At 43.7% G+C, this 60,948-nt stretch overlaps 2 protein-coding genes across 2 annotated transcripts in view; one reads left to right on the top strand and one right to left on the bottom strand.

Annotated features, from left to right (window-relative positions):
- Positions 1 to 1,540: 1,540 nt before the first annotated feature.
- On the top strand, positions 1,541 to 46,253 carry ZMPSTE24 (zinc metallopeptidase STE24). The gene is made up of 10 exons (XM_019016244.3): positions 1,541 to 1,986; positions 4,424 to 4,570; positions 11,373 to 11,459; positions 12,006 to 12,122; positions 13,555 to 13,707; positions 15,512 to 15,653; positions 24,696 to 24,880; positions 38,000 to 38,104; positions 42,935 to 43,078; positions 44,526 to 46,253. Exons 1-10 carry the CDS (start codon positions 1,864 to 1,866, stop codon positions 44,748 to 44,750), a joined length of 1,428 nt encoding a protein of 475 aa, XP_018871789.1. The 5' UTR covers positions 1,541 to 1,863; the 3' UTR covers positions 44,751 to 46,253.
- A 6,348-nt stretch (positions 46,254 to 52,601) lies between these two features.
- COL9A2 (collagen type IX alpha 2 chain) overlaps positions 52,602 to 60,948 on the bottom strand; it is a 17,346-nt gene continuing 8,999 nt past the window's right edge. The window contains exons 18-33 of the mRNA XM_031003595.3: positions 60,269 to 60,322; positions 59,780 to 59,833; positions 59,519 to 59,572; positions 58,219 to 58,263; positions 57,791 to 57,844; positions 56,888 to 56,941; positions 56,564 to 56,617; positions 56,408 to 56,479; positions 56,152 to 56,187; positions 56,016 to 56,060; positions 55,895 to 55,927; positions 55,600 to 55,746; positions 55,201 to 55,255; positions 54,694 to 54,882; positions 53,890 to 53,967; positions 52,602 to 53,459 (exon numbers count right to left, since the gene is read on the bottom strand). Of these exons, the coding sequence (XP_030859455.2) occupies positions 53,260 to 53,459; positions 53,890 to 53,967; positions 54,694 to 54,882; positions 55,201 to 55,255; positions 55,600 to 55,746; positions 55,895 to 55,927; positions 56,016 to 56,060; positions 56,152 to 56,187; positions 56,408 to 56,479; positions 56,564 to 56,617; positions 56,888 to 56,941; positions 57,791 to 57,844; positions 58,219 to 58,263; positions 59,519 to 59,572; positions 59,780 to 59,833; positions 60,269 to 60,322 (1,224 nt within the window). The 3' untranslated portion in view covers positions 52,602 to 53,259. The remainder of the gene's footprint in view (positions 53,460 to 53,889; positions 53,968 to 54,693; positions 54,883 to 55,200; positions 55,256 to 55,599; positions 55,747 to 55,894; positions 55,928 to 56,015; positions 56,061 to 56,151; positions 56,188 to 56,407; positions 56,480 to 56,563; positions 56,618 to 56,887; positions 56,942 to 57,790; positions 57,845 to 58,218; positions 58,264 to 59,518; positions 59,573 to 59,779; positions 59,834 to 60,268; positions 60,323 to 60,948) is intronic.

Below are 60,948 nucleotides of genomic sequence, written 5' to 3'. Positions count from 1 at the left end.
TGAATAACCACCATTATGCATTAAAACATACACTAATAAGCTCTTCAACATTGTTCTTTTATTATCTCTAACATATTTAGATTGTACTCTAACAAAAAATGTTATTCAAATGTAATACTTTGATGTTTGAACAAACTTTTCTTGATCACTTCTTTGCAATAAAAATATGACATATGTAGTAAACCTTAAAAGTTTTTGTGTAACTTTATGGCTCTACGCTGGAATTCTTCTGAAGTGAGTAATCATCACAATCATCTTTAGTATATAATGGATCAAAATGACACGATTGCAAATATTGATAATACACAGTTATAAAAGGTGAAATTCTATTGGGAACACATCTCTTAGTGAGATAGATGGGGCTGACCCACCAATTAATTCATTTATCTGGATGAATAGTTCCTACTGGAAGATTAACAGGGTTCATTTTCAATTCTGTTGTTTTCACAGATACAAGTGCTGAGAAATGGTTTTACATAAATAGGTGAGAATGCTAGTAGTTTTGTTGTAAGCATGTCAATCAATCGTTTGGTTTCTTTCCGAGTTGCATGCCAAAAACCAAATAGTGTTCCTTCATCAGCTGACAATTCATGGGCCACCATTAATTTTGTTGAAAGCAAAGAACTGGAAACCATCTGACTTGAAAATAATTTGTTATCCTGTTATTAGAGTCATTCACTTTCTCTAGTGACTTTTAATTATACTAATTACTCTCAGAGGCATTTAGGCAGGGTTGAGAAATTCAAGATATTAATTTCAACACATCTTTAGCATCACAATATCACAGTAATTTAAATATATTTTAGTTGTAGCTATTTAGCTCACTTTATTGTAAATAATAATTATGCTAATTAGCAACGATTGTATGTTTAACCAATTAATCATCAGATTAACTTTCAGTCAGAATAATTGACTTCAATTTTTAAGTCAAAGCAATGTACAGGCGTCCCAGTCACCATATTTCACTTCTGAATTCCAAGAGAGAAATGGCGTTGCGCCTTACTGACGCAAATATGTACCTAGATAAAGTAAGACGCTTTCATTTCAGGTATGTCTAACCCACGCTATCCTTGCTTTGTTCCAGGGCTCTCTCGCAGGGAAAACGCCGCCTCTGACTACACTTGGGGTGGTTAAGACGAGATTTTCAAATGAAAATTCTCAACGCTACCGTCCACTGTCTCATACGCTTGAATTCCGAACACCCCAATACTGGCCAAAAGACCCCATTTCTAATGCTTGGTCTTGCTTTTGAGGTAGCTCTAACTCAGAGGCACGATTTTTAGAGCCTGGGAAGTCGGCTGCTGTCCAGTCCTTCCTAGCCTCCTCAGACGGGAGCCGCGGCCCACTCAGTCAGTTCCGGCCCCAGCCCCGACTACCTGTCGCCTTGTTGGGGGAAGGAAGGCAGATACCGCAGCCCAGTCAGGGTAAGCCGCTGACCCAGAGGATGGAACTGCGGCTCTGGAGATTAGAAAGAGGAGGACTAGCGTTCACTAGCCCAGGAGGAAAGCCAGAACCCTAGGCCGGAACCCAGCGTCAAGACGTGGGGTAAGAATGTTGATGCAACACAGCTCAGCCGGGCCCCGAACTCGGCGTTTGGGTCCCCGCCCTCTTTGGGCCGGAAGTGAGGAAGGTGGGGCTGGGGCTTTTCCTGTAGAAACTAGGAGGGACTAGGGAGAGTCTGCAAGGGGAAGAGTGTGTCTGTGACACTGCCAGCAGCGCGCAGAGGGAGGGATGGGGGCGGGTATCGGCGTAGGGGCTCTCGGAAAGAACGGATATTGCTGTGACACCGCGGGGACGCTCTGAGGGGACGAGTGTCGGTGTGGCACCGGTGCACGCTGAAGGAGCCGGCGGAACCGGGTGGCCATGGGGATGTGGGCATCGCTGGACGCTTTGTGGGAGATGCCGGCCGAGAAGCGTATCTTCGGGGCCGTGCTGCTCTTTTCCTGGACAGTGTATCTTTGGGAGACCTTCCTAGCACAGCGGCAGGTGAGCCTAGACAGGGTCCAACCTGACCCCCATACCCGGCCAGCCCTGGAGTAGCCTTGGCTTCGACCCTGAGACTCTTGATTGCTTCGGTCCCCGCGCCAGTCTCGTCTCTGTGGTCCCTGCTGAGTCTCGTAACTTGGCCCGATGGCGGACTGTGGCTTTGAGGAGGGTCTTGGTGCGTCAAGGAAGTTTTCTGTAACGTTATCATGGGACCCAATCCCTTTAGGGCCTGGAGGAAGGCTTGGGCTCTTGTGCCCTCCCTGCAGCTTCCTTGGGATCCCTGGGCCCAGACTTGGCCTCCTTTATCTTTGGAATAAGCCTTTAAAAGGATTTAGACACCCAACTTCCTCATGACATTTATGTAATCATGCCTAACCGTAGGATTTTGCAGTCCTTCCAAGAACTTGCACTCTTGTTTCTCCTTAAAGTGCATATATTGTTTCTGTTTGAAAAAACAAACAAACAAACAAACAAAAAACTTATCGGGCCGGGCATGGTGTCTCATGCCTGTAATCCCAGCACTTTGGGAGGCCTAGGCGGGCGGATCACCTGGGGTCAGGAGTTCGAGACCAGCCTGACCAACGTGGCAAAAACCCGTCTCTACTAAAAATAGAAAAATTAGCTGGGTGTGGTGGCGTGCACCTGTAGTCCCAGCAACTTGGGAGCTGAGGCAGGAGAATCACTTGAACCCAGGAGGCGGAGGTTGCAGTGAGCTGAGATTGTGCCACTGCACTCCAGCCTGGGCGACAAGAGTGAAAGTCAATCTCAAAATAAATAAATAAATAAAATTAAATGAAATATATTTCTCGTTTTTCGTAAAATCAACATTATTTTAGTTTAAATATTAAAATGGTAAAATAGAAAGTGAAAGTTCACAATTTACCTGAGATAACCATGGTTTAGAGATCTGAACTTTTATTTATTTATTTTTAATCTTTATTTATTTATTTAATTTTAGAGTCTAGCTCTGTCACCAGGCTGGAGTACAGTGGCGTTATCTCGGCTCACTGCAAGAAACTAGGAGGGACGAGGGAGAGTCTGCAAGGGGAAGAGTGTGTCTTTGACACTGCCAGCAGCGCGCAGAGGGAGGGATGTTCAAATGATTCTCCTGCCTCAGCATCCCGAGTAGCTAGGATTACAGGCACGTGCCACCATGCCCAGCTAATTTTCGTATTTTTAGTAGAGACGGGGTTTCACCATCTTGGCCAGGATAGAATATTTATTGTATTTAGAGAAAGGGGCTCACTCTGCCACCCAGACTGGAGCACAGTAGCATCATCATAGCTCAAGGCAGCCTTGAACTCGTGGGCTCAAACGACCCCTCCGCCTCCACCTCAGCCTTCTGAGTTGCTAGGACCACAGGTGCGGATCACTGTGCCTGGCTAATTTTTTGATTTTTTTTGTAGAGATGTTGCCCGGGGTGGTCTGGAGTTCCTGGACTCAAGTCATCCTGCCGCCTCCATCTCCCAAAGGGCTGGGATCACAGGCATGAGCCACCGTGCTCGATCTCCCCTCAGCTTTTATTGGCACACAACAATATATAGGGAAAGCATGTTGTAGTGGCCCATTATTTTGTTTGGTATCCATTCTCTGTATTACATTTCCTGGACTGAAATTACCCTTACCTTTTATAATTTAGTATAATGAGATAGTTGATCTTTCTCCTTTTTTTTTTTTTTAAGGAGATAGAGTCTCTGTCACCCAGGGTGTAGTGCTGTGGCACAATATGGGCTTACTGCAACCTCTGCCTCCCAGGCTCAAGTGATCCTCCCGCCTCAGCCTCCTAAATAGCTGGGACCACAGGTGCATACCACCACACTCTGCTGATTTTTGTATTTTTTGTAGAGATGGGATTTCACCACATTGCTCAGGCCAGTCTTGAACTCCTGGGCTCAAGGAATCCTTCTGCCCCTGTCTTCCAAACTGCTGGGATTACAGGCGTGACCCACCGTGCCCGGCTGAAAGTTGGTCTTTTCTCACAGACCTGATATGTTTCCATCTGGTGCTCCTCAAGTTTCTGGCATTTAGGACCAAATTTAATGAGCAGCCTCAGTATCTGTTCATACTCACAGTTAGCATGTGTGCTTCTCCTTTCCATGAATTTGTTTTCCGTATTATAGGAGGTATGTAATACCCAGAATGAGTAGTACATGTAACAAAGTTGTGATGTTACAGCTTTGGTTTACATATACAAACTGAAGTGTGATGACAACCCTGATTATAGTTTTACCAGTCAGGTCACCTCAGGTTCTCTTGTTCTGCTTTTATTTTCCTGCATCAGTCGTTTCATGTACTTGATCAAGTGCAATATTTGTGTAGGTATAAAGCAAATTCAACAGATATAAGTGGCAAGCTATAAACCATTCAATGTTTGATCATAAATGACTACTGTAATAAACAACTATTTCACTAAAGTGTTTTCTTTAAAATATTTCAGAGAAGGATATATAAAACAACAACTCATGTACCACCGGAGTTAGGACAGATCATGGATTCTGAAACATTTGAGAAATCTCGACTCTATCAACTGGATAAAAGCACTTTCAGCTTCTGGTCAGGACTCTATTCAGAGATTGAAGGCACTGTGAGTAATTTACTTCTTGGAGAGACAGTCTGTCTGGTTGTTTTCATTTTCATATTTTTGTAACACAAAAGAGGGTACCACACTTACAAGTCCCAGAATGCTTTCTTAACCTTTGTTACTGATAGTAACGGCTGTGGAGCAAAAAAGACAGAAACATAACTGCTTAGTCAGTTGAAAACTATAGAATATGGGAACTATTACCCTGAAGCCAGGTAGGAAAAAGATCCTCTTCCATTAGGATCCAACTGAGATGTCATGTCTTCTAAGCAACCATTTGAAACTCCCTGCCTGACGAATGTGGATAGGGTAGCATCCTATCATTATTCCTGTCAGAGTACTTATCTCATTATGTTGAATTTGCCTGGATTTTTTTTTTTCTTCTGGCAGTCTTGCTCTGTCACCCAGGCTGAAGTACAGTGGCGTGATCTTGGCTCACTGCAACCTCTGCTTCCTAGGCGCAAATGATCCTCCCACCTCAGCCTCCCGAGTAGTTGGGACTACAGTTGCATGCCACCATACCCTCTCAGAGTGCTGGAATTACAGGCATGAGCCACACTGTACCTGGCCTGATTTGACTGTTTAATTGGCAGACTGGTAGTTCCTTAAAGAAATAGTTAAGTCTTGTTCATCATTTTATACCTAGTGCCTGGCATGTAATCAGCATATAGTTCCTATTTATTGAATAAAATAATGTGGGTTTTTTTTGTTGCTTTTTTTGTTTTGTTTTGTTTTTGTTTTTGAGCAGTGTCTTTCTCTGTCGCCCAGGCTGGAGTGCAGTGGCACGATCTTGGCTTACTGCAACCTCCACCTCCCGGGTTCAAGCGATTTTCCTGCCTTAGGCTCCTGAGTAGCTGGGACTACAGGCGCATGCCACCACACCTGGCTAATTTTTTGTATTTTTAGTAGAGACGGGGTTTCACCATGTTGGCCAGGATGGTCTCGATCTCTTGACCTCGTGATCTGCCTGCCTCGGCCTCCCAAAGTACTGGGATTACAGTCATGAGCCACTGTGCCCTGCCACTTTTATTTTTATCATCCCGATCATCATCATCATCATTTCTCTAGAACTTTTAGATCCACTAGTACCACTAAGAGAAAGATTCCTAAATTTAAAAGAATTATGATCAGCTACCATCATTGTTTCATGAGTTAAAGAAACTGGCTTTATGTAGCTGTGGTAAATGACAGAATTGTCTAGCTCATCACAAAATTTTTCTTAACAAGTATGGAATAATAAGACTAGTGTGGTTAGATCCGAATTATTAGAAACTGCACTTATTTCTTCAAGGTGATGGAAAATGGCAATGCTTCTAGAAGAGTTAAATTTTGGTATTTAGAAAAATTAATAAATGATTTGGAAAACAAAGTCTCATTGGCTTTGGGGATACACAGCTATTGCTATTAAGTAATCTTTTCAATAAAGACCTGGCTTTAGTTAATTTATCTGAGCATTTCTTCTGTTAGGGACATGTCACAAGTAGGAAATCATCCTTCAGAGACAGATGGAAGTAGAAGTGGTTAATTTAGACACTATTCTTTTTTTTTTTTTTAAAATAGATGAAAGAGAGTTTACTTATGTATTTATATAATGGCCTTGGTCCAAAAAAGACTAAAGGGAGTTCAAAAAAGAATTATAGTAACTTTAAAAAATACATTAAACATATCCAAGATCTTAAATGTATCATTCTCCCCAAAAGCTAGCTGCTTCCAAACTTGACTTAATATTTTGCATGTTTTCCCTCCATTGCTTGGTAAGTGTATTTGCCTCTTCTTTCTGCAGTCGATGTCTGACAGCTGAGTTTTGCTGTTTTGTCAACTGACATTTCCCCTTCTGTTTCACCAGTTCCAGAGAATTGTTGAACAACTTACAACACTACCTGAAGAAGTAATACTCAAGAGTTCTTGTTCTATACTGATTAATAGCTCCCATATTTTCTTCATCTCTGAAAAGTCTGAATTCTCTGTTTAATAATGACAAGGCAATTAGATGAGGTAGACACTATTCTCTTTCTGATGTTTGCTTCTTGGAAGTCCTTTGACTTTACCCGCTACAGGGCCATAGTAAAATAATAGGAAAAGCATTTTCAATCTGCTTGGTTGTCCCTGGTAAATAGTGCCAGGAAAGATAGACAGTAGCTTGGTAATTATGGTTGGTGACCATAGGAATGGCTGTTTGTTCTAGGAGATGACAGAAATAGGGAGAATACGTATATAAAGTGAGAGCTTTGTAATGTACTGTGGCTCAAACTAGAAGCAGTACTGATGGGCTAAGGTTGGGAACAGTAATAGTTAATAGTCGTCATGATTTTCACTTCATACATAGTTTTTATATTTATTGTTTGATGTTTACAACAGTGAAGTAGAAAGGATAGGCATTATTATTCCCTTTTTATGAATGAGGAAGCAAAGGCTTGGATAAATTAAAGGGTTTGCATGTTTAATTGCCAAGGGACATGCTAATAAGTAGGATAACTGGGTTTCAAACTCTGTTCTGCTGAGTCTTTAAAATGACATTGAAAAAACCATTCTTGAAACTCTAAAGACTGCAACATGAATGTGCTAAATTTATCTCTGGGGATTTTCTGGCTGCATTTATGCTTGGCAGGAAGAATATTTTGGGTAACTTTGAAACCTTGTTTTGTTTGGAAACAAGTTCATTAATTTCTATTTTGTGTTGATTAGAATTAATAGGTTTGTATGTTTTGGTCACAGAGATCAAGTGAGAAGATTAGCTTCGACTTTTTTTTTTTTTTTGCCGTAGTACTTTCTACCTGAGGGAACCTAAATAGAGTCATTGTGTGGCCATTTATGGTTGCCACTGTTCACATAAATATGACACTGCACCCAGACAGAAAATGTCCAGCCTCTCTGAGACACTTTCTCTAATATCTCACAGATATCAACAAAGGGCCCACTGAAGAAATGGAATGGCTGGGGAGCAGAGTAGGTCAGGGTCGAAAAGTTTAAATTATTGCTTCTCTAATTTTTGCATGTGTCTATGTGAGCAGTTTCACCTTCTTGAGCCTAAGTTTTCTCATCTTTAAAATGAGAAGTGGGCTGGGTACGGTGGCTCACGCCTGTATTCCCAGCACTTTGAGAGGCCGAGGTGGGGGCGGATTACCTGAGGTCAGGAGTTTGAGACCAGCCTGACCAACATGGCGAAACCCTGTCTCTACTAAAAATACAAAAATTAGCCTGGCGTGTTGGCACATGCCTGTAATCCCAGCTACTCAGGAGGCTGAGACACGAGAATTGCTTGAACCCGGGAGGTGGAGGCTGCAGTGAGCTGAGATTGCAACACTGCACTCCAGCCTGGGCGACAGAGTGAGACTCCATCTCAAAAATAAATAAAAATAAAATGAGAAGTGTGTGGATGTTAAGCCATACCTTGTGTGGTTTGTGGCAAGGACTAAGTGAATGAGATAGTGTAAATGAAGCTCAATGCATAGGAATTACTTAGTCATTGGGTTTCTTTGGACAAGTTACTTCAACCTCTCAGTTAAAGTAACCTTTCAGTTAAAGAGTTTCAGTTGCCTCATCTATTAAATAGAGATGATTATACCCTTTTCCCTGCCTGTTTTTCAAGGCTGTAGTAGTGAAGCCAGGCATGATGACTCAATCCTGTAATCATAGCACTTCGAGAGGCTCAGGTGGGAGGATCACTTGAGCCCAGGAGTTTGAGACCAGCCTGGGAAACATAGTGATACCCCATCTTTGCAAAAAAATTTTTTAAAAATCAACTGAGTGTGGTGATGTGCACCTGCAGTTCCAGCTACTTGGAGGCTGAGGTGGGAGGGTTGCTGGAGCCCAGGAGATCGAGGCTGCAGTGAGCTGTGATCACACTGCTGTACCCCCGCCTGGTGACAGAGTGAGATCCTGTCTCAAAAAAAAAAAAAAAAAAAAAAAAGAATGTAGTGAAATAATATATGTCAAAGTGCTGGAATTATTTTTTCTGGGATCATTAATTTTGCCATAGAACAACCCTGGGAGCATGCTTAGTGAAATTGTCAACATAGAGACATTGTACAGTTCACCATGCTTTGTTTTGCAGTCCCCAAAAGAAACTAAACATGCTTTGTTTTTCAGTCCCCAAAAGGTTTGCAGTATCAGTTTTCAAATGCATTTATAGATCATTCAGAATTCATATTAAAACTACCCTTGATGCTTATTTAAATACTGGACTTTTAATAATAGTTGCTGTGGCCTTTACTAAAAGCATTATAAGTCCTTAATTATACATTATTTATTAGTATTGGGAATTGGCTGAAAGAAATACCATCCCAGGTCAATTAGATCAACAACTACAGCATATGTCAGACAGTGGTACCAAAGCATGTCTTTTGGGAAAACAAGGTTTATGTCTAAGATTGAATTAGTTGTAGTAAAGTGGAAATACCTGGAGGTAGTGTTAGGGGAGCCTTTTGAAAAGCAATTTATTGGGGCTGAGTGCAGTAGTTCACGCCTGTAATCCCAGCACTTTGGGAGGCCACAGTGAGAGGATTGCTTGAGGCCAGCCTGGGCAATATAGTGAGACCCCATCTGTACAAAAAATTAAAATTAGCCAAGTATGGTGGCGCATACAGTCCTGGCTACTTGGGGGGCTGACATGGAAAGATCCTTTGAACCCAGGAGTTCAAAAATTCAGTAAGCTATGATCATAACACTGCTCCCCAGCCTGAGTGACAGAGTGAGACTCTGTCTCTTAAAAAAAGAAAACAGTTTATTAAAGCAATGATTTTCAAACTTTAGTGTACATCAGGTTTACCTAGAAACTGCTGGGCCCCACTTCCAGCTTCTGATTTGGTACATCTGGGGTAGGGCCTGAGACTTTGCATTTCTAAGAAATTCCCAGGTGCTGTTGCTGCTGTCCAGAGACCATATTTGAGACCCATGATATTAAACCAATCCAATGTACTGGTAGCAGTCTAAAAGATGGATAGTTTAAAGTGTGGGTGAGATTGTGGGAAAACAGAAACACTGGAGTACTGCTGATGGGAGTGTAATTTGTTATAAACACTTTAGGAAATATCCTGATAATACCAAATAAAGTTGAAGTCCACCATGGATGGATCTAAGAAAATTTAGAGTATAAAAAGCAAATCGTAGACTGATAAGTATAATATGATGTCATTTATATACATTCTTTAAAAGCATACATAAATCACTATATTATTTGTAGATACATGTATGAAAATGGGAATTAGATTGGAAGGGTACCCATGAAATATGATAGTACCAAAATCCCTCAAACCATGAGGAACTATGTCTGAACCAGTGGGAATATTGTGCTTCTAGTCAAGGAATGTGATTGATCATTGTGTTCCTAAGCTGCTGTCCTATAGAGAGAAAAAATAAATTGATTCCTCTTGACAAATGAGTTCCACAAAGTTGTATGTGTTTTGGGCGGTAGAATTCTTAAACATGCATTCTTTTCAAATTTTGAGCTGCTTCCTAGCTCCTAATGTCCTGGTTATTTAGTGAATGTCTGTGTTCACTTTATCTGCCCAAGACCAAGACAAAGGGTGGTGCTGAGGAAGAGCCTTCTCCTGTGAAAGCCTGGCCCCTACCTCACCTCTTCCTGACCCAGCAAAGACACAGATAATCCCATTCTGTTCCCCAGTTTAGTAAGTGGACATGACTCTCCACTTCTGTGCTTTGTTCTGATGGAAAAGGACTATTTTCTTTCACAGAAAAGACAATTATGGAGCCATATTAATGTGGTTCAAATTCCATTTCTATCACTCATTAGCTGTTGGATTTCGAACAAGTTTTTTTTTTTTGTTTTTGTTTTTGTTTTTTGTTTTTTTTTTGAGACAGGGTCTCATTCTGTCACCCAGGCTGGAGTGCAGGCACGATCATGGCCCACTGCAGCCTCGACCTCCCAGGCTCAAGCAATCCTCCTACCTCAGCTCCCCCGAGTAGCTGGGACCACAGAATCATGCCACCATAATTGGCTCATTTTTGTATTTCTTGTAGGGACAGGTTTCACCATGTTGTCCAGGCTGGTCTCGAATTCCTGAGCACATGCAATCTGCCTGCCTTGGCCTCCCAAAGTGCTGGGATTACAGGCATATGCTACCACACCCGGCTGTTTAACCTTTCTAAGTTTAGTTTGTGATTTTGTTGTGGTCTTTTGACAAAAGTTTTTTTTTTTTGTTTTGTTTTAGAACAGCTTTATTGAGATAATTCATGTACCATACAATTCATATACCATACAATTCATCCATATATAGTGTACAGACAAAAATGTTATATTAACCACCTAAATTTAATATCTCAATGGTTAGTACTCATCTAAATGCATAATTTATGCTAAATGTGAAATAGGTCTATTTTTTAAAAAATTATTTTATTTTGTTATTTTATTTTATTTTATTTTATTTGAGACAGGGTCTCAGTTTATTGCCTTGCTGGAATGCAGTGTCACAATCACAGCTCACTGGAGCCTTGACTTCCCAGGCGCCTTGACTTCCCAGGCTCAGGCAATCCTCTCACCTCAGTCCCCCAAGTAGCTGGGTCTACAGGTACGCACTATCAGGCCCAGCTAATTTTTAAATTTTTTGTAGAGATGGGGTCTCAACTCACCTTGTTGCCCAGGCTGGTCTTGAATTCCTGGCCTCAAGCGATGCTTCTGTCTCAGTCTCCCAAAGTGCTGGGATTACAGGCATGAGCCACCGTACTGGCCTCTTTTGTTTTTTTAATAGAGATGATTATTTTGTCCTTTCTTTCTTTATGCCATGCTTTCTCATATGATAGTTTCTAGTACTGTTCAACTGTGATCAAAGTATGCTTTGTTTTATAGCTTATTCTTCTCTTTGGAGGAATACCTTATCTCTGGAGACTTTCTGGACGGTTCTGTGGTTATGCTGGCTTTGGACCAGAATATGAGGTATGTGATTCATTAGCATATATTTGTCATGGTATTTCTTTTAGCTTGGCAGGCTTTCTACTAAAGTTAATTTTTTGGCTTCTGCCAATGTTAAGATTTGCCTCTCTGTCTGCATAGTCCTTGGTTACCCATGCTGTATTGGCATAACATTAGTTACAATAACAAATCCCAGAATATCACAGGCTTATTTGCAATGGTTTATTTCTCAATCACGTAATAGTCCAGTGTGAGTATTTTTAGTTATCAGGTGACTTTCTTCCATGTGGTAAGCCAAGAATCCAGGCTCTTTATCTTAGGGATTTGTCTGTATGATTTAAGGTACCTTTCATATAGTGCCTGTGTAATAAAAAAGGAATTGTTTTGTTTCTCATTTACTTCTCTCAAAAGTAAACTTTTTTGAAGGCAGGGATGATATTTCAGACCTTGTGTTATCCATAGAATCAAGCATATTGCTTGGGATGTAGTAAGTAAGTGCTCAGCAAATACTTGTTGATTTGTTTGCCAGTAGTTCATAAAAACTGGATTTTTGTTTTTTCTTTTGCTTAGATTACTCAGTCCCTGGTGTTTCTGCTGTTGGCTACGCTTTTCAGTGCATTGACTGGTTTGCCATGGAGTCTTTATAATACTTTTGTGATAGAAGAAAAACATGGCTTCAATCAACAGGTATAATAAAGAATACAAATGTTCTCTTTTAAATGTGAAAAACTTCTGTGCTTTTGTCCTGTACTGTTTATAATTTAAACATAATTTACTATTTCAGAGTATGAATTGAGAAAAAAGGGAACTACAGATATGGTAAAGATCATAGCTGAAAGTCTTGGGGGCTGTGGTGGCTCCGGCCAGTTGCCCTGGCACTCGAGGAGGCAAGGCTACACGTTCGAGGCCAACCTGGTCAACACTGATTAAAAAAAAAAAATACTTAAGGCCAGGCCCAGTGGCTCATGCCTGTAATCGCAGCACTTTGGGAGGCCGAGGCGGGTGGATCCCGAGGTCAGGAGATCGAGGCCATCCTGGCTAACACCGTGAAACCCTGTCTCTACTGAAAATACAAAAAATTAGCCAGGCTTGGTGGTGGGCACCTGTAGTCCCAGCTACTCGAGAGGCTGAGGCAGGAGAATGGCGTGAACCTGGGAGGCAGAGCTTGCAGTGAGCTGAGATCTCGCCACTGCACTCCAGCCTGGGTGACAGCGAGACTCCGTCTCAAGGAAAAAAAAAAAAAAAAGAAAGAAAGTCTTGACTGGGTACAGTGGCTCACGCCTGTAATCCCAACACTGTGGGAGGCTAAGGCGGGAGGATCACTTGAGTTCAGGAGTTCAAGACCAGCTTGGATAGTATAGTGAGACTTCATCTCTACAAAAAAATTCTAAAAGCCAGTTGTGGTGGCATGCACCTGAAGTCCCAGCTACTTGGGAGGCTAAAGCAGGAGGATTGCTTGAGCCCAGGAGGTTGAGGCTACGGTGAGCCATCATTGTGCCACTGTACTCCAACCTGGGCAACAGAGCCAGACCCTGTCTCTTAAAAAAAAAAAGAAATTTATGTTATAAACTCCTTTAGCACTAATATCTATTGTTTTTCAGCTACTAATCATTTGTTTGTTTGCGACAGGGTCTCGTTCTGTCACCTAGGCTGGAGTGCAGTGGCAGGATCATGGCTCACTGTAGCCACGACCTTCCAGATTCAAGCAATCCTCCCACCTCAGCCTGCCTAGTGTCTGGGACTATAGATGAATTATACTACACTGGGTTAATTTTTTTATTGTTATTTTTAGTAGTAACAGGGTCTCACTATGTTGCCCAGGCTGGTCTGGAACTACTGGGCTCAAGCAATCCTCCCATCTAGGCCTTCCAAAGTGCTGGAATTACAGTCGTGAGCCACTGCACTCGTCCTCAGTTAATAATGTTTAAATGAATTTTCAGCTGTAAAATGCAAGACATTTACCCATTGTCTTAAGCTGCCTAATGTCGTATAATATAGTTTCACTGCATGTTAATTTTAAAAATTGCTTTAATAATGTATCCTTTGTATTTATTTATCAGTTATTTTAAAAAGCAGAACCAGTTTCTCAGTTTCTTGTGGTAATGTTTTCTTTTTGCAGACTTTGGGGTTCTTCATGAAAGATGCAATCAAGAAATTTGTTGTGACTCAGTGTATTTTGTTGCCTGTGTCTTCACTTCTACTTTACATTATTAAAATTGGGGGTGACTATTTTTTTATTTATGCCTGGCTGTTCACATTAGTTGTGTCTCTGGTGAGTAAAATCTTTATTTCGTTTTCTTTTACAAAAGTTCCTTGGTGAGATTACTGTAATCTTCATTGGCATGTAAACAGTTCTTAAGAAGCAGCTGAAATATAAATAGGTGCTTATATACATTTCCCCCTTGGTTTCTGCTTTTGATTGTAGAAACAGGAGTATTGACTGACCATAAATTTCCTTCTCCTTATGCTAACTCTTCAGGTCATAGAAACTAGTTGTTAGTCACTTTTAATGATTCAGTTGTCAGGCAGTTTTGGGTTGTGCATTTGTGAGTTGCCACCAGAATGACTAAGTGTGATAATTTAATGACTCCTGACTGACCTCCACTGCCTAAAATCATGGTTATTTTGAAGAGAAATGAGATTTAAGAGGGACAAGAGAAAGAAAGCATATACTTAACTGGCTTTCTTCTGCTTCCCTTCCCTTGCCTTTCCCTTCCCCGTTAGACACTCTCTCCCTTCTTTGCCCCATCTACTTCCCCTTCCCCTTCTATCTTTTACCCATTCTTCTTCCTTTCCTTCTCCTGTCTTCCCTTTTCTCCCCAACTGCCACCTATTCCTGCCTCTCTTCTTCTCCTTTCCTTTTCCCTCTCACTCTTTTCCCCCTGATTTTTCCCTCCCTCACGTCTCCTATTCCTCTTCTCTTTCTGTACTCTCAAGTGCTTCACAACACAAACACTACAACACAGTCAAAATGGTCTGTTCAGGGCCAGGCACAGTGGCTTATGCCTGTAATCCTGGCACTTTGGGAAGCCAAGGTGAGAGGATTGCTTAAGCCCAAGAGTTTAAGACCAGCCTGGGTAACACAGTGAGACTCTGTCTCTACAAATAATAATTTTTAAAAAACCCAAATGAAAAAACCCAAAGTGGTCTGTTCAGTGCACCCAGAAATTATCATCTATCAGCTCTTCAGCTCCACTGATGAGGTTTATTTTATTTTATTTTATTTTATTTTATTTTATTTTATTTTATTTTAGAGATAGGGCCTCCCTGTGTTGCCCAGGCTGGAGTACAGTGGCTATTTCACAGGCATGATCATAGTGCACTACAGCTTTGAGCTCCTGGGCTCAAGCAGTCCTCCTGCCTTGGCCTCCTGAGTAGCTGGGACTACAGGTATGTGACACCACGCCCCAGCTGAGGTTTATTTTAGTCTGAATTACATAATGCTCATTGTTTCATTTTCCATTGATGGGATCAAGATCAGAAAATGGGCGCTAGTTGGATTTACAGGTATCTATTGTATGGCAAATTAAAGTAAGACGAAAAAGAGCAGAGAAAATGCTCTAAAAATGCTTAAGGAAGTGCTATTTCAACCACAATGTACAATTATGAACTACAGGTAATTAATTTTAGCTGATAAGCCAACCAAGTAACAGCACACAATCAAGTTCTACTAATTCTTTTTTAGGAAAGACTTCAGGTCTATTGTGATTATGCTAAAAGGCAGAACTGCGTGTTATGATTGACTCATGAAGCATCGGAAATCCCCAAGATAGTTTTGAAAGGACTATACTTATTACCACCTAGAGATTTTAATCACTGTTAGTAGCATTATCCTTTAAAATAAAATTCATAAGTTTACTCTGTTATCAGACTACTCATTTCAATTTAATTCATCAGACAGATATTATGCTCTTACTATCTGGTACTATTTGGGCCTGGGAATACCAGAGCAAGTAAGTTCCTTGTTCTCAAGTTTGAGGTCAACATAATTGTTTTAATATAATTTAATCTGTATAATAAAGAATGGTTTTTCTTTAAGAACATGTTCATATGTTATTCTGACATTTACTTTTCAGGTTCTTGTCACAATCTATGCTGATTATATTGCCCCTTTATTTGACAAATTCACACCTCTGCCTGAGGGAAAGCTTAAAGAAGAAATTGAAGTAATGGCAAAGAGTATTGACTTTCCTTTGACGAAGGTGTATGTTGTGGAAGGTAAGGCTACCTGGGGATGAGAAAGTTTTATCCAAGTGGTTTGTTTTATTTGATACTTTATTCTTAAAATTTTAATAAAAGAATTAATCAGTTTTTGTTTTTTTCTTTTTAAAATTTGTTATTTAAAGGCTAGGAGTTTACCTTTTGGCTTTTTAAGATTTACAGAAATTGATAACATAGGCCAGGGATAGAAACTGGTGGCTTGATGCCAAATCCTGCTCTTGTCTGCAGCTATGTTTGTTTGGTTTTACAGTATTGTTTTAAATTTTTGGCCAAGGCTTTTTCACTCTTTGTTATATTATCTTATATATTAGACTGATTTATTCACTTCTGTTATCTGCCTAGTTCTTTTAGGTAGTTAAGTTGGACTCTTGAATAGTCAAATTCTGTTTAGTATTAGTTTGGAGGCTCTTAAACAAAGCCAGTGTTATTGGCCTTGTCTCCTCCAACAAAATATCCAGTGTTCTGGAGGATTCACCTGAAGATTGATTACCAAAGACTGCAGTACCACTGAGTACTGCAGATTTGTTACACTCTGCTTTTTTGATGATTACTTTTGAGATTTAAGTGGTCTCTTGACCGTTACTCAAATCTTGACTTCCCATTAACACCCAGTCTGTTACTTTCTTTGAGACTTTGGTAGTTGACTATTAAAGTCTCAAAGAAGGCTACGGAGATATAGAGAGAAACTGTTGTGAGGTTCTATGACTTTCAGAATTTATAAAGTCCATATAAATGAATGTAATAGTTCTGTTCCTGCCACTTACCAGTTATAGGATCTTGAACAAGTGACTTCACCCTTCTGGGTTTCAGTTGTGTTTCCTCTAAGCTATGGTTTCACAAATGTTTTTTTGTAAAGGGCTAGATAGTAAATATTTTAGCTTTGCGGGCCACTTGTTCTCTGTTGCAACTATTCAGTGCTACTATTATAGCGCAAAAGCAGCCATAGACAATACTAAACAAATGAGTGTGGCTGTGTTCCAATAAAACTTTATGAAAATAAATGGCAGATTGGATTTGGCCTGTGAGCTACAGTTTGCTGATCCCTGCTCTAAAATAAAATATTACCAGCGAGAAGCAGCAGTGTTAGATGAAGGAATAGAAGCAGAAACAATCACAGGGTTAGAGGAGAACAGAGATGGTCACAACTGAAAAGAATGAATCAACAGCAACTGGAAGAACATAGAAATTTCAGACATCTGGCTGGGCGCTGTGGCTCACGCCTATAATCCCAGCACTTTGGGAGGCCAAGGCAGGTGGATTACCTGAGGTCGGGCATTCGAGACCAGCCTGGCCAACATGGTGAAACCCTGTCTTTACTAAAATACAAAAAATTAGCTGGGCGTGGTGGTGCATGCCTGTAATCCCAGCTACTTGGGAGGCTGAGGCAGGAGAATCGCTTGAACCCGGAGGTGGAGGTTGTGGTGAGCCAAGATCAAGCCATTGCACTCTAGCCTGGGCAACAAGAGCCAAATTCTGTCTCAAAAAAAAAAAATATATATATATATATGTGTGTGTGTGTGTGTGTGTGTGTGTGTCAGACATTTAGTGGCTCCTGAGGATATACAGCCCAACTAAAGGCACGATTTGGAGTAGCTTAAAAGTCTGTGGAGAAATGGTAGAATAAGCCAGTTCATACTTACTTCTTTAGCCTCTGAAATAACTACTCTTTTTTTTTTTTAGGTAATATTAAACTAGAAATTTAATCATTAATCAGTACAACAGAATAGTCTCTAAGCTGCTTTTACTGAAGGAGCAACCTAAGTTGCTGATCCCTTAAGTTACAATCAGATAACGTGAAATAATAGTTAATGCTATGACAGTGGAGGTAGTCAATAGAATATGTGAAATATATTGGTGCTATTTTCTTTTTATCTTTTTTTTCCCCCTACAACATCCAGAGTATGAGAGCTATTTTCATTTTAGATAAAATAGTCAGGGAAGGCTTTATGGAAGGTTATGACCTGAGCTGGGTGTTAATGGGAAGTCAAGATTTGAGTAGGTTGGGGGCAGCATTTCAGACGTCAGGCTTCAGGGTCAAAAGGCTTGGGTTTGAATCATAGCTTTATCACAGATTACCAGTGCTGGGCTTGGTGGCTCCAGCCTGTTATCCCATCTACTGGGGAGGCTGAGGTGGAAGGTCAGGAGTTCAAGACAAACTACTTGTGTGACTTGGCGCAACTTAGCTTTGCCAAACAGCAGTTTACTCATCTATAATGTATGTTTTAATTGTTATTAACAACAGTAACAATTCTCAAAAATATTTTGAATGAATGAATGTTGTTGCTGACAATAACAACACACATTACATATTTGTAAATTGGTAGGGAGATTGTAGTGAAAAGCCAAGAATCTTGCTCTCAAAATATTATCAGATAGCAAGTGCTATGCAGCAAATTAAACTAGTTTGGTCTGATAAGTTGATACTGTAGATTGGTCATCAGATTGAGCTGAGACCTAAAGGGAGGAGCCGCCCATTTGACATCAATGGGAAGATGTTCAAGGACCATGAAGAAGTCCAGTGTGGCTGCACCATAGCAGGAGAGTGTTAGGAGATGAAATCTGAGACATAGGCAAGAATCAGACCACATAGGCCTTTGTAAGTCAGGGTAAGGAGTTTGGATTTTGAGTTCAGTGGGAAGAGCCATTGAAGGCTTAGACAGGAAAGTGACATGATCTGCTTTGTATTTTTAAAATATCCTGGGCTACTGTATGGAGAATATGTTGTAGAGACAGGCAAGAGTCTAGGTAGGACATAATGGTAGCTTAGACTAGGATAATAGTAATTAATGGAGAGAAGTGGATACATTTGGGACAAGTTTTAGGGGTAGAGTTGATTGAATTTTCTAATTGATTGCATTGGGAGAATAAGGGAAAGAGTGATATCAAAGATAATGGCCTAGGACTTTTGACCTGAGCAGTTAGATATATGGTAGTTTCCTGAGATGGAAAAAAATGGGAGAAGAGTAGGTTTGTGGGGAATTAAGACTTCTAATGGCTATATTACATATTGAGGAACCTACTAAACATTGTATTAGAATTCTGCAAGCAATAGAAACCAACTGTGGCTGATTTAAGCAGAAAAACTGCTTATTGAAGCACTATTTGGACCAGGCGCAGTGGCTTATGCTTGTAATCCCAGCACTTGCGGAGGCCGAGGTGGGCGGATCACTTGAGGTCAGAAATTCGAGACAAGCCTGGCCAATATGGTGAAACCCTGTCTCTACTAAAAATACAAAAAAATAAATAAAAAAAGCCGGGCGTGGTGGCGGGTGCCTGTAGTCCCAGCTACTTGGGAGACTAAGGCAGGAGAATTGCTTGAACCAAGGAGGCGGAGGTTGCAGTGAGTCAAGATCGTGCCACTGCACTCCAGCCTGGGTGACAAAGCAAGACTCTGTCTCAAAAAACAAACAAACAAAACCAGTATTTGGCCAGGCATGGTGGCTCACGCCTGTAATCCCAGCACTTTGAGAGGCTGAGGCAGGTGGATTACTTGAGGTCAAGAGTTTGAGACCAGCCTGGCCAACATGGTGAAACCCCATCTCTACTAAAAATACAAAAATTAGCTGGGCATGGTGGTGTGCACCTGTAGTTCCAGCTACTGGGGAGGCTGAGGCAGGAGGATCGCTTGAATCTGGGAGGTGGAGGTTGCAGTGAGTCGAGATCGCGCCACTACACTCCAGCCTGGGCAACAAGAGTGAGACCCTGTCTCAAAAACAAACAAACAAACAAACAAACAAAAAAACAACGTTTGATATCTCACAAAATCCACAGGAAAATTAAGTTTACGAAGCTCAGAAAATGGGCTGTTACATAGGAAGGCTAGGAACTTATAATCATATTGCAGAACCTGTCTGGTGAGGACACTGCTGTGGCTACTTCAGAACACCGGATTCAGCCACTAGCACCTGCAGAATTAATTCCTCACTGCTTTGCTTTTTTATGTAATTAGCTAACTATTCAGAGTCCCTAAGGGGCACATCTGATTGACTAAGCCAGGGCATGGGGCTAGCTGCTCGGAGTGCTGGGGAAACAAATATCTGGCCTTTTAGATTTCTCAAATGAGAAGCAGCCTCTTACATATTGTGACACTTCCTAAACTCTGAAAGGAGATTCTAATATTGGACAAGAAAAAAGACTACACACAAGAATACAAACAACAAATATGTCTATAGACATCCCTGTGGAGATGTCAGATAGGTAACTGTATGTATGAGTCTGGAGTTTTAGGGAGAGGTCAGCGCTAAAAATACAGATTTGGAAGTATCTGGCACATAGATGGTGTTCAGTGCTATCCATGAGGGCACTTAAGAGAAGGGGACCAGGGTCAGAGTCAGCAGAGAAACAGCCAGGAAGGAGGCTAAGGAGGAGAGGCCCTTGAGGTAGGAAGAAAACCAGGAGAAACTGGTGTCTCAAAAACCAGGAGAAGATCGTGTTTTAAGGAGAAAGTGGTCAACTATGTTAAATGCTGCTAAGAGATTAAGAGGAAGCATTCTAAACAAAAAATGGCAATGCCTTACATTTTTGTAGAATGTTTTTGTTTTTGGAGTTCTCAAATACGTTACTTCATACTTCAAGCGATATCATTAATCCATTCAGTAAATAAACATCATTGAATATATTGTCATGCATTGCTTAATAATGGCAATATGTTCTGAGAAATGCGCCATTAGGCTTTTCGTTGTCATGCAAACACCATTATACTCATACAAACCTAGATGGTGTTACCTACTGCACACCTAGGTTGTATGGTATAGCCTCTTGATTCTAGACTACAAACCTATCTAGCATGTTACTATACTGAATACTGTAGGCAATTGTAGCATGATGATTAGCATTTGTGTATCTAAACATAGAAAAGATAGTGTGTTCTGCTACAACATTACGGTGGCTATGAGGTCACTAGGTGATAGGAATTTTTCAGCTTTATTATAATTTTGTGGGACCACTGTCCTATATGTAGTCTGTTGACCGAAATGTCATTATGCAGTACATGACTGTATGCGACATGCCAGGCACAGCGATATAAAAAGCTTACAGTACAGTACAGGGATTCTTTTTTTTTTTTTTTTTGAGACGGAATCTTGCTCTGTCACCCAGGCTGGAGTGCAGTGGTGCAATCTTGGCTCACTTCAAGCTCCGCCTCCCGGGTTCACACCATTCTCCTGCCTCAGCCTCCTGAGTAGCTGGGACTACAGGCACCCGCCAGCACACCCGGCTAATTTTTTTGTATTTTTAGTAGAGACAAGGTTTCACCATGTTAGCCAGGATGGTCTCGATCTCCTGACCTCATGATCCACCTGCCTCGACCTCCCAAAGTGCTGGGATTACAGGCATGAGCCACCGCACCCTGCCAGGGATTCTTAAACTTTAGTAAGTATAAAAGTCCCTCGAGAGTTTGTTAAAAGACAGATTCCTGGGCTTCATTCCCAGAGATTCTGACTTAGTAGGTGTTTCCAGTATCTACTTCTAACAAGTACCCCTAGGTGATTTTGGCGTATTCCTTGGACCACACTTTGAGATACCTGGACCGGTGGGAGATAGTAAGACATTAATTTACTTTTATTTGTGTGCATACAATCTGCTTACTTTTATAAATAACTTCAGATAGTGTTTAATAAATATTTTTAAATTAATTTAAAAATTTAGGATTAGCGGCCAGGCGTGGTAGCTCACACCTGTAATCCTAGCACTTTGGGAGGCCCAGGTGGGCAGGTCACCTGAGGTCAGGAGTTCGAGACCAGCCTGGCCAACATGATGAAACCCCATCTCTACTAAAAATACAAATATTAGCTGGGTGTGGTGGCGTGTGCATGTAATCCCAGCTACCCAGGAGGTTGAGGCAGGAGAATCGCTGGAACCCAGGAGGCGGAGGCTGCAGTGAGCAGAGATCGCACTACTGCCAGCCTAGGCAACAGAGCAAGACTCCATCTCAAAAAAAAAAAAAAAAAAAAAATTTAGGATCAGGAAAGATAGAGATAGAAGGATGGGACTTCAGAGGATAACACAGACAAAATAAACAAACATGTTTGGCTCTTCCTGGCAACCAAACCAAAAAGAAATATAATAATGCAATAAATAATAGCTTCTATTTGTCAAAGTTTTACTACTAAACATACTGCCAAGTACTTTTCATTAGAAATATGAGTAGATAGAAAATTCATGTTTTTTGTGAGAGACTTCAGATTCTCAAGAGAAATAAATGTTTATCATTTCTTTTTTGAAAAAAGTATATAAATAACAGTAGTAGTATAAAGATCAGACAGCATATTAATTGCTTCACTTAGAATATCTCATGTAATCCATAATCTAACCCAATGAGGTAGATATTAGCCTCGCTTCATAAATAGGAAACTAAAGCTTAAAGAAATTAAGAAAGTTTTCTAAATTGGCACAACTAATACATGGCAGAGCCAAGATTTGAACCCAAAGTCTATGCTCTTAATCACGATACTCAACTCACTGCACATTGTAGGACATTTAGAAATCAAAGAAGTGCATAAAGAAGAAAATAAAAATCAACCGTAGTTCAGGTACTGTTAGCTGTTATTAAAAATTTAGGTATGGGCCAGCTGTGGTGATTCACACCTGTAATCCCAGCACTTTGGGATGCCAAGGCAGGAGAATTGCTTGAGCCCAGGAGTTAGAGACCAGCCTGGGCAACATAGCAAGACCCTGTCTCTACAAAAAATTAGCCGGGCATGGTGGTATGTGTCTGTAGTCCTAGCTACTCAGGAGGATGAGTCAGGAGGATTGATTGAGCTCAGGAGGTCAAGGCTGCAGTGAGCCATGATTATGCCATTGCATTGCAGCCTAGACGACAGAGAGACCCTGTCTCAAAAGAAAAAAAGGTATGTCTTCTTCCAGTCTTTATAAAAATTGCTTTAATTATAGAAGTAGGTATGCTGATTTTAAAAGTCTTTGGGAAAAGAAAGGAAACAAAAATCTATAATTTTAGAATTTAGTGATAAACATTTCAATATTTTGGTATGTTTCCTAATAGGCATGGGCTTATGCTTTTCTGTTGATATTTATTAGGTTGGTGCAAAAGTAATTGCAGTTTCAGACCATGAATTTTGAATCCTTATAACTAGGCTCAAACACATCTTTATTAATCAAAGAAGAACCATTACAATCAACACATTTTTGCCAACAAGAAATACATTTGCTTATTTCTGTAGGGTAAAACTCTGTGCTTCGGGATTTGGCAAACTCTTGGAAAGCATTTTCTGCATCCAGCTAGTTGTGAAAACGTTTTCTCTTTAAAAAGTTGTTGAGATGCTTGAATAAGTGGTAGTCAGTTGGCAAGAGGTCAGGTGAATGTGGCAGATCAGGCAAAACTTTATAGCCCAATTTGTTCAACTTTTGAAGCATTGATTTTGCAATGTTCGGTTGGGTGTTGTCTTGGAGAAGAATTGGGCCCTTTCTGTTGCCCAGTGCTGGTTGCAGGCGTTGCAGTTTTCTGTGCATCTCATCAATTTGCTGTGCATACTTCTCAGGTGTAATGGTTTTGCCAGGATTCAGAAAGCTATAGTGGATCAGACTGGCAGCAGACCACCAAACAGTGACCATGACCTTTTTTTGGTGCAAGTTTGGCTTTGGGAAGTGCTTTGGAGCTTCTTCTGTGTCCACCCACTGAGCTGGTCATCGCCCATTGTTCTATAAAATCCATGTTTCGTCTCACGTCACAGTCTGATAGAGAAATGGTTTGTTGTGTAAAATAAGAGAAGACGACACTTCAAAACAACGATTTTTTTAAATTTTCATTTTCGCTTAGCTCATGAGGCACCCACTTATCAGGCTTTTTCACCTTTCCAGTTTGCTTCAAATGCCAAACGACCGTAGAATGGTCGACATTGAGTTCTTCGGCAACTTCTTGTGTAGTTGTAAGGGGATCAGCTCCGATGATTGCTCTCCATTGGTCATTGTCAACTTCCGATGGCCTGCCACTACGCTCCTCATCTTCAAGGCTCTCGTCTCCTTTGCAAACTTCTTGAACCACCACTGCGCTGTACGTTCGTTAGCAGTTCCTGGGCCAAATGCGTTGTTGATGTTGCGAGTTGTCTCTGCTGCTTTACGACCCATTTTGAACTCAAAGAAGAAAATTGCTTGAATTTGCTTTTTTTTTTCTTTCTTTGTGAGACAGAGTCTCCTTCTGTTGCCTAGGCTGGAGTGCAGTGGCGACATCTCTGCTCACTGCAACCTCCGTCTCCTGGGTTTAAGCAGTTCTCATGCCTCAGCCCCACGTGTAGCTGGGATGACAGGTGTGCGCCACCATGCCCGGCTAATTTTTTGTATTTTTGGTAGAGACAGGGTTTCACCATGTTGGCCAGGCTGGTCACGAACTCCTGACTTCAAGTGATCCGCCTGCCTCAGCCTCCCAAAGTGCTGGGATTACAGGCATGAGCCACTGCACCCGGTTGAATTTGCTTTTTGTCTAATATAATTTCCCTTATCTAAAATAAATATAAAATAAACAGCAAGTAATAAGTCATTAGCAAAAAACATAAAGTGAGAAATGTGCATTAAAATGATGTATAACATAACCATATTTATTTAAGAATGTATTCCAATATCAAACAGCAAATTTCAACAATGCAAAAACCGCAATTACTTTTGCACCAACCTAATACATGTACATTTTTTCTTGACGATAATGGAACCTGATATACGTGAAGTTTTGTATCCTTCACAATATATTGGTGAGCTTTTTCTTGTTAAAATTCTTTGGAAGTATAATTTTTTTCTGGCCGCTTAAAATTCCATTTCATAGTTTTACTATAATTGAATCATTCCGTAACTGTTGGATGTTTAGGCTTTACTTATTTACTTACTGCTATAAAGCTGTGATGAGCACATTTATTGGCAAAAAACAGACACTCTCCGCTGCTGGTGGTGAATTATGTTGATATGGTTTTTCTTCACATATTAAACGATTTGAAAATGTTAATGTCCTTTCCAGTAATTCAATTTCTAGGAGTCTCTCCAAAGGACCCCAAACTTTTTAATTATATTCCATGCTTTGAACTGTCTTTTCCTTAGGATCTAAACGCTCTTCCCACAGCAATGCTTATTTTTATGGCTTCTTCAAGAACAAGCGAATAGTTTTGTTTGACACTCTACTAGAAGAGTACTCTGTACTAAACAAAGACATCCAGGAGGATTCTGGCATGGAACCCCGCAATGAGGAAGAAGGGAACAGTGAAGAAATAAAAGCTAAAGTTAAAGTGAGTTATTTTTTCCTAAAAGATTCTACCTTAGTTTTTATACACAGTTCCTGTGACAACTCAAAATAACATCAATTTCTAGGCAGTGAGTGTTGAATTCAGGGAGACTATCAGATGAAAACCATGGCTCCTTTATAGTTCTGGTATTTAGGAGAGATTACCACTATTATTACATGCTAACTACCTTGCAAGCTTTTATAGAATGTGGATATTAAAATTGGAAGCTCTTATAAGAAAATTCATATGATTATAAGCTATCTTTAAAACAGGAACTTGTGTGTATGTATATATATGTGTGTGTGTGTGTGTGTATATATATATAATTTCTGATGTGTTTATGATCAAAGAATTCCCACAAGCAAGATAAAGAGAAGATAAACATCTAATTTTTAGCTTTATTAAGACAGTAATTGTAGGCTTTGGCAATGGAGAGACTTGGATTTGAATCCTGGTTCTGTCATTTAGTAGCTTTGTATCCTTGGATACGTTGTGTAATTTAGTCTGTTTTATTTGTTTAACACACATTTATGAAATGTATACTCTGTGCTGAGAGACTTTACTTGGCACTAGGTACACAAAAATGAAAAGGAATACCTTCCTCTTAAGCTTACAGTCTAAAGGGGAAATAGTCATGCAATCACAGTACAATACGTGAATTGCTACTGTCAAGCTTTAGATTCTAGATATAGTAACTGGAGCACAAGAAAAGACATTTCTCAAATCTGACCTGAGAGTCTGAGAAAGCTGCTTCCGAATCCTTTTCCTGGATAAGATTGACTGATATTGATTAGCAGAATTTAAAGTATCAAGACTAAATGGGGGAGAGGGGACAATGATAAGAAACAATACAAACTGTCAGAAATGATCATCAGTATTTGTATGTGTGATGGAATGTGCCATTGCCTTTGGTGTCATACAGAGATGATTTTAGATCCCTGTTCACTCACTGTCTGTGTAACTCTGTGCAAGTAAGTTAAGCTTTCATTTATTTATGTATTTATTTATTTTGAGATGAGGTCTCGTTATGTTTTCCAGGCTGGTCGAACTGCTGGCCTCAAGTTACCCGCCTGCCTTGGCCTCCCAAAGTGCTGGGATTATAGGCGTGTGCCACCGCACCCCGCCAAGCTTTCTAAATCTTTGATTTCTTAACTGAAAGATGAGGCCAGTAGGGTTTCTCAAGCTGCACACTATTTTTTTGAGCCAGATAATTTTTTTGTTGTGGGAGGTATCTTGTGCATCACAGGATGTTTAGCAGCATCCCTGGTCTCTCCCCACTAGGGGCCATTTCCCCTACAACCTCTAAAAATTGTAACAACAAAAATGTCTCAGAATATTGCCAGATGTCCCCTAAAGGTAGCGGTGGGGCCCAGTCTCCCCCGGTTGAGAAATACTAGGCTAAAGATACCTACATGTTAGGGTTTTGAAGATTAAATGAAATCATATGTGTGAAATACCTTGTACTCTCTACTCAAATGTAGAGAGTACCAGAAAATGATTAGCATCTGAGCATCTGTTTTGACACTAAAAACAGGTTCTAGTAAAGTACCTAGCCTGTTATAAATATGTAGATGAAATAAAATTCTGTGAAGGGATTAGAAGACATCTTAAAGTCATCTTATAAATAGGAAAACTGAAGTCCAGAAAGAATAACCCAGTGATAACACTAGAGAATCATGCAAGTTTAGAAAGTTAATCTGCTTATGGTCATCCCAGCACTTTGGAAGGCCAAGACAGGTGGACCACCTGATGTCAGGATTTAGACACCAGCCTAGCCAACATGGTGGAACCCCGTCTCTACTAAAAATAAAAAATTAGCCAGGCATCGCATGCCTGTAGTCCCAGCTACTCCAGAGGCTGAGGCAGGAGAATCGCTTGAACCCAGGAGGCAGAGGCTGCAGTGAGCTGAGATTGTGCCACTGCACTCCAGCCTGGGTGACAGAGTGAGACCCTGTCTCAAAAAAAAAGAAAGTTAACCTGCTTAAGAGGCATCCACATATGGGGTGGACTACATTATAGCTAAACCTAGACATTAGCTAATGGTGCGCTGATTACAAGCAAAGTACAGAGATTACAGACATTTAATGTCTATGAGAATAGTTTTCTTTGGCTACAAAAACAATTGGGTGGTCCTTTGAAGTATGTTGAATGGGATTTGACTTATTTTGCTGGCTGCTTTAGGGGCCTGCAGCTGGGTGTGGTGGCTCACACCTGTAATCCCAGCACTTTGGGAGGCTGGGAGAGGATTGCTTGAGGCCAGGAGTTTGAGACCAGCCTGAGCAACATGGTGAGACTTCATCTTCTCAAAAATTAAAAAAAATAGCCGGGCGTGGTGATGCGCACCTGTAGTTCCAGCCACTTGGGAGGCTGAAGTGGGAGGATCACTTGAGTTCAGGAGGTTAAGGCTAAAGTCAGCTGTGTTTGCCCTAATGCACTTCAGTCTGGGCAACAGAGTGAGATCGTGTCTCCAAAACAAACAAAAACAGCGTGCTTTGCTTCGTTGATTAACTACAAATATTTTACTGTCTAAATACATATTACATGACAAGATACAATAGACATAGTTTTACCCTAAAGAACCTATAGTAGAGGAGACAAATAGCCTAGAGTTTAAGGCAGGGCATGGTAAATGTCATGAGCAGCAGCTGATATAGTGTGGCTTTCAGAAATGGAGATATTAATGCAGATTCTAATGGTCAGATAAGTTTCTTAGAAGTGAGGCTATTTGTCTTTTTTTTTTTTTTTTCGAGATGGAGTCTCACATTATCGCCCAGGCTGGAGTGCAGTGGCGTGATCTCGGCTCACTGCAACCTCCACCTCCCGGGTTCAAGCAATTCTCCTCCCTCAGCCTCCTGAATAGCTGGGACTACAGGCGTGCACCATCACAGCCAGCTAATTTTTGTATTTTTAGTAGAGACGGGGTTTCACAGTGTTGGCCAGGATGGTCTCAATCTCTTGACCTCATGATCCGCCCGCCTCGGCTTCCCAAAGTGTTGGGATTACAGGTGTGAGCCACCAGCGCCCGGCCAGAAGTGCGGCTATTTGAAGTAGGTAGAAATGTGACTTGGGGCTGGGGTTTTTCAGGTTAAAGGCAAGGAATGAATAGAGACAAAGTTCACAATGCCTGTTCTGAAACTGATGATTATAATAATAGATGCTTGTAGATGGGGATAGGAAGGTAGGCCAGGACCAGTTTTTTGAATACATTTTCCTGAAGCCATCAAGTGATTGTTTCCAGTGGCCTGGAAAGTTTAGATTAATTTGGGTAGAGGCCAAAGCTTATTTTAGGAAGGTTCAATCTGATGGCAGAATATAGAATAGAGCAAAGATTGGAGGCAAGGAGACTTCTAGGAGTCTGCTGCATTAAGATGACCAAGATAAGCATGAGATAATGAGGGCCTGCGCCAGAATGAGAGGTCCAAGTAAGTGCAAGAGTCATAATAAAGGATGGATTGAAAGTACAGTCATGCTCCACATAATGACATTTCGGTCAATAATGGACCGAATATGCTACCATAAGATTATAATACCATGTTTGTAACCATACTTGTCCTAAGGTTACATATGCTTAGATACACAGTTACTCACTATTGTGTTACAGTTGCTTACAGTATGCAGTGTGGTAACATGATAGACAGGTTTGTAGCCTAGGAACAATAGGCTGTACCATAGTGTAGATGTATAGTAAACTGTATCACCTAGGTTTGTGTAAGTGTACACTATGATGTTTACGCAACAAAATCACCTCACAACACACTTATCAAAACATATCCCCATCATCAAGTGATGCATGACTATACTTAGAGACTGATATTATGGGACGTGAAGGAGAAGGTCAAAGATTGACTCAACAAGCCGGGCGCGGTGGCTCACACCTGTAATCCCAGCACTTTGGAAGGCTGAAGCAGGTGGATCACCTGAGGTCAGGAGTTTGAGATCCTGGCCAACATGGTGAAACCTCGTCTCTACTAAAAATATAAAAATTAACTAGGCATGGTGGTGTGCGCCTGTAATCCCAGCTACTTAGGAAAATCACTTGAACCTGGGAGGCAGAGGTTGCAGTGAGCTGAGATTGCGCCATTGCACTCCAGCCTAGGCAACAAGAGTGAAACTTCGTCTCAAAAAAAAAAAAAAAGAGATTGACTCAAGTTATTAACTTTATTGCTTTTCGGCACATGTACCACTGGTGAGATTATTTTAGGTATATCAATATTTTAAATTTGATTAGTTGTATATCTATTAATATATATTAGGGAAAAAATGAAACTAGTGTATCAAACTCATGATTTCATACAAATGTATTGTCACTTAGGATAAGGCTAGTTTTAAAAAGTGGATTGGTTTAAAGAAATAAGTAAATAATTGCATGGAGGGTACACAGATGTGGTGGAAGTTTAGGAAGCAGATTTATTCAGCACTTGGTACTGAATGCCTACTATGTACAATGCAGTAAGGGATGCAAAGATGGTGTTAGCCTGGATGGTATAGAGAACATGAAGCATTTCATTTTTAACAGAAATTTAAAGAAAAAAACTAAAGTTACCTGAAATCCCACCCCTTAGAGATAACTACTATTAACATTTTGATGAGTGTGTCCATAATGGCTATTACATTTTAAAAGATAACTAGGAAACCTGGCTGGAATTTTACCCTTCAGAAGACCAATAGAAGAATTGGAACAACCTGTCTCAAAAGCAATTTAAGGCCAGGCACAGTGCCTCATGCCTGTAATCCCAGCATTTTGGGAGGCCAGGGTGGGAGGATTGCTTGAGGCCAGGAGTTTGGGCAACATAGCAAGACCCCTATCTCTACAGAAAATTAAAAAATACAAAATATTCAAAAGCAATTTAAGAAAATAATTTTAAATATATATAAGCTGCCCTTTTATAGAAGACAGCAAGTATTTCCCCAGTAAGTACTAGGGTTATGTGAAAGTCTTCCCAGTTGATAAATATGATAGAAAGGATGCAGGCTCCAGAGAGATGGATTTTACCCACTACTTAGTAGCAAGACATTTTAATTTATTAGCTCCTTTTCTTCATCTCTAAAATGAAGACCATACTTCCCATCTGCCCCAGTTGGTGCTGTGAGGATCAAATGAGGCACTGTATGAATTTTGTAAAAAGGAAAATGCTAAGAAAACTAATAGATGGGCAATACCTATTTTTGTTCTCTTATGTGAAATTAGTGTGGGAAGAAAAGAAAATCGAGGTCTAAGAATCTCTAGTGAATAAGCAAGTCTCCTTTCTGTGGAAAGTGATCCACACTGTTTAAGCTGTAATCATTCCACATCAGCATATCTTTGAGTGTGACCAAGATGCTGTTCTAAACAGCTTGCTAAACCCAGACATCAAACCAAGAGACGAGAGCATATCCTGAACAATAGAGGATTGGTTGTTTTATAAAATAATGCATAATTCATATTGGAAAGCAGGTGACTGGTGAAAACAGAAGCCTAAGGACCATGTTACTTTATGTAAAATGAGGCTATTAATACCTGCCTTATAGTAGTGAAGATTAATGAACTGTTTGTAAAATATCTAATACATACAGTGTCTGTATATAGGCAGTTAATACATGGAAGCTGTTATCACTGTTATTATTAAACAAAAACATTAGCTATGTTTTTGCTTATGATTGAAGTAGAAAAGTCAGCCCAGAATAGTGGCTCATGCCTGTAATCCCAACACTTTGGGAGGCCGAGGCTGGTGGATCACCTGAGGTCAGGAGTTTGAGACCAGCCTGACCACATGGTGAAACCCCATCTCTACTAAAAATACAAAATCAGCTGGGTGTGGTGGCACATTTCTGTAATCCTAGCTACTTGGGAGGCTGAGGCAGGAGAATCTCTTGAACTCGGGAGGTGGAGGTTGCGGTGAGCTGAGATTGTGCCATTGCACTCCAGCCTGGGCAACAAAAGTGAAACTCCATCTCAAAAAATAAATAAACAAATAAATAGTAATAAAATAAAAATTAAAAAGTTAGAAAACATCAATAACAAAAATAATGATCCAACAAACCATAAACATCTTACTAGATATATTTCTAGTCTTCTATCATTTTTTTTGCTGTTTTCCTTTTATTGAGTATGCAGATTGTTTCCAATTTTTTGCTGTTAAAAATGTTTCTGCAGTGAGTATTTTTGTATGTAATCCTTCAGTTGTAACTCTTAATTTTCCCTTTAGAGTAGTCTATAAATTGGTGCTTTAGTTTGTTACTCCTTCTTCATGACCATTCCCTGAAGGTACAGGTAAGTGTGTGTCTCTTAGCTCTTTAAGGAACGAGGTTAGTTATGTGATTCTTTTCTCTACGAAATGTACTCTGACCCAAACTCTAAAATGTAAATAGGAAAGAGGTAATAAATGTCAGTCGTGTATTGCAAATCATTATAATTTATCCCTCTTTCTCATACAAGAGACCTAGCTTCTCTATATGTGGTCATTTTCCTTAAAAATGAGGAACTGGTGAAAGAGGGGGAAAAGTGGTAGAATATCTAGATTCCAATAAATCTTGTTGTCTGTGTTCTCATGAGGCAGCATTTTTCTCAGCTGTGTGAAACAAAATCTATTCCAAGTTCATCTTTTTTTTTTTTTTAAACGTAATTTGCTCTTTTTAGTAGCTGAAGTTTATTTCAAAACGTTTAGCCTGAACTTTCTGGGATATATGTTCTCTAACTGTTGCAGGGCACTGTATGTGTCCAATAGATCAAACTTGTTTATTATTTCATTCAAATATTTATATCTTTATTAATATTTTATTTGCTTGGTGTTTCCATTATTGATAGGGGTCTGTTACTGTCCTTTATTATAGTAGATTTGTCAAGTTTTCTTCGCAAATCTTACAGTTTTGAATTAATATGTTCTGAGGCCAGTGTATTAGTTACATGCAAATTTAGAATTAATGTATCCTCCCGGTAAATTGAAACTTTTATGATTGTGTTGTGGCCTTCCTAAATAATCCTTTTTGCCTTTAAGTTGCCTTTAAGTTGGCTGGGCGCAGTGGTTCATGCCTGTAATCCCAGCACTTCGAGAGGCCAAGGCGGGCAGATCATCTGAGGTTGGGAGTTCGAGACCAGCCTGACCAACATGGAGAAACCCCGTCTCTACTAAAAATACAAAACTAGCCGGGCGTGGTGGCACATTCCTGTAATCCCAGCTACTTAGGAGGCTGAGATAGGAGAATCGCTTGAACCTGGGAGGCAGAGGTTGCAGTGAGCCGAGATCGTGCCATTGCACTCCAGCCCGGGCAACAAGAGCTAAATTCCGTCTCAAAAAAAAAAAAAAAAGTTGATTTTTGTCTGATATGAATACAGGTGTCCCAGCTTTCCTTTGGTTAGTGTTTGTTAGAGGTTATCTTTTTTATTTTTTATTTTATTATTATTATTATTTTTGAAACGGAGTCTCACACTGTCGCCCGGGCTGGAATGCAATGGCGTGATCTCGGCTCACTGCAACCTCCGCCTCCTGGGTTGAAGCGATTCTCCTGCCTCAGCCTCCGAAGTAGCTGGGATTACAGGTGCCCACCACCAAGCCCAGCTAACTTTCTGTATTTTTAGTAGAGATGGAGTTTCACTATGTTGGCCAGGCTGGTCTCAAACTCCTGCCCTTGTGATCTGCCTGCCTCAGCCTCCCAAAGTGCCGGGATTACAGGCATGAGCCACTGCACCCAGCCTCAGAGGTCATCTTTTTACTCTAAAAAAAAAAATTTAGTGATGGCCAGGCACAATGGCTCATGCCTGTAATCTCAGCACTTTGGGGAGGCTGAGGCGGGTGGATCACAAGGTCAGGAGATCGAGACCATCCTGGCTAACACGGTGAAACCCCGTCTCTACTAAAAATACAAAAAATTAGCCGAGCTTGGTGGTGGGTGCCTGTAGTCCCAGCTACTCGGGAGGCTGAGGCAGGAGAATGGCGTGAACCCAAGAGGTGGAGCTTGCAGTGAGCCGAGACCACACCACTGCACTCCAGCCTGGGCGACAGAGCGAGACTCCGTCTCAAAAAAAAAAAAAAAAAAAAAAAAAAAAAAATTGAGATAAAATTCACATAAGATTAACCATCTTAACCATTTTAAAGTGTATAATTCAGTGGCTTATAGTATATTCAAAAAGTTGTATAACCATCACCAAACCACTTTCTAATTCATCCTTTACTTTTAAGTTGGCCTTATATTTTCAATGTCTCTTGAAGATAACATGTCAATAGGTTTTATTATGGTTGTTTTTAAAGCTATACTGACAGTTACTATCTTTTTATTGACTGGTTTAGTTTATTTATGTATGTTGTGATTACCGACATATTTGGAATTATTTTTACCATCTTATTTTATGCCCTTTGTGTCTCTTTTCTGTCTTTTCTGTTTTCCACCCTCATCTTCTCCTCACCTCAATACATACACATACACCCTCCCACTTTTTTCTAAGAACCGATTGAAAGTTTTAAAAAAATTCCGCTTGGGTCATTATTCATCTTTGGAGTTTCTTGTATTACTATTCCTTTAATGATTGCCGCTAAAACTTAAGCATGCCCACATAACTGCAGATCTTAAAATACACAGTATCTTCACTGTTTCCTGAACAATCCAGGGTCCTTAAATACTTTGAAACCATTATCCCTTTCATCTTGTATTTTAGTTTTATCCTGTTCATTGTTTATCCCCCAAATTGTCATTTTTTTTTTTTTGGTCTTACACAGTTATCATTTAGATTCGTCTATATGCTTATCTGTTTTTCTGCTTAACATTCCTTATTCACGTCACACCTTTTAGGAATCATTTTCCTTCTTCCAGAAGTATATGCTTTAGGAATTTCTTTTTCTTTTTTTTTTTTAATTGAGATGGCAGCTCACTCTGTCACCAGGCTGGAGTGCAGTGGTGTGATCTCGACTCACTGCAACCTCTGCCTCCCGGGTTCAAGCGATTCTCCTGCCTCAGCCTCCCAAGTAGCTGGGACTACAGGCGCACGCCACCATGCCCAGCTAATTTTTGTACTTCTAGTAGAGACAGGATTTCATCATGTTGGCCAAGATGGTCTTGATCTCTTGACCTTGTGATCCGCCCACCTCGGCCTCCCAAATTGCTGGCATTATGGGTGTGAGCCACCGCACCTGGCCATGCTTTAGGAATTTCTTTGGAAAATTCTGGTTTTGTTTTTATTTTACTCTTATTCTTGGATATCAATGCAGAAATGACAACTCTTTCTCTTACACTTTAAAGATATCATTCTGCCAGGTGCTTACACCTGTAATCTCAGTACTTTGGGAGGCCAAGGCGGGAGGGTCACTTGAGCTCAGGAGTTCAAGACTAGCCTGGGCAACATAGTGAGAACTTGTCTCTACTAAAAATAAAAATTAACAAATTAGCTAGTTGTGGTGGTGCGTGCCTATAGTCCCAGTACTCAGGAGGCTGAGGTGGGAGGATCTTTTGAGCCCAGGAGATCAAGGCTGCAGTGAGCTATGATTGTACCACTGCACTCCAGCTTGGGCAACAGAATGAGATCCTGCCTCAAAAATAAATAAACAAATAAGATAAAGATAGTGTTCTATTGTGTTCTGGATTTTTTTTTTTTTTTTTTGAGACAGAGTTTCACGCTTGTCCCCCAGGCTGGAGTGCAATGGCGCAATCTCTGCTCAGTGCAATCTCCGCCTCCCGGGTTCAAGGGATTCTCCTGCCTCAGCCTTCTGAGTAGCTGTAATTACAGGTGCCCGCCACCACGCCCAGCTAATTTTTGTATTTTTAGTAGAGACGGGGTTTCACCATGTTGGCCAGGCTGGTCTTGAACTCCTGACCTCAGGTGATCCACCTGCCTTGGCCTCCCAAAGTGCTGGGATTACAGGTGTGAGCCACTGCACCCAGCCCATTTTCTGGATTTCTTTGTTGTTCCTGTTGATAACATCTGGCTTGGAGCTTATTGTCTTATTTATTATTTTTTTTTTTTTACATTTACAAATTAGGACGCATTTTTTTCCCTTTTTTTGTGAGACAGTCTTGCTTTTGTTACCAGGCTGGAGTGCATTGCACAATCATAGATCACTGTAGCCTTGAACTCCTGGGTTCAAGCCATCATCCCATCTCAGCCTTTCAAGTAGCTGGGACTATAGGTGCACACCACTATGCCTGGCTAATGAAAAAAATTTTTTGTAGAAACAGGGTCTCATTATGTTGCCCAGGCTTGTCCATGACTTTTTGTTTCTTAATTTATTCCTTTATTTTGGTAGAAAACATCCTCTGGTACCTTCCTGAGAAAGATTATATAGGTAAAGTTTTAAGTTTGTATGCTTAAAATGCCTTCATTTTCTGTCATACTGGCTTGCTACTTAGACTGGGTATAGATTTCTAGATTGGAAATACTTTTCCTTCAGGATTGTGAAGGCATTGTTTCATGGCCTGCTTGATTCCAACACTGCTGATGAATCTGAAGTCATTCAGATTACTGATCCTGGCCAGGCATGGTGGCTTATGCCTGTAATCCCAGCACTTTGGGAGGCCAAGGCAGGCAGATAACTTGAGGCCAGGAGTTCGAGACCAGCCTGGCCAACATGACGAAACCCCCGTCTCTACAAAAAAATACAAACATTAGTTGGGCATGATAGCTCACGCCTGTAATCCCAGTACTCAGGAGGCTGAGGCACAAGAGTTGCTTGAACCTGGGAGATGGAGGTTGCAGTGAGCTGAGATCCCGCCTCTGCACTCCAGCCTGGGTGACAAAGTGAGAACCTGTCTTAAAAAAAAAAATTGCTGATCCTTTTGTTACTTTTTTTGTTTTTGTTTTTGTTTGCTTTTCTGGAAGTTTGTTAGATCTTTCTCTGTTTCAGTGTTCTAAAATTTCACATACCTTGATGGGGATCTGTTTTCATCTACCATGTTATGTGCATCACACTGTTTTCATCCACTGTGATATATGCATTAGGCCCTTTTATTCTGGAAATCGAGGTCCTATGGTTGTAAGAAATTTTCTGAAATTATTTTGTTGATTTTTCTCCTCTCCATTTTTTAAATTCTGTGTTTTCAGGGCTCCTCTTACTCGAGTGCTGGATTTGTTATACTGAACTCTCCTATCTTTTTAACCCCCTTTTCCATTTTAAATATATCTCTTCCTGCTTTCTAGAATTCCCTCATCATCTTCCAATCCTTTTATTGAACTTTCTTTCTTTTTTTTTTTTGAGATGTAGTCTTGCCCTCTCGCCCAGGCTGGAGTGCAGTGGCGCGATCTCAGCTCATTGCAACCTCCTCCCGGGTTCAAGCAATTCTCCTGCCTCAGCCTCCTGAGTAGCTGGGATTACAGGTGTGCACCAGCATGCCCAGCTAATTTTTTTTTTTTTTTTTTTTTCGGTATCTTTAGTAGAGACGGGGTTTCACCATGTTGGCCAGGCTGGTCTCGAACTCCTGACCTCGTGATCCACCTGCCTCAGCCTCCCAGAGTGCTGGCATTACAGGCTTGAGTCACCATGCCTGGCCTTCAGCTTGGATTTCTAAGAATTTTTTTATCTGAATTTTCCATTTTACAGCATTTTGTTATTTTTTCTTAGGTGCAATGTCTTAATTTTCTAAACTTTCTCTTTATATAATTTGTTTATTTCATGTTGCTTTTTTTGTGGATCAGATCTTCTGTGTTAACAGTTTACCTCATATATCTGGTAAATCCTTGGTTATTTGCTCCTCAGTAAGAGAATGGGACTAGGCCCCGCACAGCGGCTCATGCCTGTAATCCCAGCACTTTGGGAGGCCAAGGCGGGTGGATTACCTGCAGTCAGGAGTTCGAGACCAGCCTGACTCACATGGTGAAACCCCGTCTCTACTAAAAATACAAAAATTAGCCGGGTGTGGTGGCATGCGCCTGTAATCCCAGCTACTCAGAAGGCTGAAGCATGAGAATCACTTGAACCCAGGAGGTGGAGGTTGCCGTGAGCCGAGATCGTGCCGTTGCACTCCAGCTTGGGCAACAAGAGTGAAACTCCATCTAAAATAAATAATAATAACTACTGTTAACATTTGTATATACTTTCAGTCTACTTTTTATATTTGTATATTTTTATATACACATTCACATTGTTTCATAATTAGAATCATACTATATATTTTTAGTTTGTGTCTTACTTTCTTCACCTAATCATTTTCCAATGTCAAAACATAATCCCTTTTTTTTTTTTTTGAGATGGAGTCTCACTTTTTCGCCTAGGTTGGAGTACAGTGGCGTGATCTTGGCTCACTACAGACTACGCCTCCCAGTTTCAAGCAGTTCTCATGCCTCAGCCTCCTGAGTAGCTGGGATTACAGGCATGCACCACCACGCCTGGCTAATTTATTATTATTATTATTATTATTATTATTATTATTATTATTATTATTCTGAGATGGAGTCTTGCTCTGTCGCCTAGGCTGGAGTGCAATGGCGTGATCTCAGCTCACTGCAACTCCGATTCTCCTGCCTCAGGCTCCAGAGCAGCTGCGCTTACAGGCGCATACCACGATACCCTGCTAATTTTTTGTATTTTGGTAGAGACAGGGTTTCACCATATTGGTCAGTCTGGTCTCGAACTCCTGACCTCGTGATCCACCCACCTTGACCTCTCAAAGTGCTGGGATTGCAGGCATGAGCCACCACGCCCAGCAATATTTTGTATTTTTAGTAGAGATGGGATTTTGCTGTGTTGGCCAGGCTAGTCTGGAACTCCTGGCCTCAAGTTATCTGTCTGCCTCAGTTTCCCAAAGTGTTGAGATTACAGGCGTGAGCCACTGCAATTGGCCCTAATCTTTGAAAACAAAATTTCTAATGGTTTTGTAATATAATGTGACTGTCATATAACTTTATCATGATTTATTTAACTATTGTCCCATTATAAAGATTTCTATTTCTTCCAGTTTTTTTTTTGCTAATCTAAGTTAGTCTAGACTGTGAGCTTTATGTAGTCTGGGAATGTCCATCTTGTTCGTCATTCTATCTTCAGTGCTTAACCCACTGTATCATGTGGAGCGGTGGTTCAGGGAATGTTTTGTTAAGACAATCAACAGTTTTGAACAAAACTGATTATTTCTTTAAGTTAAAATCTATGAAGGGCTATTACTGGGTTAAAAGATAAAACTTTTTAAAGGTTCTCAATAATTTATTTTTGATTTTTTTTTATTCAGAATAAGAAACAAGGATGTAAAAATGAGGAGGTACTCGCTGTACTAGGCCATGAACTGGGGCACTGGAAGTTGGGACATACAGTCAAAAATATCATTATTAGCCAGGTAAGTGTGGAGTGACAATTCTTTTTTTATGGCATGGTAGTCAAATTAGAACTATGGCAGGCATGAGAGGTCATATAAGAGAGGCCAAGACAGACTCCACAGCCAGGCTACCTGGTTTCCTATCACAGCTCCCTGACTTACTACCTGTGTGACCTCAGGCAAGTTCCTTAACCTCTGCCTCTGTCCCCTCATTGAATGATAATACCTCATAGGACTGGTTAAGAATTAAGTGAGTTAATATATGTAAAGAGTTTAGACTAGCACCTGGAACATGGTGAGTACTATATAAACTATTGTTATCACCACCATCATCACTTCCAGAGTAAGAACTTGGAAGATCAAAAGGAACAAGCCTAGATAAGTTGGACATTAAAATGCTTTTTAAAATTAAATTAAAAAAATTTTTTTTGAGACAGAGTCTCGCTCTGTCACCCAGACTGGAGTGCGGTGATGTGATCTCGGCCGACTGCAACCTCTGCCTCTCAGGTTCAAGCGATTCTCCTATCTCAGCCTCCTGAGTAGCTGGGACTACAGGCACCCACCACTATCCCCGGCTAATTTTTGTATTTTTAGTAGACACAGGGTATTACCATGTTGGCCAGGCTGGTCTCGAACTCCTGACCTCAGGTAATGCACCCACCTCGGCCTCCCAAAGTGCTGGGATTATAGGTGTGAACCACTGTGCCCACCCTAAAATGCTTTTTTTTTTTTTTTTGAGATGGAGTTTCACTCTTGTTGCCCAAGCTGGAGTGCAATGGCACGATCTCGGCTCACTGCAGCCTCTGCCTCCCGGGTTCAAGCAATTCCCCTGCCTCAGCCTCCTGAGTAGCTGGGATTACAGGCACACGCCACCACACCTGACTAATTTTTTTTTTTGTATTTTTAGTAGAGACGGGGTTTCTCAATGTTGGCCAGGCTGGTCTCGAACTCCTGACCTCAGTTGATCCGCCTGCCTTAGCCTCCCAAATTGCTGGGATTACAGGCATGAGCCACCACTCCCGGCCTCTAGAATGCTTTTTAAAAAACATTTTTTTCTTTTTCTTTTCTTTTCTTTTTTTTTTTGAAATGGGGTCTCTCTCTGTCGTCCAGGCTAGAATGCAGTGGCGTGATCTCAGCTCACTGCAACCTGCACCTGCCAGGCTCAAGCCATCCTCCAGCCTCCACCTCCCTAGTAGCTGAGACCACAGGTGCATGCCACCGCGCCCGGCTAATTTTTTTGTATTTTTGGTAGGAACCGGTTTTCACTATGTTGTCCAGGCTGGTCTTGAACTCCTAAGCTCAAGCGATCCACTCGCCTTGGCCTCCCAAAGTGCTGGGATTACAGGCATAAGCCACCGTGCCCGGTCTAAAACATTTTTTTCATTTAAAAGTTATTGCCGGCGTGGTGGCTCATGCTTGTGATCCCGGCACTTTGGGAAGCTGAGACGGTGGATCACTTGAGGTTAGGAGATCGAGACCAGCCTGGCCAACATGGTGAAGCCCTATCTCTACTAAAAATACAAAAATTAGCCAGGCGTGGTGGCACGCCTGTAATCCCAGCTACTTGGGAGGCTGAGGCAGGAGAATTGCTTGAACCCAGGAGGTAGAGGTTGCAGTAAGCTGAGATCGCCCCAGTGCACTCCAGCCTGGGCGACAGAGTGAGACTCCGTCTCAAAAAAAAAAAAAAGTTGCTATATATTCATTGGAAATTGTAGAAAATACGAAAAGAAAGCAATTCCAATAATGTTCCTCTTCTCGGTTCTAGAACCTCTAAACCAACAGATGTTTAGGCTTTGGGTGAAAAAGGACTATATCGTGTTGACTAGTTCTGAGCATATGTGGCCTTAACTGAATCTTCAGTGGATTTTCAGACCTTTAAAAAAGCTGGCTGAGCAAGGCATGGTGGCTCATGCCTGTAATCCCAATACTTTGGAAGGTTGACGAGGGAAGATCATCTGAGGCCAGGAGTTTGAGACCAGCCTGGGCAACATAGCGAGACCCCCTTCTCTCCAAAAGGTTAAAAAATTAGCTGGGCTTGGTGGTATGCACCTGTAGTCCCAGCTACTTGGGAGGCTGGGATGGGAGGATGGCTTGAGTCCAGGAGATCAAGGCTGCAGTGAGCCATGATCACACCACTGCACTTCCAGCCTGGGTGACAAGGAGACCCTGTCTCTAAAAAAAATTAAAATAAAAAGGCCAGCTGTTTCTGGGTGATGGATTATATGGGAAGACTTGTGAACTCCTGTGGGCACTTTCCTATATCTTTAGGTATAGAAATGCATTCCTTGGCTTGAAGCTATGTTGTGTGGATACATGGCACTGAGTAAGATTAAATAAGTCCAGGTCCAAGTTCAATTGAGTTTTCAGTCTAATAAGGAAAATCACTGCCCCTTCCATGAGGGAAAGGGTTCCAATGGAATCAGCCTACCACAAGGTGGCTAAATGGTCCCTGAGATGTGGTACCTTATCAAGGCTGGGATTGATTGCTTCTCCGGACAGACTGGGCATATGGCATGCACCAGTGAGGAGGGTGTCTGTGTTGACTAATACATTAACTCCATCTTTGTCGCTGTGGCCACTCTATTCATAAGTCCCTTGACCAAGTCATGGAGCGGCTACAGAGAAAGGCTAGCTGACCTTCACAGAGCAGGTGTCTTCCCCACTTGACCAAGAGCCTCCTTGACCATGGGACTCTTTGGGTGAACATTAACATTAGGCCAACTATAGTCAAACTCTATAGTCCAAACAGTAATTTTGGAAGTTTTTCACATACCTCTTTTCCAAATCTCGTTAGCCATCCTCTACTTTTTTCCAAGGCCCTAATAATTCAGCCGAACCATTTTTTTCCCACTGCCAATAAATTAGGATATATATCCTTGCCTCAGGCTCTCTCTCCTCCCAGGCTGAGTAGACAGTGAGATATACACCTTAAAGTTCATCTCACCAAGAGTAATTCCCTTCACCACCACCTTCCAAGACCATCCCTGAGTGGCTCTGTAATACCACAGCAGTCCACTTTCATCTGGTGCCAGCATATTGTATTAAGTTATTGTAAAATAGGCTCTGATTTTGTTCCTGTTCAACTAATTGATTATAGGGAACGGCATATGAGTAAGGGTTGGTTGAGGGTTGTTGGTGGTAGGAGTTGGTGTACTAGAGTATGAGCCATCTGCTTATTTAACTTACTGGTGCCTTCATAACTTGCTTCATTTCCACTCTTATATCTACCACTTGTCCTTGATGATGAAGTGCTTCTGCGCATAGCAGTTTCCTGGCTAGGCAGATTAACAGATTAACATAGCACCCAGTTCAGAAGGGATAGTTCAGTTTGCAGGATCATAGTATCCCATGGTCAGGAATTCAGTCTGTAGTAGGGCCCAGTAGCAAACCAAAAGTTATTTTTCAAAAGGACAATGGTTACTTGACAAAAGTGGATGCATAGATTATAAGTGGAGGAGACTTCACTGAGTTTTCTGTTGGAGCTTGTCGTATTGGATCCACTGAGTTATAAGGATGAGTGTCGAAGCTGCTTGTCCTGGGGCAGCTGGTGAGCCTTTTTATGCTCTAAGCCCCATTCTAAGCTGACAGCTTCTTGGGTCATCTCGTTTGGGTCAAATGGTTTGGAGCAACATACTTAAATAAGGTACATGTGGCCTCCAAGATCCTAATTTGCACAGAAAAAGAATGTTGTGTGTTCTCCAACCTTACTCCAAGAGGTTGTATTTTGGTATAGATTTTTTATTTTTTTCTCCTCTCATTTATTGATCAAGATGGATCTACTTTTTCCCCTGACCTTTCTAACTATTCGGTACAGCTCCAGTGGGCCTAGAGAGGATTCAAGGGAAGCCTGTTTCTTTGGAGCCTCCGCTTCAAAGTCAGGTGGGAGGCGTTGTATCTGATTACAGTGTTATAAAACAAGGCCAGAATCCATTCTAGCCCTTCACCCTTTTACAGAGAGAAAATATCCCATTGCTATTGACCACTTCAAACCCTCAATGATAGGAGCCTCAACTTAAGCTTGCCCTTATAGAAAATGATACAGTTTATACATTTGGGAACATTTTATTTTACTTTTGAAATAAAAGTGAAACTAAAAACTACTGGCGGGGCAGTATGGTTCATGCCTGTAATCCCAGCACTTTGGGATGCCCAGGTGGGCGGATCATCTGAGGTCAGGAGATTGAGACCATCCTGGCTAACACGGTGAAACCCCGTCTCTTATAAAAATACAAAAAATTAGCCGGGCGTGGTGGGGGGCGCCTGTAGTTCCAGCTACTCGGGAGGCTGAGGCAGGGGAATGGCGTGAACCTGGGAGGCAGAGCTTACAGTGAGCCGAGATCGTGCCACTGCGCTCCACCCTGGGCGACAGAGTGAGATCTGTCTCAAAAAAAGCTACTTAAATAATTTGTTCTGTGATCACACTAATACCTTTCTTAAAATCACACTATGAATTTTTTTTTTTTTTTTTTTTTTTTTTGAGATGGAGTCTCACTCTGTTGCCCAGGCTGGAGTGCAGTGGCGCCATTTCAGCTCACTGCAAGCTCCCCTCCCGGGTTCACGCCATTCTCCTGCCTCAGCCTCCCGAGTAGCTGGGACTACAGGCGTCCGCCACCACGTCCGGCTAATTTTTTTTGCATTTTTAGTAGAGACGGGGTTTCACCATGTTAGCTAGGATGGTCTCAATCTCCTGACCTCGTGATCCACCCGCCTTGGCCTCCCAAAGTGCTGGGATTACAGGCGTGAGCCGCAGCGCCCGGCCACACTGTGATTTCTTATACTTTATGGATGCTACTGATCCCATAGTGAAATCAGCTTGGTAATAACTTAGAAATTTCATGTCCTTCTTTCTAGATGAATTCTTTCCTGTGTTTTTTTTTATTTGCTGTATTAATTGGTCGAAAGGAGCTTTTTGCTGCATTTGGTTTTTATGATAGCCAACCCACTCTTATTGGACTATTGATCATCTTCCAGTTTATTTTTTCACCTTACAATGAGGTAATGTATGATCTTTAAAATTATCACACATATGCTCTTGCCTGCTTCAAATCTAGAGCTTTCAGGATAGTGAAAAAGGAAATAGAACAGTACAGTTTTAACAAATAGATGAAACAAAGTCTTTTAGTCCCCTGATTCACTGGTCAGTATGACAAAGTAGCAGAAAAATTCAAGCCCAAATAAATAAACGTTTGCATACTCTTAGCAAAATTAAGTAGAAAATTAGACTTCAGTGGTGAACACCTAAAAGGACTCGGTAGATGGAGATTAACTAATGGAATGTTGTGTCCTAGGCCACATATTCACCAGTGCTTGGGTAAAAATCTTATGTGTATGAGGGGACAAAGCAAACACTAATTGAGTCTGTGTACAGCTCAGTAAGGGAGGCTTAGTGACTGTTCCTCTGCTCCATGACCACCTGCCTCCATATAGCCTGAGGGATCCACCCACACCCACAAAATCAAAATCGGGTATTTTGTGGTAAATGAAACTTAAGAACATTGCTCTGTGTTAGCTCATTAGGGGTATTCCGTGTGAGTGATAATACATAGGTTAATGTGAGACTATATAACAAACCTGACAATGGCATCATTTCATGATGTTTGGTAAGGCTTCCAAATTAAGCTAAGAAATAATATTGAAGATCTTGAGGTATCTCCATTCAGAAGAATTCTTTCTTGGGATAGGTTGTAGAGTTAAGATGAGCTAAATGAGTTATATTTTTCTATTATGTATGGTGGGGACACCAGGAAAGAAAAATGGAGGGGCATAGATCATATTCATATAGCATTGTCCACATAAACAAAAATAAATTTGGCAGAGAACTGAGATGTATTATCTTAAAACTCTTATTTTTTTTTAAGATGGAGTCTCGCTCTGTCTCCCAGGCTGGAGTGCAGGGGTGTCATCTTGGCTCACTGCAACCTCCGCCTCCCGGGTTCAAGCAATTCTCCTGCCTCAGCCTCCTGAATAGCTGGGACTACAGGCACCCATCACCACGCCCAGCTAATTTTTGTATTTTTACTAGAGACAGGGTTTCACCATGTTGGCCAGGTTGGTCTCGAACTCCTGACCTCAGGTGATCCACCTGCCTCAGCTTCCCAAAAGTGCTGGGATTACAGGTGTGAGGCACCACACCCGGCCTGAGCATGACTTTTGAGTCTCATGTCAGCACTCAAAAGTTTCAGATTTTGGAACATTTCAGATTTCAAGTTTTTGGTTAGGGATGTTTAACTTTTATATGTGTTTCTGGCCTGTTTGCTTGGGGGAAAATAAGGCTCAATTTATAATTTCCTCACCCTAGTTCCCCTAAATATTAGTGATCTTTCTTTTGTCCTGCCATTCCTCTTATCCCAAGCCAAACTTCCTCTACAGTCTCAGCTCATGGAACCTTTAGTAACAACAAAGAGGTGGGCAGTGGCTAAAACCCTTTCGTTTTCTTTTTCAGGTTCTTTCTTTTTGCCTAACAGTCCTAAGCCGCAGATTTGAGTTTCAAGCTGATGCATTTGCCAAGAAACTTGGAAAGGCTAAAGACTTATATTCTGCTTTAATCAAACTTAACAAAGATAACTTGGGATTCCCTGTTTCTGACTGGTTGTTCTCAATGTGGCATTATTCTCATCCTCCACTGCTAGAGAGACTTCAAGCTTTGAAAACTATGAAGCAACACTGAGATGCCCAGGGTCTGTGACTGAAGACATTTCTGATTATTTCTGTCCTGGCAGCATGTTCCAGCTCTTGATGTTTTTAAACTTTTTTTTAAAAGAAAAATTAAGTACAGAAAAGCCCAGATTTAAATACATTTAATATGTCATTTCAAAAATGATTTTAATAATTCATTTCTTAAAACACTGAATCAATTTTGAAGCTTAATGTTTTTAAAGGCATAGTTTTATCTTTGACATCTAATTTACCATCAAGTTGTAAAATTATTTGGAAAAATACAGAACTCGTTTTATTTGTATACTTATATGGAATCTGCATGTGAGGTGTTTGAGGGCATATGTTTGAAAGAGGGAGCATCACCACGGGAATCCTTTCTGTGAGGTGGAAACAGTGGTCCTGAATCATTGTGCTCATACCTAACTTGAAATCTGGTCTTACTTTCATGCTGTTATGATTTCACCTGGTGAATCAGTGTTTTAAATAAGAAAGGTAATAGTTGGTAAGGCCAATGTTATTTAAATGAAAGTAGTTAGAAAAATGCTCTCCTATTCTACCAAATTTTTAATTTCTCTCTTTTCTTGCTACACAGTGATCAAGAGTTTCTCATAGTGCTTTGAAGTTTAGAAATTATGTATAGGATATTTTAAATCATTGAGTTTTGTGGGGTTTTTTTGTTTGTTTGTTTTTGTTTTTTGGAAAATCCCTGTCTTTATCTTTTTTTCCCACGTGGTAGATATGAGATCCCATTGGAGGTAAATTGTAGCTTTTTCTCATTCATGCAGTAAATAACACATCCTTTCACTCAGCAGAGATGGCCATATTAAACACGTTTTGCTATGTTAAAAGTGGCAGAACAGGAAAGACGAATTAAAAATAACATTTTTTAAGTGACATAAGGGTGAAATACTGATGAATCTCTGTGACATTACAGGGAAAAAATATAGTTTTCTATCTCTTTCAAGGGCAGAAGAGTTTTCATTTTTATTTTTGTAATTTTATCTGTAAGTCATAAATACTACTTAATCAGGCCTGATTCTACTTTTGAAAATTACAGTTCTTGAAATGCAGATAATGTTTACTTTGAAAACAAATGTCATGAAAGATTTCCAGTTTTTAAAGCTATATGTTTCACTGCTTCATATCTCTGTCCACTTTCTGAATGAGAACTTATTTTGTGCCTAGAGCTCTCACTCACTGATAATGCTTACCTTCTGGGCATTTATTCCAAAGTGGGATCAACTGTACGCCTTTGGTAGCTGACCGTAAAGTCTTTTGCTCCGCTGACATTTGGGTGATGTCTTCACATGGAAATATAATAAAAATAAAAATCTAGTTTAATACTGCATTATTTATTTTCCTAAGGCTAAAGAGGAGCAGTCCTATGCTTTTATTCAGCATCCTTTATCTGTGACTTCATGCTCTGATAACTGCCTTTCCTTCCTTCTGTGCCTTTGGATACAAATTTCAGTCCTGCAAAAGTGAAACATTAAACAATGCCAATGCAAATGTATGTACTTTGTCTTTAGTTTGATATTTGTGTATCATTTGTTTAATTTGTGTATCATTTGTTACCTGAACATATGTTTATTACCCGAGAGGAACTGGGGGCTAGCAATGAAGAGTGGAATGAAGAAATAGCCCTAATGATGAGTGGTGTCAGCACCACCACTGTGCTTTACATAGAGTCTCTTCAGTGTCTTGCTCCTGCTCTGCTCCAGAGTATCACCAGTTCTTGCAGATATTTCCTTGGAAGCTTCATTTGGAATCATTCCTTCTCTATTTTTATAACCTCAAATTGTTGGGCCTGCCTGGTCTGCTCCAGCTGCCTCTTTGGTTTTCCTTACATATGGTGGCAGTAATTAGCTTTTAAATATGTGACTGACTTAGTCACCCACACTTTATGGATGGCAGAGGCATAGGGATGGCCAAAAGGATACTGGTAGGTTCCTAAGAAATTGACCAATCAAGGGAAGAGTAGACAGGCCCACCAACGAAGGAATAGATGGCACTCTGCATCCTAAGAAAGACTTGGTGGATGTGCAGCAGGGGCAAAATTGAGTAGGTCAAAGCCTTGGGTAAAATGGCCCAACTCCAGCAGAGTTAAGCTCTGAATCTAAGGTAGAATCTCTGTTGTGTGTATATACTGGCTTTATCTGAGTTGGCCCTTTGCTGAGGTCTGAGAACTGCTTGTAAATTCTGCCTCTGATTAGGATAGGAGAATTCCCAGGATCAGTTCAGTGGTTTTAGTACCAAATGATGGTCCCCGCTTGCCCTTATATTTTATATGCTCACTGTTACCCCGATCCTACATGTGATATTTCCCTCCCTGTGGAAACCTTCTACTTGTTTTTTTTTGTTTTTGTTTTTGTTTTTTTTTTGAGAAGGAGTTTCTCTCTTGCTGTCCAGGCTGGAGTGCAATGCCCCGATCTCAGCTCACCGCAACCTCCACCTCCTGGGTTCAAGCGATTCTCCTGCCTCAGCCTCCCAAGTAGCTAGGATTACAGGCTTGCACCACCACGCCTGGCTAATTTTTTGTATTTTTAGTAGAGATGGGGTTTCACCATGTTGCCCAGGCTGGAGTGCAATGGTGCGATCTCGGCTCACTGCAACCTCCACCACCCAGGTTCAAGAGATTCTCCTGCTTCAGCCTCTTGAGTAGCTGGGATTACAGGCATGTGAGCCACCACATCCGGCTAATTTTTGTATTTTTTTCTTTTCTTTCTTTTTTTTTTAAGACTCTCTCTCTCTCTGTCGCCCAGGATTGAGTGTAGTGGCATGATCTCGGCTCACTGCCACCTCTGCCTCCCAGGTTCAAGTGATTCTCCTGCTTCAGCCTCCCGAGTAACTGAGATTACAGGCATGGGCCAACACACCTGGCTAATTTTTGTATTTTTAGTAGAGACGGGGTTTCTCCATGTTGGCCAGGCTGGTCTCGAACTCCTGACCTCAGGGGATCCGCCCGCCTTGCCCTCCCAAAGTGCTGGGATTATGGGGTGAGCCACCGTGCCCAGCAAATTTTTGTATTTTTAGTAGAGATGGGGTTACTCCATGTTAGCCAGGCTGGTCTCGAGCTCCTGACCTTGTGATCTGCCTGCCCTGGCATCCCAAAATGCTGAGATTACAGGTGTGAGTCACCACTCCTGGCCATGTTCTTATATACTTTCTGTATCTTTGATGGTTTTGAGTATTCTGCCATCATTAGCAGAAAGCTAACTACCACTTAAGGGCCTTACGTTCTATCCTAAGGGCAAAACAAAGGAAATTACAGATAATTTGTAATCCAAAACTTTAATCCAGAAACATTTTAAGACCACAGTGATGTGAGCAAGTAACTTGAACGATGTGTGCCAGGCTGAGTTCAGTTTTGTGGGAAGGCAAATATAATCCATTGTGGAATGGGATAGTCCCATTTAGACAATATGGATAAGGAAATCTTGGGCTCTTCTCTGTTATCCAGGATGATTTCCAGGGAGGAGGATTTCCTAAACAGTTTGACCAGAAACAGCTAGGAAGATACCTCTGTGTGTTCTAAAAACCTGTGAAGCCGGGACCGCCAATACTCAGGAAGCAGATTTGCCTTACTCTGCCCTTGGCTGAGTCCAAGCTCCCCTCTGGCTCTCTGGATGATGGTCAATAACAGGTAAAGTATTAGGATTAAGCCTGGGGCTCTATAATCCAACATGCCACTTACTAGTAAGACTTTGGGTAAGAAACTTGACCGAGACTGTATTTCTCCATCTGTCCCCACTCTACCAAGCGCTGCTCTAGGTGATGGGGAATACATGGTAAACAAAGGTACAAAAATCCGCCACCTCTTGGAGTTTACATTCTAGTTTCGGGGAGAAAGACAACTAAAATGTATTTATATGGTGATACATGTTTTGGAAAAAAAGGGGGGGCTGAGGTGTTTGGGTGGGGGTAGGAGCTGCAATTTTATTTTATTATCTTTTATTTTTTTGAGATAGAGTTGCACTCTGTCGCCCAGGCTGGAGTGCAGTGGCACAATCTTGGCTTACTGCAACCTCTGCCTCCCGGGTTCAAGCGATTCTCCTGCCTCAGCCTCCCAAGTAGCTGGGATTACAGGCATCCACCACCACACCTGGCTAGTTTTTGTGTTTTTAGTAGAGATGGGGATTCACCATGTTGGCCAGACTGGTCTCGAACTCCTGACCTCAAATGATCCACCCGCCTTGGCCTCCCAAAGTTCTGGGATTACAGGCATGAGCCGTGCCTGGCCAGCAATTTTAAATAGGGTGGTCACAAAAAGGCATCACTGAAGGTCACGTTTGAACCAAGACCTGAAGGAAATGAAGAGTGAGGTGTTCTAGGGAGGTGTCTGAGGGAAGAGCATCCCAGACGCTAGATTTTGCAGGGCCTTGTAGGCCACTGTAAGAATTCAGGCTTTTCCTTGAGTGTGGTAGGAAGCCATTGTAGAGTTTTAGGCTAAGGAGTGACATGATCTGAAGTTTTAATAGGACCACTCTGGCTTCTATGTTGAGGAGCAAAGGTTGAAGCAGGGGACTAGTTGGGAGAGGCTTGCAATCCTTCCTGCAAGAAATAATGGTGCTAGACTGGAGTGGTAGTCAGGAGGTGGTAAGTGGCTGGATTCTGGATATATTTTTAAGACTGAGCCAACAGGATGTGCTGATGGATCAGATGTGGGGTCTAAGAGATAAAGTGGGAGTGGAGGATGACTCCAGTGTATTTGGCTTAAATAACTGAAAGGATGGAGTTGCCCTTGGGTGAGATGGGAAAGATCGTAGGAGGGGGGATTCTGGAGGGGAAGATCAGGAATTGTTTTGGACATGTTAAATTTGAGATGCCCATCAGACATCGAAGGGGAGATGTTGAGTAGGCAGTTGGATCAACGGATCAAGTTAAGCAGCGAGATCTGGACTGGGGATATATAGATAAAGTTTAAAGCCATGAAACTGAATGAGATATGAGAGGAGCCAGAGAAAAAGATGTGGTCCAAGGAACAAGTGACTTTCAGATACTGGAGACATGAGAAATCAGCGCAGGAATCTGAGAACAGTGTGGTGAGCTAAAAGCCAAAGTGAGACCAACCCTCCCCATAAAACGGAGCAAAAATTTGGGATAGTATCTACAGGTGGGACTGAGACAGAGATTTTATTTTTTAACATGGCAAATGGGGTAATACCTACTTTACAGGGCTGTGGTAGGGATAGTATGAGATAATGTTTGCAGACACTTAGCACAGTATCTAATAATATAAGAGCTCAACAATTGATACTTGTTGGTGATATTAATAATTCACCCTAATTGCTATGACGTAAATAAGCACAAAATTAAAATGTTTCTGGGCCAGGTGCGGTGGCTTAAGCCTGTAATCCCAGCACTTTGGGAGGCTGAGGCGGCTGGATCATGAGGTCAGGAGATCGAGACCATCCTGGCTAACACAGTGAAACCCCGTCTCTACTAAAAATACAAAAAAATTAGCCAGGCATGGTGGCGGGTGCCTGTAGTCCCAGCTACTTGGGAGGCTGAGGCAGGAGAATCACTTGAACCTGGGAGGTGGAGCTTGCAGCGAGCTGAGATCACGCCACTGCACTGCAGCCTGGGTGACAGAGTGAGACTCTGTCTCAAAAAAAAAAAAAAAAAAAAAAAATGTTTCTGACCCAGCTGGCCTTTAGGGTGAGGAGAGGATTGCCAGAGAGATGAAGTTTGAAAGAAGAGTCAGCAGCAGCAGGTGTGGGACTCTCCTCACAGGCTGCATTCTAGAGGTGCAGTTTGGTGTTGAACCTTTGCAAAGGGGCTGGGCTGTCTTGGTGCAATGCCCTTTCTGTTAAGCTTCTAAATCCCCCTTTTCCTAATGGTAAACAGGGGAATTGAGTTTCTACTTTTTTTTTTTTTTTTGCATCAGACTGTTGCCTCCCAAGATTCAGCTGTCAAAGGGCAGGTCCCTGTTCTCAGTAGGTGAGGGAATAAAACTCGGACACTGGGCCATCTCAGAACACATCTCAGCCGCACACAAGTGGAGACCAGATCCCTTCCTTCCTGGTTTGATGATTGGTGGGATCTTCCTCTGAGCATCCTGAACATATTCATTTAATAAATATTTATTGAGCACCTGCTGTGTGCCAGGCACTGTTTGATGTGCTGCAGAATAGAACAGCAAATAAGAGCAAAAGTTTCCACCCTCGTGGAGCTTATATTCTAGTGCTTTATGTTGAATAGTGCTAAGTGTGGAAGAGAAATAATAAAGCAGAATGGTATTCTGGAATATCAGGGTAAGGATGAGGTCAGTTTCAAATAAAGACCTGAAGCAAGGTCACTGGCAGTGATATTTTGGGGAAGAACATTCCAAACAGAGGGCATGGCTTGTGTGTTGTGCACGTGTTAGAGGGACAGCATAGGCTGGTATGGCTGCAGTGGAATGTACCAGAGTCTAAGCACAGAGGTGAGTTCAGAAAGGCATATAGGAGATTCGTAGATCACAGCAAATGGTCTGAGTGAAATTTACCCACCAGGGAGTCTTACGTAGGCTACCAACCACTGGTCCTTAGGAATTAGCCCCCTTTCAGCCCCTTCAAATTGCTGTCAGAAGGAATGAGGTGTAACTGCATGAGATTTGTGAATCATCAGCCTCTCTGTGGTGCTGAAACCCTCCAGTGGACCATCTCTGGGAATGCTGCAGAGAGGGATAAGGAAAGGGCCCCAGGGCAGGTGCATCAAGAGACTTCAAGGAGTAGAGTGGCTCTCTAAACCTAAGATTCCAGGCACTAGGAGCAAGTGAGGGATCCAGCCTAGGGAAGGGAGAACCCTCCTCCCCACCAGGTATGTAATACCTGAGAGCCTGCCCAAGGCTTGGCTTCAGCTGCCTCCTGCAGCTCACATCCTCTCCCTTCCTCCTCTGTGCCCTGCACTCCAGGGGGCCCTTGGCGGCTACAGTGGCAGCATGGCCTTCTCTGGGGACTGAGATGCTGTAACTTGGGAATTGCCCAAGCACTGAGGGTGAAGCCACATCAGTGGCCCTCAGTCTAACCCCACTGTGTCCCTCCTGTGTCCCTGGATTGGGGTAGGGGGGCTGAAATGTCACTAGTGATAAATGTGTGTTGAGGGGAGGAGGGAGGAGGGAGGAGGGAGGATGGGCTAGTGGAGGGCAGTGGGGAGAAGGAGGAGGACAAGGATGCATCAGCATAGAGGGGACTTGGAGCCAAGTTTGTGGTAAGGTGGGAGGGTCTAGGCTTCCGCACACGCTTGGACTTCAGGCTGGAGTCCCCGAGCCTCAGCCCCTTCCCCCCCTTCCCCTCCTCTTCCTCCTTGAAGGCCTACAGAGCTGTGGGCTGGGAACCCCCAGGCGGTACAGATCAGATCTGAGCTAGTCTCTCCTGGACTTTTTTCATCTAAGTCCATATCTGTTTTTCTCATGAACCTGGAAACCCCTGGAAGGCAAGAACAAAGTCTTCCAATCTTTCACTACCAGCTCCTACCCCAGGGCCAGCACACCGTGGGTGCTGAAACTCACAGAGGACCTTCCAAGTGGCAGACCCCGGCGAGACACTGGGTGTGCTATACCGGCATGAACAAGATACAGGTGAGTCCTTGCCACAGTTGTACAAAGGCTCAAAAGGGATTCACCCAAAGTTACACAGCAGGTCAGCATCCTGCCTCCATTCCCAGGTTCCTCCCACAGATGTTCCTCAAAACTGCCATGCTATCCTAACGCTCAGAATTCAGGTGCCCAGAGAAAACGCCCCATCCTTCCCTCCCCCTCCAGAGCCTCTGTCCTTCCTGCCTGGGCAATGGAGGCCCAGCAACAACTGCCCCATCCACAAGAAGAGAAGCCCAACAACTCCTCTATCCTGGTTAACTCCAGGATAGAGTAACTCCAATATCCTGGTTTGTACCCAACTTGGGAGCTTTTATTTACAGAAAGGGCTGGGTGGATCAGGGAGAAACGGGTGGGGAGTTATGCGAGAAAGAGAAGGGAGATGATGTTTAAATACTGAGTTGGGAGGCAGGGAAGGAAGTAGTGGGGCTGGCTTACGGGTATAGCCGCCTCAGGGTAGTCACCCAGCAGCAGTCACCTGGTAGGTCCAGAGAGTGAGATGGGATCAGGAACTGGCAGAGACCTCAGTCATTGGTCCTCAAGCTGAGGGGTGGAACTGTAGCTGGGCAGGGCCCAGGCCTCCCGGGGTGCCCATGTCCCACTGACCCAAGGACAAGATGGCCAGTGGAGAATGGTGCAGATTAAGATGTTTGTTTGGTAACAGCCGAATGATGCTCGCTGGAAGGAAAGCCGCCCTATTCCTTCAGCGCTTCGACTCCATCGACACCACTTGCCCTGTGTGTTGGCCTCACTTTTTCACCCATCAGTGCTCTACCTCCCCTTCCCCCATGTTTTAGAATTCCTTTTCCTCAGGACTCCTGGGTCCCAGACAGAAGGTCCTGGGGGAGATGGTTTCCTGGGTTGGGGATGGGTGCATGTCCACCCAGAGGGGACCTGGTCCTTCCCGCCAGGATGCCTGCCAGGCTCTGTGTGGGCCTGATGCTCAAGGCCCCTTGATGGATCCAGGCTCTGTAAGGCGGGCAGAGGCATAGGCCGAAGCTCCAAGGCAGGCTGCAGGTTCACAGAAGCCCGGCAGCCCCACGGGGCCTGGCAGGCCAGGTCGACCTGCCTCTCCTGGAGCCCCTGGGGACCCTCGATCTCCATCCTTGCCGTTGATTGCCTGGCCAGGCCGGCCAGGGAGTCCTGTGAACAGGAGAAAGTCAAGACATTAGGGGCACCTCTTGTCTCAGGCCCAGAATTTTGAAGGTGGGGAAATTTTTCAGATGGAGAAAATGAGGCCAAAACACCATAGGAGAAGGGACTCTGCCCCAGGGGCAGAGATTCTGTGATTGTCCCCTACCCCCAACTCCCAATCAGTGAGCTTTGGGAGCAAACATCCCTTCCATCAACTCTGTGAAGTGATGGTGGTGGATCCTGGGAAGTCCTGAGAGGCCCAGCTTCCAGAGCTGGAACCACCCAGAGACTCTGGGGTGCTACAAAGGGGTGCAGAAGCTGGGTATCAAGGACTGAGCTGGCTGAGCATGAGGCCGCCATGGAGGAGACCGCGGTGTCCACGCGTCATTAATTCCCAAGCTGAGGAACACACTGCAGCTGGGCAGGGCCAATGGCTTACCTGGGATCCCTGGGGGCCCAGGCATCCCGGGGTGCCCCCGTCCCACTTCTCCTGGATCACCCTTCTCTCCACGTTTTCCTGTAGACAAAAAAGGGAATCTTCATTTTTCAGAATTGGAAAATGCTTTTCCTCTATTTTTTGCTATGTTTCACACACAGAAATTATTCCTGTTTTGTGCTAGTTTGTAATAGAGGAAAGTTGGAAATGATCATGCAGGGCTTGTTAAATAAAGGAAGGTGCAGACAAAGGATGGAAGATTATGTAACCAATAAGCTTATTACGGGAAAGTAAGCATAACAATATCTAGCATTTACTGTGTCTCAGTGAACTAAGACAAACTCTATGTAAACTACTCTTAGTCCTCACTGCCACATGATGAGGTTGGTACTTTCAGTGTCCCCATTTTACAGATGGTAAACCTAAGGCCCAGGGAAATTAGCAGGTAACTCGTCTGAGAGCCACGATGAGAAAGGGGAGTCTGGATTCACACCCGTGTGTGGCTCCAGCCTGCCTGCTTTACTGCTCTGCTGGTCTGCCGCCCCATCTCTATTGACATGGAAAGATGCTTATGGGGTACCACTAAGCACATTCAAAAACAAACCCCAGAAACCCCGAGTGATAACATAGTACATTCATTGCCATCTGTTTGCTACTAGGAAAGAGCCCAGGACTGTCTCCTGGACCATGTGGCTGAGGAACCGGGGAAGGGGTCTGTATGTCATCCTGAGAAGGGAATGGGGAAAGGGCTGGTCTGGACAAATCCTCACTGCCTGGCCCCCATGCCCACCGCAGAGGAGCACTCACCCTTGGGCCCCGTGTTGCCGATCTGACCCACGGCTCCCACGATGCCAGGAACGCCCCGAGGGCCAGGGTGCCCATGGGGGCCCTGCTTGCCTGGGTACCCAGGGGGCCCAGGAGGTCCTGGAGGACCCATCATGCCCACCGCACCCAGGGCTTCCCGCTTGGCACTCACGGCGACCTCTGCCAGTTGCTCTGGAGGGAGGGAGGGAGGGAGAGGGAAGTCTATGAGATGGGTGTTAGCAGTAACACTAGGGGAGGCAGAGCATTCCGATGGGCCCTGGCCCCTAGGTTTGCAGACAGAAAAGCACCACCTTCCGTGGGCTCTGTTTTGCGGAAGTCAAAGGCCCAGAGTGACTTATTCAAGGTCCCAAAACCCTTCAGAGACTGGACTGGAAGGAGCCCCCAGGACTCCAGATTTTCAGACAAGTGAACACGTGGAGGCTCCGGGAGGGGGTGAGGGGGCGGCGATGCCCTCGAACGGACTGTGAGGAGGGGTTGCTGCCCCCTCACCTTGCAGCATCTTCAGCGCCACATCCACGATGTGCTGGTCAGTGGCATCCCGGCCCTGAAAGCAGAGGCCTTTCAGGAAGAAGCCCCTGGCTACAAGGGCCCACCGCTCCTATCCCACCTGGCTGAGCGTGAGGCCGCCATGGAGGAGACTCTGGTGTCGAGTCATTAATTCCCAAGCTGAGGAACAGACTGTACCTGGGCAGGGCCAAGGGCTTACCTGGGAAGGTCGCGGGGTAATCCCTCAGGCTGCACTCACAGCCTTCCTGTCTGCTCTGGGGCTTGGAACCAGTCTGGGGGAAGTCGGTGAGTCTCTGGGAATCCCTAGCCTTTGGCGAGTAAGCCGCACCCCAGAACAGATCTACCTAGAAGAATCACCTCCTACCCCGGGGCCCGACTCACCTCCACGCCCTGTCTCCCGGGCTGTCCTGGCACGCCTCGGTTCCCGGCCAGTCCTCGAGGGCCGGGGGGACCAGGGTAGCCCTGAACCCCTGGGGCGCCCGCATCCCCGCTGGGGCCAGGGTAGCCGGGTTCTCCACGTACTCCTTGCTGCGGGGGGATGGGGGTGGGAGCAGAGCCGGGTGAGAAGGCGCCCGGGTGGGCGAGAGTGGGGGGTGGGGGTCGGGAAGGGAGTGGGGCCGGGAGAAGGGAGGGGCCGCCCAGGAAAGTCGGAGAACGCCGGGAGGGGAGGACTCACCTGTCCCTTGGGCCCCGGCTCGCCGGACTCGCCCTGCAGGCACAAGGAGCAGCGGTCACGAAGCCGTGGGGACCCCGGGGCCAGTCGCCGCTCCCCGCCCTTCCCCAGGCCGCGCGCTCACCTTCTCGCCTTTCTCTCCGGGGAGGCCGGCCACCCCTGGGTCACCCTGCAGAGAGAACCACGAGTCAGACGCGCGGTGGCGGCGGGGACGCGGAGCAGGTTTGGGGGTGGCTGGGAACAGGGGTGCTGGGACTCACCACTCCGCCGCGGGGCCCGGTCTTCCCTGGGGAGCCCTGGAGAAAGCGGGGAGTGAGGGGTTTGGCGAGTTCCCCCCTCCACGGGGTCCCCCACCTAACTTTCGGCCACACCCCTCTTTCCATCTCCGCCTCGCCGACCAGACCAGAACCCTGAGATCCGCAGGTTTGCAGGCTCCGGAAGGATCTGAGTCCTTCCGACCCCACTCCCCCTGTTATAGGGCCCCTTTCCCAGGTGTTTCCCAGCCCCGTCTGGCACCTTGTCTCCTTTGACGCCTGGCAAGCCTTGGGGCCCTGGAATTCCAGGGGGGCCCTGCTCCCCCTTAGGGCCCTGAGGAGAAAAGAAACCAAAGGAATAAATGGAATGAGGGGCCTGGATATGACGCCCTGCCCACCTCAGCTGGCCTGCACTCACCTGCCTTCCCTGAGGGCCTGGTTGCCCCACTGGACCCCTCTCGCCTTGGTCACCCTGAAATGGAAAGAGAAGGTCACACCCTCAGCAGCTCTCAGCAGGGGTGGCCTCCCGCACCGAGGCCGGGCACCGCATGGTCAGGGTGCCCTCCATCCCTGCTGTCACTGGCAGGGAGTCCTTTGCTCCACTTGGCAGACCAGCAAAGCAAACCCAGGCCCTGCCTGGGGAGGCATCTCACAGGCTGGGCTGCACGGAGCAGGTGCTGTATCCAGCAGTGCCAGCTGCCACAGAGGCCCCCGGGGAGGGGCCATTGTGCCAGGCACTTACCTTCTGTCCCATGATGCCCTGGGGACCAATTTCTCCTCGAGGCCCTGGCTCTCCCTGGAGGAAGGAGAAATTGGGGCTAAGCGTTTGACCTGGTGGAACCCACCCTTCCACACCTGGCCAGCCCCTCCCTACCCTTGGGTCTCAGCTAATTTGCTTCATCAGGGAAGGTTTCCCAGACCACCTGTTCCATGCTTTTGGGTCCCTGTAGTTTTCCTTCAAAGGACCCAACACAATTTGAATTACTTATCATGTGATCATTTCTTTCTTTTTTTTTGAGACGGAGTCTTGCTCTGTTGCCCAGGCTGGAATGCGGTGGCGCGATCTCGGCTCACTGCAAGCTCCGCCTCCCGGGTTCACGCCATTCTCCTGCCTCAGCCTCCAGAGTAGCTGGGACTACAGGTGCCTGCCACCGCCCCAGGCTAATTTTTTGTATTTTTAGTAGAGACGGGGTTTCACCACGGTCTGGATCTCCTGACCTCGTGATCCGCCCGCCTCAGCCTCCCAAAATGCTGGGATTACAGGCGTGAGCCACCGCACCCGGCGTGATCATTTATTTCGTGTCTATTTCTTCCAATAAACTATACCCTCCGTATGAGGAGGAGACTCATAGTTGCAAGTGTTTAGTGAATGTTTATGCAATGAATAAATGAACGAACAACTCTGCCTGTTGGATTCCCAGCCCATCAACTTGGCCATCTAGGAAAGTCACACTCCAGAACAGAGCCAGTCCCCACCCTCCCTGCAATGTACATAGGGAAACAGGCCCAGGGAGGAGAAAGAGCTTCCCTGAATCATTGGGTCAGGGCAGAACTAGACTAACTCGGAGCTCTCCCTAGGTTAGGGCTCCACCCCATGGCCTCACCCTAAAGCAGGAACCCTTGTGTCAGTGCAGGGGGCATTTACCTCTTTCCCAGGGGGACCAGAGAATCCAGGAAGGCCCTGCGGGCCCGGCTCACCCTGCAGGAAAACAGTTCTTAGGTCAGTCTGGGTGGCCCAGTCAGGCCCTTGGCCTCAGGGAAACCCAACGAAGCCTAAACAGAGCCTGGAACCAGATGAGTTGGGACGGTAGAGAGGGTATTCTTGGTTCAGTCCTCTTGGCTCCTGATTTTCCTGTTTGTTTCTCCTCTGGATTTAAAGCCATGCCATCTTATCTGCACTGAGGCAGGCTGAGGAGTGCATGATGGGTGGGAGGTGGCAGGAGGGAGGTGGTTAGGCCCAAGGGGCTTATGTTCTGGCTGAGCCTCTGAGACTTGGCTGAGACCTGGGCCTTGCTGTCTTCCTGGCCCCAGACTTCTTTGCTCAATTCTGTCCCCAGCTTGGGATCGCCTCACCTGGTCTCCAGGGCCTCCTTTTGTCCCAGGCTGGCCTGGCACACCCTGCAGAAAGAAGTTGAAGTCAGTTTCTGCCCTGGCATGAGGGAGCCCCATGCACCTGCTGCTTTGCCTCCGATCCCCAATCCAGATTTCCCCCACCTGTGGGAGCTGAACAACAGAAGGTCCAGCCACGGCATCATGAACTTAACTGTACTTTCCCACAGTGGTGGCAGAGGAGTGGGGCACAGAGAATGGCCTGTCTTCCAGGACCTGGGGTCTATGTGGAAGAGATGAGTATGTGCTCTCAGGTGCCTGAGCCCACGTGAGTGCACGCAGGAACACAAGTCTGCATGTGTGCACAGAAACAGGTTTGGCCACTCAGTACCCCACAGGGAGGGAGGGCAGGCTCCCATGGACTTGACTCCAGGAGGTATGGAATGGAGATTGCCCTGAACGATAAGAAGGCACAAAGAGACCAGAAAGGGCATTTCAAACAGAGGGACCAGCAAAGGCCTAAAGGTGTGGAGGCAGAAAAGCCAAGGCCTGTTGAGAAGGGAAAGGACAGAGAGGGGCCATTGCTGATATGGCAGGAGGGGCAGGTTGGGGTCAGATTATGGTGGTCATTGAATGGTAAGATGAGCCACGAAGACAAAGATTGCATCTGTCCTGTTTATAATTGTTTACCTGCCACTTAGTATACCTCAGATACTCAATAACTATTTTTTTTTTTTTTTTGAGATGGAGTCTCGCTCTGTTACCCAGGCTGGAGTGCAATGGTGTAATCTTGGCTCAGTGCAACCTCTGCCTCCTGGGCTCAAGCAATTCTCCTGCCTCAGCCTCCTGAGTAGCTGAGATTACAGGCATGAGCCGCCACGCCCAGCTAATTTTTGTATTTTTAGTAGAGACGGGGTGTCACCACATTGGCCAGGCTGGTTTTGAACTCCTGACCTCAAGTGATCCACCCGGCTGAGCCTCCTGAAGTGCTGGGATTATAGGCATGAGCCACTGCACCCGACCTCAATAACTACTTATTGAAGGACTGGACTGAATGACTTTTTCCTGGAGGCGGTGGGGAGCCATGGAAGGTGCTATAGTGCAGAAATGGTCAGATCCCATTTAGCCAACATGGAGGACTGGAATGGCCAAAGAGAAGGCTAGAGTAATTGTCCAAGTAATGAAGACTTCGCCAGGCCAGGGGCCACAGAGTTGGTAACGAGGCAAGAGGTGGTGATTGAGCAAGAGCCCCGGGTGTGTGTGGATTCTAACCTCATCAGCCACTAGCCCCTGGCCAGCCCCTGTGGCTCCACCTGACACTTACCGCTAGGCCCTGGTGGCCTGGACTTCCGGGCCGTCCCGCCTGTCCTGCACTGCCCTGGGATAGACAGATAACCAAAGATACAAATTAAAGCTCCAGCCAGAGGGCCATGGCTTCTACCCAGATGCAGGTAGGGAAACTGAGATCCAGAGGCAAGAAAAGGCATGTCCATGACAGACCTGAGGACCCCAGGCTCTTGGTGTCTAGAATCCAGGACTCAAGGTCCTGCCCCTGCCCCAGTCCCATCAGCAGCCCCACTCCTACCTTCATGCCAGGCGTGCCTGGGGTCCCGTCCTTGCCGTTGATGCCTGGGGGGCCCTACTCGGGAGGAAAGTTCAAGGGAGAGTGACAATGCGGAGATGTCTGGGGTCCGGCCACCCATCCCTGTTCCTTTGTGACAGCTGCAGTGTGCAGGGAGGGAGTGGCTCTGGTCATCCCAGGAAGCCCCACTGGCCAACTGGGGGAGGGGAGTTGAAGTGGGAAGGGGATGAGGGTCAAGGAACACAGTCCTTCCCTAGTGTGGAGGGTGGTGTCGCCGACTGCTGCAAGCTCCCCATGACCTCCCGTATGTCATCACCCCTGTTTACAGGTGAAGAAACTGAGGCACAGAAAGGGAGGCATTTCCTGAGGTTACAGAGCCAGCCCACCAGTTGCAGAGTTCAGACTAGCATCCCAGGCTTCTCTTCTGGGGGTTTGGACAAAGCAACTGGGCCCTGGCCTCTGTCCTGGTGGGCCTAGGCCTCTGGCACTTACCGTTGCTCCTTTCGGGCCTGTGATCCCCTGGGGTCCACGAATACCTGGGCTGCCCTGCAAAGTGGAGAGAGATCAGGTCACCCTCAGGATGTTGGGCCCCTGTCTGGCTGTGCAGAGAGGGGAACCACTGAGAACAGTGGCCTCTAGGTCCCAGAGTTCCTCTGGCACAGGCCACACCATGCAGGGGCCGGAGGAGAGAGCCTTGGGAGTACCCTTCCTGCCCTGGCACCAGCAGGAGGGAGGAGAAGTCAGTGCCAGGAGGCCAGGCTGGGCTGAGCCAGAGCAGGGGTGGGAGCCAGCATCCACTGAGACCTTGGCCAAGGCCCCACACTCCACTCAGCCAAAGGAACACAACAACCGAATGCAGTGTGTGGATGCTGTGTGAGTCTCGATTTGAACAAGAACCAGGAAAAGACATTTTTGAGATAATTGGGAAAAACTGAACAGAGACTGGCCATTAGATGATGTTAGGGAGTACTTGTTTATTTTGTCAGTTGTGATAATGTGATTATGTGAGAATGAGTGCTTATTGTTTAGAGATATGCACAAAAGTATCTAGGGCTGAGATGATAGGATGTTAAGGATTTACTTGAAAACATCAGAGCAAAGCAATAACAAAAGCAAAGGAAGGAGGGGTCTGGGGGATAGAGGACACAAGACTGACAAAATGTTAATAACTG

The sequence above is a fragment of the Gorilla gorilla genome, chromosome 1 (assembly GCF_029281585.2).
Source record: "Gorilla gorilla gorilla isolate KB3781 chromosome 1, NHGRI_mGorGor1-v2.1_pri, whole genome shotgun sequence".
NCBI classification, from domain to species: Eukaryota; Metazoa; Chordata; class Mammalia; order Primates; family Hominidae; genus Gorilla; species Gorilla gorilla.
The sequence above is the reverse complement of the archived record's forward strand: the minus strand, read 5'-3'. Positions and strand labels throughout refer to the sequence as shown.

Excerpts from the sequence above, each read along its gene's own strand:
- ZMPSTE24 (XM_019016244.3), top strand. The coding sequence starts at position 1,864 with ATGGGGATGTGGGCATCGCTGGACGCTTTGTGGGAGATGCCGGCCGAG. Across the intron at positions 15,654-24,695 it reads GAAGGTGTATGTTGTGGAAG|GATCTAAACGCTCTTCCCAC; the intron begins GTAAGGCTACCT and ends TCTTTTCCTTAG. Across the intron at positions 38,105-42,934 it reads AAAATATCATTATTAGCCAG|ATGAATTCTTTCCTGTGTTT; the intron begins GTAAGTGTGGAG and ends CCTTCTTTCTAG.